The sequence below is a fragment of the Impatiens glandulifera genome, chromosome 5, assembly GCF_907164915.1.
Source record: "Impatiens glandulifera chromosome 5, dImpGla2.1, whole genome shotgun sequence".
NCBI classification, from domain to species: domain Eukaryota; kingdom Viridiplantae; phylum Streptophyta; class Magnoliopsida; order Ericales; family Balsaminaceae; genus Impatiens; species Impatiens glandulifera.
The window spans coordinates 50,166,912-50,227,061 of NC_061866.1; the positions used below are offsets into that span (position 1 = coordinate 50,166,912).

General features: G+C 30.5%; 7 protein-coding genes across 9 annotated transcripts; 4 read left to right on the forward strand and 3 right to left on the reverse strand.

Moving 5' to 3' along the window:
- Nucleotides 1-833: 833 nt before the first annotated feature.
- Nucleotides 834-7,800, forward strand: LOC124937957 (ATP-dependent RNA helicase-like protein DB10). The gene is made up of 9 exons (XM_047478296.1): nt 834-989; nt 1,575-1,918; nt 2,485-2,634; nt 3,684-3,752; nt 4,258-4,527; nt 4,976-5,326; nt 5,456-5,733; nt 6,205-6,570; nt 7,167-7,800. The coding sequence occupies exons 2-9, from the start codon at nt 1,589-1,591 to the stop codon at nt 7,582-7,584; spliced, it is 2,232 nt and encodes a 743-aa protein (XP_047334252.1). The 5' UTR covers nt 834-989; nt 1,575-1,588; the 3' UTR covers nt 7,585-7,800.
- Nucleotides 7,801-8,635: 835 nt separating this feature from the next.
- Nucleotides 8,636-14,097, forward strand: LOC124937778 (zinc finger CCCH domain-containing protein 41). Its single transcript, XM_047478097.1, has 4 exons — nt 8,636-9,758; nt 10,248-11,291; nt 12,275-12,589; nt 13,485-14,097. The coding sequence occupies exons 1-4, from the start codon at nt 9,096-9,098 to the stop codon at nt 13,803-13,805; spliced, it is 2,343 nt and encodes a 780-aa protein (XP_047334053.1). The 5' UTR covers nt 8,636-9,095; the 3' UTR covers nt 13,806-14,097.
- Nucleotides 14,098-16,807: 2,710 nt separating this feature from the next.
- LOC124937749 (glycosylphosphatidylinositol anchor attachment 1 protein-like) lies at nt 16,808-20,087 on the reverse strand. Its single transcript, XM_047478066.1, has 6 exons — nt 19,913-20,087; nt 19,736-19,827; nt 19,473-19,563; nt 18,602-19,379; nt 18,325-18,458; nt 16,808-17,808 (listed from the first exon to the last, which is right to left on the reverse strand). The coding sequence occupies exons 1-6, from the start codon at nt 20,020-20,022 to the stop codon at nt 17,010-17,012; spliced, it is 2,004 nt and encodes a 667-aa protein (XP_047334022.1). The 5' UTR covers nt 20,023-20,087; the 3' UTR covers nt 16,808-17,009.
- An 11,113-nt stretch (nt 20,088-31,200) lies between these two features.
- On the reverse strand, nt 31,201-34,426 carry LOC124937750 (glycosylphosphatidylinositol anchor attachment 1 protein-like). Of its 2 annotated transcripts, none has more exons than XM_047478069.1 (6): nt 34,266-34,426; nt 34,089-34,180; nt 33,826-33,916; nt 32,955-33,732; nt 32,678-32,811; nt 31,201-32,162 (listed from the first exon to the last, which is right to left on the reverse strand). In XM_047478069.1, exons 1-6 carry the CDS (start codon nt 34,373-34,375, stop codon nt 31,403-31,405), a joined length of 1,965 nt encoding a protein of 654 aa, XP_047334025.1. In that variant the 5' UTR covers nt 34,376-34,426; the 3' UTR covers nt 31,201-31,402. The 2 variants fall into 2 exon arrangements, with proteins under 2 accessions (XP_047334025.1, XP_047334023.1); XM_047478067.1 differs by having other exon boundaries at nt 33,817-33,916; nt 34,266-34,424.
- A 10,494-nt stretch (nt 34,427-44,920) lies between these two features.
- Nucleotides 44,921-46,194, reverse strand: LOC124940460 (U-box domain-containing protein 6). The gene is made up of 2 exons (XM_047480982.1): nt 45,931-46,194; nt 44,921-45,871 (listed from the first exon to the last, which is right to left on the reverse strand). Exons 1-2 carry the CDS (start codon nt 46,149-46,151, stop codon nt 45,019-45,021), a joined length of 1,074 nt encoding a protein of 357 aa, XP_047336938.1. The 5' UTR covers nt 46,152-46,194; the 3' UTR covers nt 44,921-45,018.
- A 1,027-nt stretch (nt 46,195-47,221) lies between these two features.
- Nucleotides 47,222-50,690, forward strand: LOC124938543 (ribosomal RNA-processing protein 8). Of its 2 annotated transcripts, none has more exons than XM_047479005.1 (9): nt 47,222-47,492; nt 47,583-47,644; nt 47,810-47,861; nt 48,853-48,967; nt 49,056-49,150; nt 49,610-49,716; nt 49,808-49,922; nt 50,011-50,073; nt 50,438-50,690. In XM_047479005.1, exons 1-9 carry the CDS (start codon nt 47,295-47,297, stop codon nt 50,510-50,512), a joined length of 882 nt encoding a protein of 293 aa, XP_047334961.1. In that variant the 5' UTR covers nt 47,222-47,294; the 3' UTR covers nt 50,513-50,690. The 2 variants fall into 2 exon arrangements, with proteins under 2 accessions (XP_047334961.1, XP_047334962.1); XM_047479006.1 differs by having other exon boundaries at nt 47,224-47,492; nt 50,011-50,055.
- Nucleotides 50,691-54,694: 4,004 nt separating this feature from the next.
- On the forward strand, nt 54,695-57,230 carry LOC124938062 (serine/threonine-protein kinase STY13). The gene is made up of 6 exons (XM_047478432.1): nt 54,695-55,273; nt 55,421-55,553; nt 55,636-55,831; nt 55,937-56,061; nt 56,347-56,505; nt 56,618-57,230. Exons 1-6 carry the CDS (start codon nt 55,143-55,145, stop codon nt 56,933-56,935), a joined length of 1,062 nt encoding a protein of 353 aa, XP_047334388.1. The 5' UTR covers nt 54,695-55,142; the 3' UTR covers nt 56,936-57,230.
- The last annotated feature ends 2,920 nt before the right edge of the window (nt 57,231-60,150 follow it).

Here is a 60,150-nt window from a genome sequence, read left to right on the forward strand (position 1 = left end):
GTTAGTGGAGAACAACTGTCAGATCGGATTTGCTGTAAAATTTTAATTATTTCGTTTTCCATGTCTCTCGAATAATCTCAGTACATATGGCGCAAGACGATTTCACATATCGAGGTCGGAATGAGATCGGGTGTTTTCACGTTCCTCACGAAGCGGTAAACTTGTCCTATTTCTTCTTCTTTTTTTTCCTCTAGTCAGTTAAGGCCACAAGACAAGCAAATCTCCGCAAGGCAGAAACCTTATTGAGTGAGCTGTCCACCTATGAGATTGAGGTCTCTAAATCGATTTAGAAAAGTTATTTCGAGATTGACTTTCATTATATGTTCTAATTCAAGAGTTCATACCGTGTAAAAGAACTTAATTTTGTTATTTCTCTTTCTGCCTTTCATCATTCACATATAAAAAAACACAACTAACGTATTAATAATAATTTCTGTCACATGAATTCAATAAATTTGTATTGCCAAAATTAGGTTGATTTATCATTTCAACTATTTAGTATAACTTTTCAAACTTTATTATAATACAATTTTATTTACAATATAAATTTAAAGAATATATTATATAATAATTAAAATATTATCTTATTAAATTAATATTAAATTTACATTTTTTTAAATGCCTATAAAGGGAAGAATATGAATTTGAGGTATTTCATATTCAGGAGGATGTAAAATGCGATTAGTTAAGATATATAAAATTAGTATGAAGACTTATTTGTAAATTATAGAATATTATACGGACCAATTTAGAAAAACCAAAGGTTAAAAATATCTTCTTCCTTTTTTTTTGCTATAAATATATTCCTTCTTTACGTCTTGTAAGAAGAGAAGAAGTTTTACGGAAATAAAATCTCAAGCCCTAATTTTCTCCCGATTCTTCTTCTTCTTCTCGGCGTCTAGCCCATTTGAACGATTAATCCATTTCATTATCATTCTTCTCCACAAGTGACATTCATTTTCTTATCAAGATCTTGCAGGAGTCATCAGGTATGTTTTTTGATGATGTTCTAACGCTATTGCTAGGTTTACTTTTTGAAACATTCTAATCCAAGGTTTTTACAAGTCAACTGTCGGTTCATAGTTAGTCTTGTAAAATGAAGATGAACATCAATTCCTAGCTCTTATTTGGTCCATAGGCCCTTGAGTCGTGTCTTAATTGTTTTTGTTGAATCTCAATTTGCTCTACCGGTTGGTTACCTGAACCTAGAAGAGTTTATTTACTCAATCAATGAGTTGATATTCTTTCTCTTTAACTTTGTTAAATTGAGCTCGTCGGTTCAAGCTATAGATTTATACATTTACATGAACATTATAGATCTATTATTGTATAAGGTTTTATGTTCTATCTGGGAGAACAGTTACAGATACTGTTTGTTTGGGTTGAGAAAAAAATTATTGGATTCTTTGACCTCATTAATTTAGCTTTTCATTTGAATTAATCATGGTAGTTTTTGAGTTATGGAATTGAATAATTATGCATTTTTTATGCACTTGCTAACTGGTTTTGTTTGTTCATATTTTATTTGTCCTCAATTACTTTTTTTTATGACTGTTCCTTTCCTGCTGCATCAGAAATCTGTGAAGCTATGGCTACTACAGAGACTGTGTTAGGTGGTATACGATATGCTCCTGAAGACCCCACTTTGCCCAAGCCTTGGAGAGGATTAGTTGATGGGAAAACTGGATATCTTTACTATTGGAATCCAGAGACCAATATCACACAGTATGAGAGACCTGGTGCATCTTCACAATTAGTGTCTGGTCAGCCACATAAGACATCTGCACCTATAAGCTCTTCTGTTCAAGTCCAAAAATCTTCAGATGGGCAACTCAATGGCAATAATTATGATAATGGCGACAAATTTAGCAGAGGGGATGGAAATTCAAAGCATGTTTCTGTCACACGGAGTGTTCAGGTAGTCCTTACTTTTTTCTCACGATGGGGAAATCTCTCTCTTTTAGTATCTTGTTATCATGAAGGGGATTAATGTATCCATCAGACCTGTTTAAAGGTCACTTCATGCACCATATTTGTTGCTGTGATTTAACACTGATTTGAAATGGAGCTCTCTCTTATGTGTATCAATATCTAAGCTTAGTTGCAGCAGCTGTTGTAGCCTTAATTGTTACTTCCAAATAGGCTCATTGTTTTGTAAGGAGAAAAGAAAACCCATGCACTAGTTCATATTAAAGTCCAGTTTGAGATTTCACACATGCATACATAGATTCAGATCATGTGATAGTACCCCAAAGAAAACATTCTGAAATATCATTTGGTCATTAGACTCATTACTAATATGCACATAGGGATAATCATAACAACTTTTCTTCCTCTCATAATTGTTCATGCCTAATCTGGGAAGCCCAAATGTGTTTATAATGGGATTTAACAGAATTTTGAATTTGTACTTATGATTTTACCTTGTCACAATATATGTTCTCCTTCTTGTGTTTCTGACCAAACCCCCTTGTTTTGTAATAGAATTCTAGAGTGTTAGAGAATTCTCACACTGTTGCAAATGGACTACCTAGTGCTGGATATGGAGAACCATCTTCCAAAGGTCATGGATCTTTGAGCTCTGGAAATGCTTCATCTGCTGATTATTGTCGTCGACATGAGATTACTGTCATGGTAAGCATTAATATTTATCAGTGTTCTAAATGGAGGTGGCGGGGCGGTCAGTGACTGTTTTCGGCGTCGGCCGTCTAGGCTGTTGAATTTTCCCTCTATTTTTATATATAAATATATATAATCATGCATGTAATTACAATAAATGTACAAATAAATATTATCCAATTAACAATATAGATTCATCACCATATTAATACGAAAAAGGTAATATCATTACTTTTACCTAGACCAAAAGTCTACATTAGAAGCAGGCTTCTGTTTTAAATTTCGGGTCATAGTAGATCGTACTTCATTCATGCGACTTTACCTTCTGAGTTCTTAAAAAAGGGCTTCTTAGGCCCATTAAACAAAATGGCATTTCACATGAAAAATAGGAAAAAGCCTGCTTCACTACATCACCGCCTCCTTTAAAGGCGAGGTGGCCGCCTCGGCCACCATTTTGAACACTGATATTTATTTAACAAGGATTTGATATGGGTTACTTGAAAACATGCAATGTACTTTTTATTCTAAGCAAACATAACTTTGGCGAATGAATGGAATTGTGTCTAAATTTATCTTACAACACCATGAGTCCATACAAAGCTCTTTAGCTAACCTTTTATAGGTTGGAAATTGGCTGCTTGCCACATAGCATTCATGAGGAACTGATACTAAACCATATTGGGAATACACCAATTATAGTTAGCTAAAGAGCTTTGTATGGACTCTTGGTGTTGTAAGATAAATTTGGTTTGCCTATCCAAAGTCTTTGCTGGAGTATCCATTATTAAATCAAGACAGATCCTTTTGACCTAACTTGGTACCTGAATACATATGCACATGAAGCAAACATGATCAGTTGAAACAGCTTTGGAAGAAAAATTGTTTGCTCATTTAATTGGTGTAGTGGCAGATTCTCTTTTAGCTGCTGCTATTTAACTGATAATCTAAGGTTAATCCGAGCTATATTATATGCATTGCTCCAGTTTGCCGATTTTCTTTCACAATAAGCCAACACACATGTTAATTTTTTATTTGAATCTGTACTGCCCTTTCCTTTTAATCAGGGAGATGATGTTCCACCGCCCATAACATCATTTGAAGCTTCTGGAATTCCATCTGAGATGCTGAGGGAGGTATTGATTTTTTTTTCCTTTCTTTATTTTGCATGCACTTGGTGGATCCTTTTAATATGAATTTGCAGTCTTTTTGGTTGAAGTTTGATTGCTAAAGATGCAAACTCAAGCTTCAGGGCTCATATTCATTAGTTTCCATCTGTACTTGTCGTAGGTGCGATATTTGCTCCAAGGAGGAGCAAAATGTCGTACGTTGCGCGTCATTTTTTGGGGCTCGTATATAATTGGAGCTCCCGAATTTGGTGGACTGATTTGAGAAGGCTTTCAAAATCACTCAACTCTGTGGTGGGAACTGCTGTTGGTGATGATTCAGTCTGTCCACCTGGTCAGAACAGAAGAAGAGGCTACTCCTGCTTTGGCTTGCACAAACAAGTATTGTTAGCCTGTATGTGGGGGGTTCCTGCTTCTTCCTGGAATGGCCACTAAATGAGTCGAAATGAAACCATTCAGAAATCTCGCAGCCAGTACCTCTGCTTATGGGGGTTGGTGATTTTTACTTTTCCAGGTACAGCTTGCTGGTTTCAGTGCCCCTACTCCAATACAAGCACAATCTTGGCCGGTTGCTCTCCAAGCCCGCGATATTGTAGCCATTGCCAAGACAGGTTCAGGGAAAACTTTAGGTTACTTGATTCCAGGTTTTATTCACATCAAACGCAGCCGTAGCAATCCACAGCTTGGTCCGACTGTGCTGGTGTTGTCACCTACAAGGGAGTTGGCTACCCAGATACAGGCTGAAGCTGTTAAATTTGGCAAATCATCCAGGATATCTTGCACGGTATGAATTTAATAAAGTATTATTGTGAGTGTTCTTTGAGATGACTCTTAAGCTCAGATGCTTTGAGCCTGCACACACAGTTTGGACTTTCGAGGCATCATTTATATTTTTTTATTAGCTTCTGTAATGTTTGGTATATTGTGATTGATGTTCCCTCGTAATGTCTGTCCTTATTTACTATTTTACTGTCATAACCTTTGAAGTGAATGCTAGTCAGTAGTCACTTTTAATTATTATTATTTGTCATGTCTACGAAGTTAGTTTCCACATTTTATCTGTTTAGTGTCAATCATCCCTATTTCACATTGTCATTGTTTTTAATCCATTTTCTGTAAGTTGACTTCTAACTTGTTATTAAAACCCTTGTAACCCTATTAATATTACTTTCTTGCATAACTGACATTTTGGTGCTGATGTTGGTATCTGTCTGTTTATTCTCTATTTGAAGTGTCTATATGGAGGAGCACCTAAAGGTCCCCAATTGAGAGACCTCGACAGGGGTGCAGATATTGTTGTGGCTACACCTGGGCGTTTGAATGATATTCTGGAGATGAGACGAGTGAGCCTCCGTCAAGTCTCCTATTTGGTGCTAGATGAGGCAGATCGCATGCTGGACATGGGTTTTGAACCACAGATAAGGAAGATTGTGAACGAACTGCCTTCACGTCGTCAAACCCTAATGTATACAGCAACATGGCCCAAGGAGGTTCGCAAAATTGCTGCAGATCTACTTGTTAATCCTGTCCAAGTCAACATTGGAAATGTTGATGAGTTAGTTGCAAACAAGGCCATTACTCAGGTATGTAGGCCTTATCGATCTGCTTGATTTTCACTCTATTTGTGGATTATATGTTTTCTTAATATTATAGGGTTTCTTTCGTCTCTTCCCTCTATAGTTGGGAAAGTAACTTGTGTTTGTTGCTTGCAGCATATTGAAATCTTATCTCCTATGGAGAAGAACAAACGTATTGAGCAGATTCTTCGTTCACAAGAACCAGGATCTAAAGTCATTATCTTCTGTTCTACCAAAAAAATGTGTGATCGCCTTGCCCGTGACCTGACCCGCAATTTTGGAGCTGCTGCTATACATGGAGATAAATCTCAGGCTGATAGGGACTATGTATTGAACCAGTTCCGTAATGGGCGATCACCTATCCTTGTTGCCACTGATGTTGCAGCTCGTGGATTAGACATCAAAGACATCAGGTAGGTTGTCTCCAGATACCGAATTTTCCCTTAATCCATATAAAGAAAGAATACCAACAAGCTGTATTGGAATACCCTTTAAGTATAGAATGATGTATGATAGTCCCTAGGAATCTTCAAAGTTTTGTTACTTTTATGTGTTTTGCCTCAGCTATAAGTGATTAGGTAGTTGCTGCTTGACTATGTATTTGCTTTATCATCCTCAATATTGACAAATCTTGGGCTTTGTTTAATATGAGGTTACTTAAATAAGCAAGTGGTTATTTTCAAATATCATTGTTTGATGTAGATTATTTGATTAAAAAACCTTTAAAGTAAATATATGTTAAATACTTTTAGTGATGTGACTAATGAGTATAATTATTCCCAAATATCCCACATCAAATGAGGTCTTAGATCTTTGTCATTCTGTCGGGTGAAACTTGAATTTGATTAAGACATTTGACAAATCATGGTTTGATATTGGTACAGGGTTGTTATCAACTATGACTTCCCCACAGGAATAGAAGATTACGTGCACAGGATTGGAAGAACTGGGAGGGCTGGTGCCACAGGAATTGCACATACATTTTTCTGTGAGCAAGATGTGAAGCATGCCTCCGATCTTGTCAAAATTTTGGAAGGTTCAAATCAGCGTGTCCCTGTTGAACTTCAAGGTATGGCCATGCGTAGCAAGGGAATGGGAAGAGCCAGACGTCCGTGGGGCACTGGTTCTACTGGTCGTGGTGGAAGGATTGGGTCTGGTTACGGTGATAGAGACAACAACAACGGAAGGGGCGGTGGTAGGTGGGGGCCACCAGTCCAAGATCGAGGTGTTGGCCGTGATTCGCGAGATTGGTAAGTTACCTTTGCTTTATTGTTTTCATCTAAACCTGCATTCATTTGTGAAATGTTTAGAATTTTATTTGGGCTAAATGATAACCAGTTAGGGAGAGGTACGATGAGTCTGATTGGACAAAAATTTTAATGTTGAATGCTAATGCTAAATTTTAAGTGCCAAATCAGCTAAGTATTTGAAAAATAAATGCTGAATAAACTAAATAAAAATATTTAAGTTGATTTGATCACATTGTGAACTTATGTGGAAAGTGATTTAAAAACTATTTCACCCTTATAGTTTTGAGGGATTATTAATGTTGTCTTTTGGACGCCCCTATAATAAACTACTATAATACTAAGTTAAGTCATCTATAGCTTTTAAAATAAAGTTAGACATTACCCTGATTTACATTCTTACATTTTTCCCTTGTTACTATAAATTGACCTAACCTTGTACAGTTAACTCATCAAGGGACATAAAAAAGAAAAGAAGTGGTTTGAGTTCTGTGACAGAAATGAATCTGTTTGTAATTATTTAATCTCTATCAATAATTATCTCTTAATGTGGAAAATATTAATAGTTGCTGCCCTCTTCTCTCATAATCAACTATTAGGAATGGCCGCAGTTATGATAATGGAAACGCTCCATCCAGTCTTGGCATACGTGGAAGGAGTAGGAGTCGCAGCAGAAGCCCTAACAGAGTAGGAGGGTCAGGGTGGGGTCGTAGCATTGACAAGGGTGGGCTAACAGCCCGTGAGCGGTCCCCACCCCTAAAACGGGTGAAAGATGAACATTACCTTCCACCATCCCGTTTTACAGAAAACAGAAGCCCTTCTTATAGAAGTGATCCCATGAGAGAGTTGGAAGCTGAAAGAGTTAAGAAACCATTGAAGGCAACTTCTCCTGCGGTTGGTGGTGGTCGTGGTGCTGCTGTTACCGCTGCTTATTATGGGGAGGAAGAAGAGGAAGGTATGATTCATGACGATGGAGTTGATGATCGGAAAATTCAAGTCGGTAATGGAAATTATTGAGAATATTAGTAGTACTAGTATATGTATGGTGTTGTTACAAGGATTAATTTAACAAGGATTATTTTTGAACATGTAAGATGTTGGTTTTTTTTTTTACTTTATTATTATTTTGGCATTTTGGTTTTACCTGCCATATTATGTAGTAGTGCTTATAAATTGAAACATACTATAATCTGTGTTTGCTTTAATTAATGGATACTATTCTGTTTTATTTAATGTGACTAAAAAGGTTAGTCACATATTTAAACACATTATAGTATTCAATTTATTTATACATGTGACTATCAATTTGTTTCAATTTCTTAAATCTTACTGTGTCTAGGATTAACCTAAAATAATACTTAGTATTGATGACAGATTGAGTACTTCATTAAAAAAAAATTATTATAAAATTTTATTAGATTAGTTGGTTAAAATGTTATTTTCCCTATCTTTAACACAATGTGTTAAAATTCTGTCTCTTTTGTGCCTGTGAAGTGTTTAATTTTATAAAAGAAGCATATTTGATAATAAAAAATGATAATTTTTGGTTTTCTTTAGGGTGATCTAAAATTTTATCAAACTCTTATTTTTTTATCCACCTACTTACATTTTTTATATAATTCAATCACATTATTTATATCAAATAAAAATAAATTACTTACATTTTACTTTACCCATTTTGAAAAGTATTTATAATTATGAAAAAATATTATTTTTGTATTTTTATAGGTGGGTGAAATTTATTTATGGATAAGATAAACTAAATTTTATGCCTTTTAATTAATGTCTCAATTTTTAGATTATTTTAAATAATATTTTTCAATCATTTTTTCTCTTTACTCTTTTCATATTTATTATTTTGGATTAAATAGTTATTCATCATTAGAGTTTTTCTTCATCATACACTAAAACATTTATATTGAAAATGAATTGTAATATACAAACAAAAACAAAATTTTAAAAAGAATTTATATTAAAAGAATATATTTCTTTTGTCAAAAAAAATAAAATAAAATAAAATCTTCTTTTTTGTTGTTGTTCTTCTTCTTCCCCTAGTGCTCGTCTTCAACAATACAAAGGGCCCAATTGCACATTTGTGAAGGGGAAATAATCGTGCAATTCGTCTCTTTCGATCTTAATCTGTAAAAGGATTTTATATATCCATCCATCCATCCATGTCCTCGTCAATTCTCATTTCTCATCAACTTGGAATGGAATCGACTTGGGCTTCTGCGACTTCGAAATTTCAATTTCCATCGCCTAATTCTGCATAACCCTTCTTTCCAATTTCTATCCTTTTTAGGGAAAGAGAAACTTACTTCTACAACGAGGGAGGGCGGAAGAAGGTCTGCTCTCTGTCCTGTTTGCTTGTTTGTTTGTTTGTTTATGAGCACAACCACACAACTCTATCTTAAAACTGCCCGAAACCCTAAAACACAATCAGACCCTGGGTTTAGTTCTTCCTTTTTTTAATACCCAAAACAGATAAACAGATTGCAGTCCATGTTATTTGCTATAGGATCGATTCAATGGAGCTGAGAGTCTCATCTCCTAGTACTGCGGCCATTTCTTCATCTAAACGTGCTAGTGATCATGACGAGAAAGAGATAAGTGATGACGATGATGATGATCGCAACCATAAACATCGAAGAAGGGAGATGCAATCTCAATCTTTGGTAAGAGGTGAACCAGAACATGTTCTTTCAAGACCTTTTAGAAAGAAAAATTATACCCAGCCTACAGAAAACTGGAGAAGACGTCCTACTGGTTCAACAACACACGCTCAGAACCCATTTAGGACGACTAATCACGCCTTCTCTACTGAACTTGGTACTGGTAGAGGACGAAATAGGGATTCGAGTTCATGGAACACACGTGACCCTAGGTTTAACAAGATTGATTTGGCTTCTCAAATGATTCCTCAAGGAATGATTCCTCCAGGTCTTTCTTCTGGGAGAGGATTGGGTAATCCTTCGTGGAATGCATTTGGTTTGGTTCCAGGAATGCCAAATCCAGGTCTGGATGGTCTCCACCATCCTTTTGGCATCCTTAGACCACCATTAAATCCTTCTCTCAATATGGCCATTCCAGTCCAACGATGTAGAGACTTTGAGGAGCAAGGCTTTTGCTTAAGAGGAGACATGTGCCCAATGGAGCATGGTATCAATCGTATCGTCATCGAAGATGTTCAGGTGTGTCATTTTTAGATGTCTGTCCTTAGCTACACTTGTCCTTATCTTGTTTGTTTAAGGATTTAGAAAAATCAATTGAAATTAGAATTAGAAATGTGTATAATTTGTTTGTATATCCTGCATGATTCAAAGCAAGACCGTTCTTCCAACTATATGTTAATTAGCCTAAAACGGATGAATATGTGGTTAGATGTTAGATGTTAATAGACAGTTAAAAGAGAAATCAAATAAATCTCTTCATAATTACAATTCAATGATTTCTGCAAACATAAGAATTGAAATGTGATTCGATGCCAATTCTTATGAAATTTAATTGGAATTTCAGTTTCCCAAACTTTACCTCAGGGAATTCAAGAGGTTAATTTCAATAAAAGCATTAGTAGGTATCTGATTGTTGATTTTTAGATAAGGCCTGCCATGCTATATGGGTTATATGTGTTAATAACCATCATAAGGATCATAATTTTTATTAATTTTTGTTTCACTCAGAGCCTTTCACAGTTCAATCTCCCAGTTTCACATTCTCACTTACTGGGAACATCGTCTGGTTTGCCATCTTCTATTGCATCTTCAAGCACAATGAACAGCAAAGGTCTGCATAACAAAACTACCAAACCTGGGATCGGTAATGATGGATTGATCTTGAATGATGCCTCTATTGCCCCCCTTAGTGGTGGTGGAGCTGACTTTTATGATCCTGATCAGCCCCTGTGGACTAATGCTGGTCCAGGAGTGTCGCCATCTCTGCTTGGAGTAAACCCATCTAGGCTTGCTCCAACTGATTCAGACCAAGAACACAACAGGAGTAAATCGATAGCTATTGGACCTAAAAGTACAAGTTCATCTCTACAGGGACGGATAGGTTGGAAGAGTGGATTAGATATGAGAGAGAGAATTGATTCTTCTTTGAACAATATTGATGAACAAAACAAGCAATTCCAGGTTGGTTTTCGTCAAAAACAAACAATTGATGCATCTCTACGCCAGTCATCTCAAAAGGCACTTTACACTCTGTGTGTTAATGGGATTCCGCAGAAGGATAACAAAAGGGAAACACTTCTTTCACATTTCCGAAAATTTGGAGATGTCGTACATATTCATATACCAATGAATGGTGAGCAAGCTTTCGTTCGATTCTCTAAGAAAGAAGAGGCTGAGGCTGCTTTTAGGGCACCTGATGCTGTAATGGGTAACAGATTTATTAAGCTACAGTGGGCTAAGCGCGATAACTTTATTGCTGATGGAATTACAAATTATACACCATCAGTACTTGCTCGTGGATCCACGAATATTCCTGACCGAGAAAAGGATAATCTCCAACCGATCAACCCTAAAGCAGCCAGTTCAGTTAATGTGCCTCCAACGACTACCCCTACCAAGTTTGTTAAAAATAATGGTATAAAAGGAACACCCCCTTCACAGAAGAAGACGGAGAGTTTAGAGATTTTGAAGGAGGAAATCCGTAAGAAACATGAATTACTTGAGCAAAAGCGGAATGAGTTCAAGCTCCAGTTGGATAAGATGCAGAAACAGGTAAGATATGTTTGACTTTGTTCTACTTAATATGTATTTTTTTATATTGCATTAATATTCAAGCTGTTGGTGCTTCATAATTCAAGGTTTGACAAGACCGGATATGATTAAGGTTCTTTATTGGTAGACAACTGATAATTTTTATTCTAAACATTACATAAGAAGTGAAATTTAGGAAGCCATGGATGAATAATAGGTAAAAGAGGTATTATGGAAGCTTGTTATGCATATGATATTATGATTCCACTAATGACATGGTTTGAACTTGTCAAAGACTGATGACATGGAACATGATTGAGTCTATTTGGTGTTTTTTATTCTAAACATTGCATAAGTGAAAATTAGGAAGCCATGGGCCATGGGTGAATACTAGGTAAAAAGAGGTATTATGTCAGCCTGTTATGCATATGATTTCACTTATGACATGGTTTGAACTTGTCAAAGATTGATGACATGAACATGATCGAGCTTATTTAGAAACTAATGTTTTGCCACAATAGATCTCATTCGAAAATCGCCAAAGTTAAAGCTGAAAGTGTTTTTTTTTTCCTTACTTTCTGTTTGGTATAAGTTTGTTTTCTGGGATCATGATGCAGATTGTACTGTTATATCTTACTTCATTTGGTATACCTATTATTTTTAGATAATGATCTATTTTATTGTGTGATTTTGGAAAACATAACAAATGTAGATTTTTTTTTAATAATGATTCGGATCATAAGATGCAATAACAAAATGGCTTGATATGTTATCTCACTTTTGGAAAATCATATCCCACTCTCTACAATTCTACTACTTTTGACGTTGCCTTTCTTATAATTTTTGCTTTCCTATGATTAACATTAATTTAGTTTATTGTTGTTCTTGCTATACATAGCATCTTGGGTATATTTTATTTTTGCTTCCTTGTTTTGTAAGTGACTTGTTCTTTCATTTATTAAATTAAGGCCCATAATCTCACTTTTGGAAAATGTTCCCTCCAGGGTCTCAAGGGTGAAGGACAAGCTTCAAAGAAACAGAAAGTTATCTCAGTGGCCGATGTTGCTAAATCTGTGGCTTCTAATACTGCTGATCCTGGTACAGTTAATGTTGCAGAAACTGAGACATCTCTGGATAAGAACAAATCTTTAGAGAATGGAGCAGAAAGTGCCAGACCATCACCACCTTCAAGCTCAAAGCAGTCAATTGGACCATTATATCCTGCAGGAGCTCCTTCTCCTTCAATTAATAGATTCAAGTTGGATAATCGTCCCACAGCCTTCAAAATTGTTCCACCTCTCCCTACTGGGCTTGCAAATGTGAGTTTTCAAGTCCTTTTGCTGTTTTCATTCATTTCATAGTTGATAACTTGAAAGAATGCTTGTTTTATTCCTTGCTTCAGTCTATTATGTATGGTCTGGTAGAAAGCCTCAACCTTCTAGTATAACCAATCGTGACAGATTTTAGTTTTACATTATATATATTTTAAAGATAATATCAAAGGTGAGAGAGATTGACACAGACAAAATATTATATTATTATATTTTGGACATAGGCAGCACACTATTGAATACTAGAGTTGCCATTTACATGAAAGAAAATGAATTATACTACAAATTAAATAAAATCATCTCAATCTTAATAGTCTAATCACCAATCAATTTGTCTCCAAATTGATTTGTATTAGTAACATTCCATTTCTTACTGGTTTACTTTTAGGAAGAATTTTGTTGGGGCTTTATTTATTTTATATCTCCATCAATAGGAGTGTTTTGAATTGACTCATTTGAAAGAGTATCAAAACAATCTTTGATCGTGAAAAATATATTATTTTTTCAGCACAACTCGTCATTTTGTAAGATGTTAGGTTGTGATTGATTCAACAAAGTAATTAGCTTAAGGTTTCACATTCTTCCTCCACTGTTAATCTCCATTCATAAATATGTTTCAAGGATTTTGTTTCTCCACTCATTAAATAATTTTAGATCATATACTGCCCTTCATATGTATTAGATTTTAGAAAGTGAAATGACAAAAACAATGTATTCGATCTTTTAGAGAATAGAATGGATGAAGTAGTAGCGTGAAAGAATTTTTGTAACAAGAGTGTGATGCAAATTTTGAGTTTCCATTAACAATATTTTGAATTTTGTGCAGAGGAATCAAGATTCCTCTATTAGTTCTTGTTTTGAAAAATATGTTTGTTGCTGATAGGTTGCTGTCTTGACGGAACATTTCTTGCCTTATGGAGAAGTTATCGGTGTAGAAATTGAAGGTGGTGCAGATAATAATTCTTCTTCGTTTGCACTTGTATCTTTTGCGAACCGTCGTTCTGCTGAGACAGCATTTTTGAATGGTAAATCCTGGCAAGGCAACAATTTGGAATTTGTATGGGTAACAACAACAACAAAGGCAGCAGCCCAATCATCATCAACATCATCGTCATTGAGTGCCAAAGAAAACTCTCCTCAAGGAGAAGAAAATAAAGTTGCAGCCGAAAATGATGAACCGACGACAGAAATTGGAGATGAATAAGTTGTTGATAGTTACTGTACACGAGACCAGGGACGTGGGAAGTGAATAACCTTTAATGGAGATTTGAAAAGGTAATATTGTTAAAATTTCTCAGAGGATTTCTGTTTGTTTGTTTATTTGTTTTTGTTAGGGTTCATATGACAGAAGAGGAACTTTTGTGAACTTCAAAACAATTTGGTTTGGATTGGTTGTAGTTTATAGTCAGACTTTTTTCTTTTTCTATTTTTATATTTGTAAGCATCACTTAGACGGAAGGGCCAAAGTCAACCAATTTCATTTTACAAATTGACCACCTTTTGCCTGTCTGTTAGGCGGCTACTCCTCTTGGTATCATTTTGTATTATTATTATTATTAAACATTTATTTGGCTCTTATTTTATTGGGTCCTGAACTTTGTTTCTATAATAATATAATCAAATGAGAAAAATTAATAATAGAGATGCACAAATGGTAGTGCTTTACTTAATAGACATCTCAAATATCTTTTGATGATTTTTTGTATACTAGATGTTTTGTTTTGTCTATGAATTATGTAAATAGGTCTTATGATTGTTTATGTAAATGATTGACAAATGTTTTATGGTATATCATCAAAGACCCAAAACATGACCAAGATTTCATACTAATATATGTACAAAAAGAACAGTTGATTGTTTCATAAGAGATAATAGAATCCATACATCATTTCATACTATCTACTAACATCAGTTTTGAATTCATCACCCAACAGAAATCTCGACATTCATACTACTACACAAATCAATGAAAATTGTAATTTCTTCTTTACCTACCTACCTTCCAAACCAATCTTATGCTTTGATGAGTGCTGAAACCACTCAGAGTAATCTTTCTCAATTATTGCTTCTAGGTTGTCAAGCTGATTACTCGTTATTACAGAATTCTGTTCTTTGAATCGCGCCAGATTAATCGCCATCTCTAGAGTCGTCGGCTGTAATTGCCAAAGAACGGATCTAATTTCTTCTTTTAGACCACCGATAAAGCAAACGAGGTAATATTTTTCAGATAAATCTGGATAAACAACAGAACAAATTGCTTTCAAATCCATCCAAATGTTAAGATAATCATCAAAACTTCCCTGTTGCTGAAGCTGGTGGAAATCGACTACGACATGATTTTGTCCAGGTTCACGAAACCTGATTAGAATTGAATCGACTAATTCGCTCCAAGAAAGTCTTTCTCCACATAACAACATATCAAGATCTTCGTTTAACCATGTACACACTTCCCCCTCCATACAGTACATAGCAAGATTAACACGATCTGAATCCTCCATTGGATAATTCTTGAAGTACTTGATCGTTTCCAGCACCCAGTCCCGCGGATTCGCCGCGCCATTAAGCTTAGGGAATTTCATAATTTCCAACTGAGAGATATCGGGAATTGAACCATTCTTTGTTCGCTTGATAGATTTGATATCAGATTTAGTACCATTACAATGAGAGTAAGCTGCTACTGGTGCCGGAGAAGTGATTGATTTCCCATTAACGTCGTCTTCAGTTGGCCTCATCATCTCTAACAACAACTGAATGTCTGTGGTTATGGACTCTATTCTGGAATTAATACTTGGATTGCTATCTTCTTCTTCTTCTTCCATTATTGCTTCTAAAGCTGCCTTTGCGATAGTAGCGTCAGTTTTTAACGAATCCAGTTTATCGAGCATTTCCTGGAGAAGGTTATCTGTAAGTTTAGCCAAAGTACCTTCTTCTTCTTCCTCCATGTTAGTTAACAGAGAAGAGAATCTCGATCGATCGCAAGGAAGAAGATGAAGTTATGAATAGCTGTTAGAGAGAAAACTGAAAATCATGAAATAGAAGAAATTAGAACAAGAGAGAGAACTCAACCGCTTCTAACGGCCGTCTTCATCTTTTATTTTCTTGAGAGATCAGTTAGTTATTACAGTTAACAACTTAATTACTTGTTCAACAGATTGCCTCCAATTATAATCCATTTCAAAAAAAAATAAAAAAAAAATATAATGTTCATACTTAAATAATATACACGGACTTATAAAATAACAAAATTATTTTTAATAGTATATATTATGAATATTTTAATTATAATTGGAAAAATTGAATGTTATGGAGTGATTGATAATTAAATATTATTCTATTTAAATTAAATTAAAGAACACACCAAATTCTTGAATACTTGTAAACATTGAATTATAATATTAAAGAAATAAAATTAAACTGAAACAAAGTAAAATAATAATAAGATAAATTTTCACCAAATAGTGAAGCTATTTTAGCAATTAGCATTAATAATTAATACAATCATTGTGACAATAAGTATTGTTTGTCTTAAAAAAAATTCCAACTTAAAATTAACTAATTAAGGTGTTTTTTCTCTTTCATTTGGTATAAATTTGTTGGATGATCAAAATTATTTTTACTGTATTAATGCATTTAAAATTTAAGTCTTATAAATTGAATTAACCCTTAAAATCTTAAGATTTTATAATCTTAAAGTATACTAATTAGTTTCACTTAACGATTTTAAATTTTCAATCTTAAAATTTTACGGGTTTATAAATTATTTCAATTTATAATTTTACAAAAATAAAATAAATAAACTCATATAATTGATTGTGTTCGGGTTATTGTTGGCAAACTCTTGATGGCAAATTAAGATTTTAACTAACTTAGTAATTTAGAGTAAGAGTTAATTACAATTTTAAGAAAATTATATTTTAAATAACTTAGTAAATTAGAGTGATTTTAGCCAAAAAAAAAAAAAAAAAAAAACAATTTTCTTACTTATAACTAAATTCCAAACAAGGCCTTTTTTATTTTTTTTTAGATAAATGAGACAAATAAAATTATATATATAACATTTTATTTTAATAAATTATATATATGACATTTTATTTTAATATTCAATTTTCTCTTTTTCTCGAGAGAGGAAGTGTGACTATCAGCATATCCGAACTCAAATATCCTTGAAAGAATTTACATTTTTTGTGATCTTCCTTATTGCCAACATACACTCAAAAAAGAACTTAGACCTTCAAATTAGCAAAATGTCCTCAATGATATCCAAAGCAACAAATATACATTACATTTTACAACCTACGCTTTCAGAATTTAAAAAAGAAAAAAAGTAATAATCTCGGCTTCTTTCTTGAAAAATCGTGTCACGACCCTAATTTAGAACCAGAGAGCCGAATTGAACTTAAACAAAGTATCAATGGAGTAAAATCCTAGCACATAACAACCAGCAAGGAAGATGAACCATGCATATGTAAATATATGTAGAGCTATTCCACACCCAAAGTGTTTCCATCCAGCTCCAGAATTCACCAGCAGCATCCACATTTCCAAAACCTCCGTAAAGCCCTTTCACGATCATATATGCAATTGGAGGGCAACCAATGAAAAATAACATCAGATTACAGGCCGCTTTTAACTCAAATCTCAATGGAGAAGCCAACAAACACATCGGCACGATCAATAGAGCGCCAATTTCAGCTGTGGAGAAGTTAATGACAGACATTAAACATAGTCCAATTGTTGCAGCTGAAATTGTAGCTGATTTCAGAAGAACCCAATCTTCTTTCTCTGTTTTATGAAAGCCCGGAAGCAAATACAAGACGAGAAGACTGATGGCTGAAAGAAGAAACCAGATTAAGACTCTGGAAGTTTGAGAATAATCGGGTAGTTGGCAGATGAAATAAGGAAGCAACATGACGACAGCACCCCATAGGTGAACAACAAACATTGTTCTAACTGCGGATAGCCATTTCCACGACTTAAAGGTCTCAACAGAAGTGTCTTTAACTTTTCCTGAAGGAGAACTCTCTTTATGAGCATTGATATAAAGAGAAGCGGCGACTATTGGAAGGGGAGCTACAATGAGTCCAAAGGCTACCATGTATACTCCAACTGATACAAATTTGCCAGGCGATGTTAGAAGGTAGAGGAAAAATGACTGATGAAATTTCTCAAGAAGATTATTTACTGATCGGACAATGCCTTCCACTAACCTGCATTTTAGTGAACATACAAGCGCAGCTTTAGTTTAAGACTAAACATGAAAGGATTTGTTTGAGTTGGATTATGATTGAACTTTTAGGTGATTTTGTGATAAAAAATATTTGAATAATAGATATCTTTGTACCATGACATGCATAATACATCAAGAATTGTTTGATGTAGGTTTTCTTATTTTAAATAAACCGATTTTCTGGAGAGGAAAAATCTTGGTTGATGAAAAAGTGGGTTATTTGGGTTAAATTATCCTTTGTATTTAATATTAAAAATGTAATAAAAATAACTAAGGTAATTTGGTTGATGATTTTAATGATGATGGGATAAGGGTTATTTGGATTAAATCCGAATAACCCTTCATCAATCAAGGCCCAAATTTAAGGTCAAAGGTGGCATAATTTTATAGAAGTTTAATCCAAAATCAGCTTGTGCCAAATTTCAAATACATATTTTGAGTATCAACATTGTGAGCAAACTATTGTTTCAGCAGGAATTAAGAATATCCTAATCACCTGCCACTACGCAGAAGAAACTCCTTTTGCCTGGCTTTATTACTGAAAGAAACTTTTGTCGAAATTTCCATTGTAATGGCATCAATTTGATAATCGCGGAATGCACCATGGGAACCAGTAGGAACACCCAATGCCTGATAGCATAATGCAAAAACCTGTGAATAAATTATCCTCCGCAAACATCTAATCTACCTAACTGACAATCGATAACTAAAATGCATACAAGCCCTTCTATCCAGACTCTCTTACAGTAAAAGAAAACGTGGACCGTAATTACCTGGTTATACAATGAGCTAGCAAGTGTAACAGCGCCATCAATATAATCTGTTGCAGGAATGCCAAACTTCCACTGGGGATTTAAACTTTTCGCAAGTTTACCAATTGTTTCAAAGATTTGACCCATGACTTTAAGAAACAGGGAGTTTAGCAAGGACGAGAACTTATCCACTTTAACACGAAATCCTTGCCCGTGTACAGCCAAATAGTTCACAATGTTGATGAGGTCAAGATTTGGCATTTGTCCATTAGATGCCTCGGCATAAATACTGAGTGTATCAACTTCTACACTTTTATCTGAAACCTTGATAACCAAAGCAGCACCCATTGTCCCAGCACGCCTAAATGTCTCAGATACAACATCTCTAAAATTGGGTGAATGATAATCTCTTAGCCAGGCAGCAACTGAGTCATACTCACCATGCGTTGAATCAGCAGCAACCCATATTATATCTTTGGCTAGCCAAGTCACACGGGAAAGTAGAGAAAAAACTGACGATGCAATTCCTAATAATAAAGCTTCTGCATTAGTTACCCTCATAGAATTATAAGGCGACACTATAACAATAGCCTCTTTCCCATCGCCCTGCGGTGCTCTTATAATGGCAACAACATTAACGTTATAGGATACAGAACTTTGATTCTCCTGGACTATCCCAATATTAGGGCTAGAGAAAAAATGAAGTGGATGAAACTTATTCGAGGTAGGCTGAAATTTGTGATAACTAACTTCAGCACCAAGATAGGCCATATGTTTTCGTAATATACTTGGTATTTCCCTGTTTAAAGAACATAACAAATTCATATATGACATGACTATACGAACAATGAGTTGCCCCTAAGAAAGGAAGAAATCAACTTACAAGTCTGACCTTGTTTCCTTGGAGCTAGACTTGGTTAAATCAGTTATCAATTTATTTGCCTCTAAAACATCTTTGGTGGAGAGCATGGGACTGGCTGAACCTGCAGACAACAGTATTGCAGAAAGATTGAAAATTGTTTGGTATTTAGATTGAACATGTCAGGCATTTACTGAATCTGAATGTAACAGTTTAAATTACAATACCAACAGCCCTAAAAAGACATTCATTTCTGTATTCATAGTGATTTCCAATGAATTTATAGTTTCACTGACCAGGCATTAAGGCATTCTCAGATATGTAAGTTTTTTTGGCAAGAACAGGCAGCAAAAGAAGAGCCAAGACACCGGCGGCGAAGCAAACGACACTGTAAGGGAATAATTTAGTCAAAATTGGTTAGTAAAATTAGTTAATCGACTAGCTAGGTCAGAAAGGGATGAACTGATGAGAACCTGAGAAGGATACTATGAGAGATGAGGAAGATCCCGATACGGACGATCGGCCTAGATTTCGGCCTGAGAGGCTCGACGACTTCCGCCATGGTTCTTGACGTCGTTAGCATGCGATTTGCTTAGTTAGTTCACTTTGGGTGGATCCATTTTTCGGGCCTCGTAGATCTAGTGTTTCGGCCTTGTTTGTTTCAATTCCTAACAAACTCATTGCAATAACTTATTTATCTTTTTTTTTTTGTCAGCTATTTATTTTATTCGAAATTCTAGAATATAACTTTATTATAATTTATAAATTAATATTTTTTCGTTCAAATTAGTAAAACAAATTACAAGCTTGTGAACAACATCAAGTTTTATTATGACCAATATAATAGAGGAATAAAAGATAACTAATCTAAACAATCGCAAGCGCCTCTACATATTTTATAAAAACCTAGAGGAGTAGACACTGAATAAAAGCACAATCACGTATCGATTTGTAAGGTTTCAATCTTCTTATATTGTATAAGTAATTTTCTTGTGGTGCACTTGTTTTTTCTACCACAAGCGTGTAAGACATTAAAAAAAGATAATTTTTCTGTCTAAAAATAAATTAACAAATAATTTTTTTAATTTATATTCACCTAGTCTATAACTAATTTAAAACATGAATTTTATTAGTTTGATAGATTTGATATGAAATATATTAGAAAGTTATGTAATTGCTCTTATAAATATTTTTTAAATTGTGGTAGAGAATGAGATTGAAGATATTTATAGAAATGGTCAATAACAATTGAAAGAAAAGCTTAACTCAAAACTATCTTTGTCATGGTGTAAATTAAATGATGTTGGGGGCATATTGATGATGAAGTTGGGCATATTCAATCATCTAAGATTTTTGAAATAAAGATTTCAACATGCATCTTTGGACTTAATAAGTGGCCACTGGGTTAAAAGCTTAATGCTCTGCCAACTAAACTATACACCCATAAACCATACGGCATAAAGTGTTAAACAGGACAAATGAACACAGTTTTATTATCTTTAATCGTACTGCCTTCTTATACAATATTTCTATTTTTGTATAATAGTTTCAGTAAATAAGAAATTATATGTATTTAATTTCCCTCGCAAAGACATTCACGAACAATTGATCATTTCTCTTCTATGAGATATTTACTTTTAAGCATTTGGAACCATTCATTGAAATAGTCGAGCCTTTAATGTCTTTATTGCTTCTGTGACTATGAAGCAAATTTATCTGTGGAGGTGTAGAACATGGACCCCAGTCCCTTGCACTACTCAAGTAAGTGTGCGACTCTGTATGAGGACCTCCTTCCCTTCTTCCCACTCTCCGATCCGAATCAGAGCTCCTCTCTCCCTGTTTTCTTTGCCTTGCTATATTATTAGGAAAACTCGTTCTTCAATTGAACAGAAAGCCTTAACGGGCTGATCAATCAGGTTCACCCCTTAAACAAATTGGAGCCTTCCCTTTCAAACCTGCTTGCTTTCTTGATTCAATTTCGTACTTGGTTTGATCGCACCGTAGATGAAGCTTTTCAAATCCTCCTAGCCATTATTCTGTTGAAAATGATTCAATGGACTCTAGAACGAATTCCCGTCAACGAGAATTAATTATTAGGGACAGAAAGACCAGTAGTAAAATCACTCAAAAATAAATTTCATTAAGATAAGACGCGATTGATCTTTCAATATGCTAGCTTCAACCTTCATGAATCTATTTTTACTCTTTCATTCTGATTATAGTGAAATTTGTTGTAATCTTTTATGGAAGAAGGTTGATAGACAAAATAAATAATTTAATTCAAAAATAAATAAAAATAATTAAGAGTATATTTTACGTTTTATAGTTATACTTTTATTTCTAACGCTAATTGTGGAACTTTTTTTATTTAACTTTGTTTTTTTATAATTAATTATTTAAATTACTCTGAATAATTGGTGAGTAAGTTAATTCTGAATTGTGTTGACCAGTCGTCCATCAATTTAAAAAATTAAATAAAAATGTGATATATAAAATTTTAACTAATTAAGTTAATAATACTTTATATTTTAAATTTTAAATTTCAATTCAAAATTAATAAATATTCGACATTTCTATTCAACTAATAATATTTTAAATTTATTTATATAATTTATTTTTTTATATATATAATAATTCATATATAATTGTTAATCATATAAATTATATATATTCATACATACAATTATAAAATAAAGTCACATAATGGTTAAACATTTATTATCTATAATAAAGATCGAGATTAATTTGAATCACACCCAGTACAAATTTATAATCATCATAAAGAGGAAATAAGAAAATAAGAAATATGTTGGTTTGCGAAATTGAGTTCGCACACAAAAAAAAACTATGAAAATAACATTGTTTGCTTATTTGGTTGTAAACAATCTTTCTTTTACAACCATTTTTTTTACGATTTTTTATTTTTCATAAAATTCATTCTTAAATATTAAGGATGATAGGATAACTTTTGTTATCTATGATAACTTTTGTTTATTAAATTAAAGTCTTAAAATATATTGACTTTAAATTTAAAATTAAGATTATTTATTTTATAAATTTAATTTTAATTTATTTTGTATGTAAAACATTTAAAATTTGATTTTTATTTTCCGGTGCAACACAAGTTGCACACTATTTTAATTTATATAATTCAAATCTAAAAGAGCCTTCCTTAAAAATATATTAAGTTAAAATTAATAATTAAAATTTTGAAGAATTGTTTAGGTTTATTGATTGAATTAATAAGTGATTTCTAACCAGTAGTAAATATTTAGGAAAATAATAAAAATACACAAATGTACAAATACAAATACTTGTTGAAGTTGGATATGATATAACTCATAGTATTTATTTTATCTGAATTTTAATTTAAATAAGAAAATAATTATTTTTTTTTCTCTTGAGGTTCAAAAATATAAATTTATAATAATTTATAAATTAATAATTTTTCGTTCAAACTAGTAAATCAAATTACAAATTTGTGAACAACATAAACTTTTATTATGACAAATATAATAAAGAAAACAACATTAACTATTATAAACAAAAACAATCGCAAGTGCCTTTGCATATTTTATAACAACGTGGAGGGAGTGGACACTTGATGCAGCGTGCGTGGCTAGGATGAATCTTTATCAAGATTCGTTGATTCTTACGAATACCGAAAGTCGATAGATATTGAGGAAACCTCGTTTTCTGATTAATAATCTTCTTTTTTTTCTCACAATGGAATACCTTCAGGGTATTTATAGGACTTACACGTATTAAATTAGGAATTACGTCTAATTACAATTTAATTACACTAATTTAGGATATTCCTTCCATAACAAGAATATCCCTACTTAATTTAGAATATCCCTTGTAATCTCTTCCTTAATTAGAATATATATTATAATCCTTTCCTTGATTAGAATATATCTTCCAATCCCTTCCTTAATTAGATTATCTTCCAATCTCTTCGACTCGCACCGCATCATTCCCCCCAGGGTAGAAAAGATTCGTCCTCGAATCTGGAACCGCATCATCCTCATCAGAAGAAGACTCACCCACAAAAGGAACAAGATGCTTCACATTGAACACATCAGAGGTACGCACATGGCTGGGAAGGCGTAAACGATAAGCATTGGGGTTGATCTTCTCCACAATCTCAACAGGACCAATCTTCTTAGCAGCAAGCTTGCTATATTCATGAGCTGGAAAACGATCCTTAGTCAGAATAGCCCACACAAAGTCACCAACTTCAAAATCAACAGCACGCCTTCTCGAATCAGCCTTCTCCTTGTACTTGGCAGTAGCAGCAACCAAGCGGTCATGAGTGGTCTGATGAACCTGAGCCAACTGACCAACAAAATCCGCAGTAGTGGAATGAGGACGCACCTTGCTGGGCAGCGCTAACAAATCAAGAGGAGCACGCGGAGACAGCCCGTAAATCACATGGAAAGGACTGAAACCAGTGGAGCGATTAACAGCATGATTGTGAGCAAACTTCCCAATGAAAGGGCGAAGAGCCTGGTTCATCATACGCATAAAGGTGCTAGGAGCATTCGACAGACCACACGGCATAACCAGCCACTCATATAAGCCCTCACGAGTCTTAAAGGCAGTCTTCCACTCATCACCCATGCGAATACGAATCTGATGGTATCCACTCTTGAGATCCAGTTTGCTAAACACAGAAGCACCACCCAACTGTTCCAACAAGTCATCCAACCGGGGAATAGGAAACCGATAACGCACTGTAATCTTGTTGATAGCACGACTATCAATGCACATACGCCAAGACCCATCCTTTTTGGGGGTAAGAAGGGCCGGGACAGCACAGGGACTAAGGCTCTCTCGAATGTGTCCCTTAGCCAGCAAGTCCTCCACCTGTCTACGCAACTCTTCATGTTCTTTGGGACTCATGCGGTAATGAGGACGGTTGGGTAGGGCAGCACCTGGAACCAAGTCAATGTGATGCTGGATATCACGCAAATGAGGCAAGGCATAAGGCAGATTCTCAGGAAAAATATCTGCAAACTCCTGTAACAGCGGCTGCACTGGAATAGGCACCTCAGAACTAGCACCACAGGTAATCAGCGAACAAAATAGAGCAAACACCATGCCCGATTCGACCATGGCGGTCTGAAAAGGACCCCGAGACAACAAGGTGGTAGGGGGGGACGCATGATGAGTGGGGACAGCACCCTTCTTGGGCTGATTTGGCATCAACACAATCTTGGTACCATGAAATAAGAACGTGTAGGTATTAGCACGCCCATCATGTATAACAGAATGATCAAACTGCCAAGGGCGACCAAGTAAAAGGTGACAAGCATCCATAGGAACCACATCACAATATACAGCATCACGATAATGGGAACCAATGGAAAAATTAACAAGTACGCGCTTGGAAACTGTAACATCCGTACCTTGACTCAGCCAGGACAGGCGATAAGGCTTGGGGTGAGGTTCAGTGGACAGACCCAGCTTCGAAACTGCAACCTCAGAAATCACATTCTCACAACTCCCAGCATCAATGATGAAGGTGCAAACTTTGCCACCGATGGTACAAGTGGAATGGAACAGATTATTGCGTAACCACTCGTTGTCAGGAGCACGAGGGGTTAAACATGATCGACGAATCACCAAAAGGGGGCCAACATCACCAGAAACATACTCCTCCGCTGCCTCATCATCATAAACATCATACACTGGGGCTGAATCTGAAGGAAGAGCAGAGTCAGGATCATCCACCTCAGTAAAAAGACCACGATTGGTGGACTTTGGGTTGCGACACTCTGCTTGGCGATGGCCAACTTCACCACAATTGAAACAACGCAAGCCACCGGGACGTCCCTGCGGGGGGGCTGTAGTGCCGCGAGGGGGGGCTGGGGTGGGATGGGCCGACTGGGAAGAAGAACCAATGCCACTAGTGGGGACAACCTGTTTTCCAAAGCTACCCGAACCGCGCCTGGCTAGCTGTTTCTCAGCCTGTGAAGCACGCTGATGTGCCTCAGAAACAGTCAAGGGATCAAACATATTCAAAATATCCTGCAACTGGAGGCGAAGGCCACCAATATAGCGAGAAACCAACTGGAGAGGGGACTCAGACAGGTCAACACGAGCCACAAAGGTGTAAAACTCAGTGGAATAGTCATCCACGGAACGAGAACCCTGACGAAGATTCTGGAACCGCTGGTACAGGTTACGTTCGTAATTATATGGTAGAAACGCAGCCCTAATATGCTTCCTGAATTTGTCCCAATTCGTGAGCTTTGCCTTACCATGACGAACACGTGTCTGTTTCAACTGCTGCCACCATGCTTGTGCACGACCATGTAAGCGGATCGTAACAAGGGGTACACGACGATCTGCAGGAACTTCCTTGAAATCCAGAATCTCTTCAACCTGAGAAAGCCAATCAATAAACTCTTCCGGTGGTAGACTACCATCGAACTTAGGGATGTCCACCCTGAAAGCCTGCTCCCAGCGATGATTGGGGCGTTCAGGGGATCGATTCCGAAGACCACCGAGAGGGTTTTCATCTGTCATCGTAACATCATCTTCAGGGTGGTGCATGTGCATAGATGCATCCATCCGTTGCGTCAACCATTCAACCTGCCGCCTCAAATCGTCGTTATCACGGCGAAACTCAGCGTTTTCACGTCGCAACTCAGCAAGGTCACCATCATCAGCACCAGGGGTAGGGTTGCGCGGCTGTCTTCGGGGCGGCATACCTCAGGGTCGACTGGGCTCTGATACCAACTGATGCAGCGTGCGTGGCTAGGATGAATCTTTATCAAGATTCGTTGATTCTTACGAATACCGAAAGTCGATAGATATTGAGGAAACCTCGTTTTCTGATTAATAATCTTCTTTTTTTTCTCACAATGGAATACCTTCAGGGTATTTATAGGACTTACACGTATTAAATTAGGAATTACGTCTAATTACAATTTAATTACACTAATTTAGGATATTCCTTCCATAACAAGAATATCCCTACTTAATTTAGAATATCCCTTGTAATCTCTTCCTTAATTAGAATATATATTATAATCCTTTCCTTGATTAGAATATATCTTCCAATCCCTTCCTTAATTAGATTATCTTCCAATCTCTTCGACTCGCACCGCATCAACACTGGATAAAAAGACAATCATCTACTGATTTGCAAGGTTCTGATATTTTTGTATTGTATAAGTAATTTCCCTGTAGTGCACTTGTTTTTTCTGCCACAACTGGTGAGACATTCAACAATGATGATTTTTCTGTCCAAAAATAAATTAACAAGTAAACTTTTTAAATTTATATTCAACTAGTCTATAACTAAGTTAAAACGACAAGGATTGTCTTAGTTTGATACATGCGATATGAAATATAATAGAATATTTTGTAATTGCTCTAATAAATGTTTTTTTGTTAAATTGTGATAGAGAGTGAGATCAAGATATATACCTATAGAAAGGTTCAAAACAATTAGAAGAAAAGCTAAACTCAAAACGATCTTTGTCATTGTGTAAGTTGATCGAGCAAGAGGCTTCTAGCAACCAAAAAAAAGAAAAAATTGTGAAGAAATCACTCAACCAGTTACAGTTTTTGGAGAAAATGCTTAGGTAAAAATATTAGAGAATACTTGGTTGTATTTATAGTGATAATTTTTTACACAATCTCTCATTTATTATTAAATATATAATTTGTTACTATATATATCTGATATAGATTTTGTGGGTCAGTGATTAATTGTAAATATATATATACCTTATTAGTAAACATTCAATATTTTTGTATTTGATATATATTTTTGTAAGTTTTTCCATTAATTATAATATATAATAAATTTAGAATTTTGTATTTCAAAATTATATTTATTTTAATGAAAAAAAGTGATATAAAAAATTACAAGTAAAATTAGAAAACTTTGTAACCAATTATAATTTAATACTTATACTCATACTCATGATCTTTGCCTTAGAATAATTTGGGTTGAATTTTATATTTAAATGTTATTTATCAGATTTGGTTAGAGTTATATTAATAATATAAATGTTTGTATTTAATTTTAACTAATTAAGTTAATATTACTTTATATTTTAAATTTAACTTCAAAATTAATGAATAGACAATATTTCTGACCATATAATTTCAACATTTTAAACAACTAAACTAATAATATTTTAAATTTGTTTATGTAATTTAATTTTCTATATATAACAATTTATATATAATTGTTTATCAATTATATACATTCATAAATAAAATTATAAAAATAAATAAACAATTATAAGTGACGTAATAGTTAAGCGTTTATTATGTATAATAAAGATCGGGTACAAATTTATAATAATTATAAAGAGGAAATAAGGAATATATTGGTCGAAGAAATCGAGTTCATTTATTGAGTAAGTTAGTGTATTAACTGTAGCAAAAAAAAACTATGAAATAACATTATCTATAACTATAAAAGAGACATTGTTCACCTATTGGTTGTAATACAACCAATTTTTTTTTACAATTTTTTTTTCATAAAATTAATTTTTAAATATTAAAGAGGATAGGATAACTTTTTATTAAAGTCTTAAAATATATTGACTGTAAATTTTAAAATTAAGATTATTTACTTTATAAATTCAATTTTAATTTATTTTGTTTGTAAAACATTTAAAATTTGATTTTTCCTTTCAAGTTGCACACTATTTTAATTTATATAACTCAAATATAAAATAGTCTTCCTTAAAAATATATAAAGTTAAAATTAATTATTAAAATTTTGAAGAATTGTTTAGGTTTATTGATTGAATTAATAAGTGATTTCTGGCTAGTAGTAAATATTTAGGAAAAAAATAAAAATACACAAATGTACAAATAAAAATACTGGTTGAAGATGAAATGATATAACTCCTAATTTTGACATTAAAATTAATCGAAAACATTTTTTTTTTGTCTTAGCATTTATTTTACCCGAATGTTAATTTAAATAAGAAAATAATTGATTTCTTTTCTCTTGATGTTCTAAAATATAACTTTATTATAATTTATTAATTAATAGTTTTTCATTCAAACTAGTAAAACAAATTACAAGGTTGTGAACAACATAAATTTTTATTATGACCAATATAATAAAGAAAAAAACATTAACTACTATAAACAAAAACATTTGCAAGTGCCTCTGCATATTTTATAACAACGTGGAGGGAGTGGACATTGAATAAAAAGACAATCATCTACTGATGCGCAAGGTTCTGATATTTTTGCATTGTACAAGTAATTTCCCTTTGGTGCACTTGTTTTTTCTGCAACAACTGGTGAGACATTCAACAACGATGGTTTTCCTGTTCAAAAATAAATTAACAAGTAAACTTTTTAAAATTTTATTCAACCATTCTATAACTAAGTTAACACGACAAAGATAGTTTTAGTTTGATACATGCGATATGAAATATAATAGAATATTGTAATTGCTCTTATAAATGTTTTTTTTAATTGTAATAGAGAATGAGATCAATATATATACCCATAGAAAGGTTCAAAACAATTGCAAGAAAAACTAAACTCAAAACAATCTTCGTCATGGTGTAAGTTGATCGAGCAAGAGACTTCTAAAAGTTACAGTTTTCGGAGAAAATGCTAGGTAAAAATATTGGAGAATACTTGGTTGTATTTATAGTGATATTTTTTACACAATCTCTCATTTATTATCAAATATATAATTTGTTTCTATATATATCTATATCTATAGAAATATATCTATATATTTCTATATATATCTATATATATTTATATATATCTATATATTTCTATATATATCTATATATATCTATATATCTATATATATCGAACCATTTCCGGTCCTACCCACCTTTCAAATAAATTTTCCCAAACTACCCACCTTTTCATTCTCATTCCCAAACTACCCACCTCTCTCTCTACAATATTAATTAACCCATTAATTAACTTACTCTCTATCTTAACCCACTAATTAACTCTCTCTCTCTAAACCCATTAATTAACTCCCCCTCTCTCTCTTACTAAATTAAATAATTTAAATAGCTATTATAAATTAAAATAAAATAGAATACATTACATCAACGGAAACTTGAAATAAAATATATTACATAAACATTAAAATAAAATACATTACATCACAATAAAATATATAACATAAACATTACAATAAAATAAAATACATAATAAATATTAATCACCTTCAATATACAATAAAATGCATATTTTATCTTTATAATTCAATTTTATGATATCTACTCCATCTTCCACAAGAGCAAAAACCTCTATATAAATTCACATTATGTTTGTTACCACCCTTCCAATATCCATTTATGGTTCTGTATTGTGCAGTAACGATTTCGAAGACTCCTCTTTGTTCATTGTATGGAATAACCTAGTAACGATTTCGAAGACTCCTCTTTGTTCATTGTATGGAATAACCTTGTGTGATGATGTTTTTTTCTCAACAGTTTCAAATAATTCTCTTGACCTTTGACAATAAGTTTGACCATTTTGAAGGTCATTATCGAGCATTTCCTGGAGAAGGTTATCTGTAAGTTTAGCCAAAGTACCTTCTTCTTCTTCCTCCATGTTAGTTAACAGAGAAGAGAATCTCGATCGCAAGGAAGAAGATGAATTAGAGAGAAAACTGAAATTCATGAAATAGAAGAAATTATAACAAGAGAGAGAACTCAACCGCTTCTAACGGCCGTCTTCATCTTTTATTTTCTTGAGAGATCAGTTAGTTATTACAGTTAACAACTTAATTACTTGTTCAACAGATTGCCTCCAATTATAATCCATTTCAAAAAAAAATATAATGTTCATACTTAAATAATATACACGGATTTATAAAATAACAAAATTGTTTTTAATAGTATATATTATGAATATTTTAATTATAATTGGAAAGATTTAATGTTATGGAGTGATCGGTAATTAAATATTATTCTATTTAAATTAAATTAAAGAACACACCAAATTCTTGAATATTTGTAAACATTGAATTATAATATTAAAGAAATAAAATTAAACTCTTTAAAATGAAACAAAGTAAAATAATAATAAGATAAATTTTCACCAAATAGTGAAGCTATTTTAGTAATTAGCATTAATAATTAATACAATCATTGTGACAATAAGTATTGTTTGTCTTAAAAAAAAAATCCCAACTTAAAATTAAGGTGTTTTTTCTCTTTCATTTGGTAAAAATTTGTTGGATGATCAAAATTATTCTTACAGTATTAATGCATTTAAAATTTAAGTCTTATAAATTGAATTAACCCTTAAAATCTTAAGATTTTATAATCTTAAAGTATACTAATTAGTTTCACTTGTTTATAAATTATTTCAATTTATAATTTTACAAAAATAAAATAAATAAACTCATATAATTGATTGTGTTCGGGTTATTGTTGGCAAACTCTTGATGGCAAATTAAGATTTTAACTAACTTAGTAATTTAGAGTATGAGTTAATTACAATTTTAAGAAAATTATATTTTAAATAACTTAGTAAATTAGAGTGATTTTAGCCAAAACAATTTTCTTACTTACAACTAAATTCCAAACAAGGCCTAATTTATTTTTTATTTTTTAGATAAATGAGACAAATAAAAATTTATATATATAACATTTTATTTTAATAAATTATATATATGACATTTTATTTTAATATTCAATTTTCTCTTTTCATCGAGGGAGGAAGTGTGACAATCAGCATATCCAAACTCAAATATAATTTACATTTTTTGTGATCTTCCTTATTGCCAACATACACTCAAAAAAGAACTTAGACCTTCAAATTAGCAAAATGTCCTCAATGATATCCAAAGCAACAAATATACATTACATTTTACAACCTACACTTTCAGAATTTAAAAAAGAAAAAAAGTAATAATCTCGGCTTCTTTCTTGAAAAATCGTGTCACGACCCTAATTTAGAACCAGAGAGCCGAATTGAACTTAAACAAAGTATCAATGGAGTAAAATCCTAGCACATAACAACCAGCAAGGAAGATGAACCATGCATATGTAAATATAAGTAGAGCTATTCCATACCCAAAGTGTCTCCATCCAGCTCCAGAATTCACCAGCAGCATCCACATTTCCAAAACCTCCGTAAAGCCCTTTCACGATCATATATGCAATTGGAGGGCAACCAATGAAAAATAACATCAGATTACAGGCCGCTTTTAACTCAAATCTCAATGGAGAAGCCAACAAACACATCGGCACGATCAATAGAGCGCCAATTTCAGCTGTGGAGAAGTTAATGACAGACATTAAACATAGTCCAATTGTTGCAGCTGAAATTGTAGCTGATTTCAGAAGAACCCAATCTTCTTTCTCTGTTTTATGAAAGCCCGGAAGCAAATACAAGACTCTGGAAGTTTGAGAATAATCGGGTAGTTGGCAGATGAAATAAGGAAGCAACATGACGACAGCACCCCATAGGTGAACAACAAACATTGTTCTAACTGCGGATAGCCATTTCCACGACTTAAAGGTCTCAACAGAAGTGTCTTTAACTTTTCCTGAAGGAGAACTCTCTTTATGAGCATTGATATAAAGAGAAGCGGCGACTATTGGAAGGGGAGCTACAATGAGTCCAAAGGCTACCATGTATACTCCAACTGATACAAATTTGCCAGGCGATGTTAGAAGGTAGAGGAAAAATGACTGATGAAATTTCTCAAGAAGATTATTTACTGATCGGACAATGCCTTCCACTAACCTGCATTTTAGTGATATACAAGCGCAGCTTTAGTTTAAGACTAAACATGAAAGGATTTGTTTGAGTTGGATTATGATTGAACTTTTAGGTGATTTTGTGATAAAAAATATTTGAATAATAGATATCTTTGTACCATGACATGCATAATACATCAAGAATTGTTTGATGTAGGTTTTCTTATTTTAAATAAACCGATTTTCTGGAGAGGAAAAATCTTGGTTGATGAAAAAGTGGTTTATTTGGGTTAAATTATCCTTTGTATTTAATATTAAAAATGTAATAAAAATAACTAAGGTAATTTGGTTGATGATTTTAATGATGATGGGATAAGGGTTATTTGGATGAAATCCGAATAACCCTTCATCAATCAAGGCCCAAATTTAAGGTTAAAGGTGGCATAATTTTATAGAAGTTTAATCCAAAATCAGCTTGTGCCAAATTTCAAATACATATTTTGAGTATCAACATTGTGAGCAAACTATTGTTTCAGCAGGAATTAAGAATATCCTAATCACCTGCCACTACGCAGTAGAAACTCCTTTTGCCTGGCTTTATTACTGAAAGAAACTTTTGTCGAAATCTCCATTGTAATGGCATCAATTTGATAATCGCGGAATGCACCATGGGAACCAGTAGGAACACCCAATGCCTGATAGCATAATGCAAAAACCTGTGAATAAATTATCCTCCGCAAACAGCTAATCTACCTAATTGACAATCGATAACTAAATTGAATACAAGCCCTTCTATTCAGACTCTCTTACAGTAAAAGAAAATGTGGACCTTAATTACCTGGTTATACAATGAGCTAGCAAGTGTAACAGCGCCATCAATATAGTCTGTTGCAGGAATGCCAAACTTCCACTGGGGATTTAAACTTTTCGCAAGTTTGCCAATTGTTTCAAAGATTTGACCCATGGCTTTAAGAAACTGGGAGTTTAGCAAGGACGAAAACTTATCCACTTTAACACGAAATCCTTGCCCGTGTACAGCCAAATAGTTCACAATGTTGATGAGGTCAAGATTTGGCATCTGTCCATTAGATGCCTCGGCATAAATACTGAGTGTATCAACTTCTACACTTTTATCTGAAACCTTGATAACCAAAGCAGCACCCATTGTCCCAGCACGCCTAAATGTCTCAGATACAACATCTCTAAAATTGGGTGAATGATAATCTCTTAGCCAGGCAGCAACTGAGTCATACTCACCATGCGTTGAATCAGCAGCAACCCATATTATATCTTTGGCTAGCCAAGTCACACGGGAAAGTAGAGAAAAAACTGACGATGCAATTCCTAATAATAAAGCTTCTGCATTAGTTACCCTCATAGAATTATAAGGCGACACTATAACAATAGCCTCTTTCCCATCGCCCTGCGGTGCTCTTATAATGGCAACAACATTAACGTTATAGGATACAGAACTTTGATTCTCGTGGACTATCCCAATATTAGGGCTAGAGAAAAAATGAAGTGGATGAAACTTATTCGAGGTAGGCTGAAATTTGTGATAACTAACTTCAGCACCAAGATAGGCCATATGTTTTCGTAATATACTTGGTATTTCCCTGTTTAAAGAACATAACAAATCCATATATGACATGACTATGCGAACAATGAGTTGCCCCTAAGAAAGGAAGAAATCAACTTACATGCCTGACCTTGCTTCCTTGGAGCTAGATTTGGTTAAATCAGTTATCAATTTATTTGCCTCCAAAACATCTTTGGTGGAGAGCATGGGACTGGCTGAACCTGCAGACAACAGTATTGCAGAAAGATTGAAAATTGTTTGGTATTTAGATTGAACATGTCAGGCATTTACTGAATCTGAATGTAACAGTTTAAATTACAATACCAACAGCCCTAAAAAGACATTCATTTCTGTATTCATAGTGATTTCCATTGAATTTGTAGTTTCACTGACCAGGCATTAAGGCATTCTCAGATATGTAAGTTTTTTTGGCAAGAACAGGCAGCAAAAGAAGAGCCAAGACACCGGCGGCGAAGCAAACGACACTGTAAGGGAATAATTTAGTCAAAATTGGTTAGTAAAATTAGTTAATCGACTAGCTAGGTCAGAAAGGGATGAACTGATGAGAACCTGAGAAGGGTACTATGAGAGATGAGGAAGATCCCGATACGGACGATCGGCCTAGATTTCGGCCTGAGAGGCTCGACGACTTCCGCCATGGTTCTTGACGTCGTTAGCATGCGATTTGCTTAGTTAGTTCACTTTGGGTGGATCCATTTTTCGGCCTCGTAGATCTAGTGTTTCGGCCTTGTTTGTTTCAATTCCTAACAAATTCATTGCAATAACTTATTTATCTTTGTTTTTTGTCAGCTATTTATTTTATTCGAAATTCTAGAATATAACTTTATTATAATTTATAAATTAATATTTTTTCGTTCTAATTAGTAAAACAAATTACAAGCTTACGAACAACATCAAGTTTTATTATGACCGAAAAAAGATAACTAATGTAAACACTCACAAGCGCCTCTACATATTTTATAACAACGTAGAGGAGTAGAGGAGTAGTCACTGAATAAAAGCACAATCACGTATCGATTTGTAAGGTTTCAATCTTTTTGTATTGTATAAGTAATTTTCTTTGTGGTGCACTACCACAAGCGTGTAAGACATTAAAAAAAGATAATTTTTCTGTCTAAAAATAAATTAACAAATAAATTTTTTAATTTATATTCACCTAGTCTATAACTAATTTAAAACATGAATTTTATTAGTTTGATAAATTTGATATGAAATATATTAGAAAGTTATGTAATTGCTCTTATAAATATTTTTTAAATTGTGGTAGAGAATGAGATTGAAGATATTTATAGAAATGGTCAAAAACAATTGAAAGAAAAGCTTAACTCAAAACTATCTTTGTCATGGTGTAAATTAAATGATGTTGGGGGCATATTGATGATGAAGTTGGGCATATTCAATCATCTAAGATTTTTGAAATAAAGATTTCAACATGCATCTTTGGACTTAATAAGTGACCATTAGGTTAAAAGCTTAATGCTCTACCAACTAAACTATACACCCATAAATCATACGGCATAAAGTGTTAAGCAGGACAAATGAACACAGTTTTATTATCTTTAATCGTACTGCCTTCTTATACAATATTTCTATTTTTGTATAATAGTTTCAGTAAATAAGAAATTATATGTATTTAATTTCCCTCGCAAAGACATTCACGAACAATTGATCATTTCCCTTCTATGAGATATTTACTTTTAAGCATTTGGAACCATTCATTGAAATAATCGAGCCTTTAATGTCTTTATTGCTTCTGTGACTATGAAGCAAATTTATCTGTGGAGGTGTAGAACATGGACCCCAATCCCCTGCACTACTCAAGTAAGTGTGCGACTCTGTATGAGGACCTCCTTTCCTTCTTCCCACTCTCCGATCCGTAATCAGAGCTCCTCTCTCCCTGTTTTCTTCGCCTTGCTATTTTATTAGGAAAACTCGTTCTTCAATTGAACAGAAAGCCTTAATGGGCTGATCAATCAGGTTCACCCCTTAAACAAATTGGAGCCTTCCCTTTCAAACCTGCTTGCTTTCTTGATTCAATTTCGTACTTGGTCTAATTGCACCGTAGATGAAGCTTTTCAAATCCTCCTAGCCATTATTCTGTTGAAAATGATTCAATGGACTCTAGAACGAATTCCCGTTAACGAGAATTAATTATTAATTATTGGGGACAGAAAGACTAGTAAAACCACTCAAAAATAAATTTCATTAAGATAAGACGCGATTGATCTTTCAATATACTAGCTTCAACCTTCCTGAATCTATTTTTACTCTTTCATTCAGATTATAGTGAAATTTGTTGTAATCTTTTATGGAAGAAGGTTGATAGACAAAATAAATAATTCAATTCAAAAATAAATAAAAATAATTAAGAGTATATTTTACGTTTTATAGTTATACTTTTATTTCTAACGCTAATTGTGGAACTTTTTTTATTTAACTGTGTTTTTTTATAATTAATTATTTAAATTACTCTGAATAATTGGTGAGTAAGTTAATTCTGAATTGTGTTGACCAGTCATCCATCAATTTAAAAAATTAAATAAAAATGTGATATATAAAATTTTAACTAATTAAGTTAATAATACTTTATATTTTAAATTTCAATTCAAAATTAATAAATATTCAACATTTCTATTAAACTAATAATATTTTAAATTTATTTATGTAATTTAATTTTTTATATATATAATAATTCATACTTAGTCATATAAATTATATATTCGATACATACAATTATAAAATAAAGTCACATAACATTTATTATCTATAATAAAGATAGAGAGTAATTTGAATCACACCCAATACAAATTTATAATCATCATAAAGAGGAAATAAGAAATAAATTTATAATCATCATAAAGAGGAAATAAGAAATATGTTGGTTTGCGAAATTGAGTACACACAACCAAAAAAAAAAAAAGAACTATGAAAATAACGTTGTTTGCTTATTTGATTGTAAACAATCTTTCTTTTACAACCATTTTTTTTAAGATTTTTTATTTTTCATAAAATTCATTCTTAAATATTAAAGATGATAGGATAACTTTTGTTATCAATATGATAACTTTTGTTTATTAAAGTCTTAAAATATATTGACTTTAAATTTAAAATTAAGATTATTTATTTTATAAATTTAATTTTAATTTATTTTGTATGTATAACATTTAAAATTTGATTTTTATTTTTCGGTGCAACACGAGTTGCACACTATTTTAATTTATATAACTCAAATCTAAAAGAGCGCCTTCCTTAAAAATATATTAAGTTAAAATTAATAATTAAAATTTTGAAGAATTGTTTAGGTTTATTGATTGAATTAATAAATGATTTCTAACCATTCCTAAATATTTAGGAAAATAATAAAAATACACAAATGTACAAATACAAATACTTGTTGAAGTTGGATATGATATAACTCTTAATTTTGACATTAAAATTAATTGAAAACATTTTTTTTTGTCATAGTATTTATTTTATCTGAATTTTAATTTAAAAAAGAAAAGAATTATTTTTTTTTCTCTTGAGGTTCAAAAATATAACTTTATAATAATTTATAAATTAATAATTTTTCGTTCAAACTAGTAAATCAAATTACAAATTTGTGAACAACATAAACTTTTATTATGACAAATATAATAAAGAAAACAACATTAACTATTATAAACAAAAACAATCGCAAGTGCCTCTGCATATTTTATAACAACGTGGAGGGAGTGGACACTGGATAAAAAGACAATCATCTACTGATTTGCAAGGTTCTGATCTTTTTGTATTGTATAAGTAATTTCCCTGTAGTGCACTTGTTTTTTCTGCCACAACTGGTGAGACATTCAACAGTGATGATTTTTCTGTCCAAAAATAAATTAACAAGTAAACTTTTTAAATTTATATTCAACTAGTCTATAACTAAGTTAAAACGACAAGGATTGTCTTAGTTTGATACATGCGATATGAAATATAATAGAATATTTTGTAATTGCTCTAATAAATGTTTTTTTGTTAAATTGTGATAGAGAGTGAGATCAAGATATATACCTATAGAAAGGTTCAAAACAATTAGAAGAAAAGCTAAACTCAAAACGATCTTTGTCATTGTGTAAGTTGATCGAGCAAGAGGCTTCTAGCAACCAAAAAAAGAAAAAATTGTGAAGAAATCACTCAACCAGTTACAGTTTTTGGAGAAAATGCTTAGATAAAAATATTAGAGAATACTTGGTTGTATTTATAGTGATAATTTTTTACACAATCTCTCATTTATTATTAAATATATAATTTGTTACTATATATATCTGATATAGATTTTGTGGGTCAGTGATTAATTGTAAATATATATATATATATATATATATATATATATATATATATATATATATATATATATATATATATATATATATATATATATATATATATATACCTTATTAGTAAACATTCAATATTTTTGTATTTGATATATATTTTTGTAAGTTTTTTCCATTAATTATAATATATAATAAATTTAGAATTTTGTATTTCAAAATTATATTTATTTTAATGAAAAAAAAGTGATATAAAAAATTACAAGTAAAATTAGAAAACTTTGTAACCAATTATAATTTAATACATATACTCATGATCTTTGCCTTAGAATAATTTGGGTTGAATTTTATATTTAAATGTTATTTATCAGATTTGGTTAGAGTTATATTAATAATATAAATGTCTGTATTTAATTTTAACTAATTAAGTTAATATTACTTTATATTTTAAATTTAACTTTAAAATTAATGAATAGACGATATTTCTGACCATATAATTTCAACATTTTAAACAACTAAACTAATAATATTTTAAATTTGTTTATGTAATTTAATTTTCTATATATATAACAATTTATATATAATTGTTTATCAATTATATACATTCATAAATAAAATTATAAAAATAAATAAACAATTATAAGTGATGTAATAGTTAAGCGTTTATTATGTATAATAAAGATCGGATACAAATTTATAATAATTATAAAGAGGAAATAAGGAATATATTGGTAGAAGAAATCGAGTTCATTTATTGAGTAAGTTAGTGTATTAGCTGTAGCAAAAAAAAAACTATGAAATAACATTATCTATAACTATAAAATAACTATAAAAGAGACATTGTTTACCTATTGGTTGTAAAATCTTTCTTTTACAACCAATTTTTTTTTACAATTTTTTTTCTTCATAAATTCATTTTTATATATTATAGATGATAGGATAACTTTTTATTAAAGTCTTAAAATATATTGACTGTAAATTTTAAAATTAAGATTATTTACTTTATAAATTCAATTTTAATTTATTTTGTATGTAAAACATTTAAAATTTGATTTTTCCTTTCAAGTTGCACACTATTTTAATTTATATAACTCAAATATAAAATAGTCTTCCTTAAAAATATATAAAGTTAAAATTAATTATTAAAATTTTGAAGAATTGTTTAGGTTTATTGATTGAATTAATAAGTGATTTCTGGCTAGTAGTAAATATTTAGGAAAAAAATAAAAATACACAAATGTACAAATAAAAATACTGGTTGAACATGGATATGATATAACTCCTAATTTTGACATTAAAATTAATACTCCTAATTTTGACATTAAAATTAATCGAAAATATTTTTTTTTGTCTTAGCATTTATTTTACCCGAATGTTAATTTAAATAAGAAAAGAATTGATTTCTTTTCTCTTGATGTTCTAAAATATAACTAATTTATTATAATTTATTAATTAATAGTTTTTCATTCAAACTAGTAAAACAAATTACAAGGTTGTGAACAACATAAATTTTTATTATGACCAATATAATAAAGCAAAAAACATTAACTACTATAAACAAAAACATTTGCAAGTGCCTCTGCATATTTTATAACAACGTGGAGGGAGTGGACATTGGATAAAAAGACAATCATCTACTGATGTGCAAGGTTCTGATATTTTTGTATTGTACAAGTAATTTCCCTTTGGTGCACTTGTTTTTTCCGCAACAACTGGTGAGAAATTCAACAACGATGGTTTTCCTGTTCAAAAATAAATTAACAAGTAAACTTTTTAAAATTTTATTCAACCAGTCTATAACTAAGTTAACACGACAAAGATAGTTTTAGTTTGATACATGCGATATGAAATATAATAGAATATTTTGTAATTGCTCTTATAAATGTTTTTTTTAATTGTAATAGAGAATGAGATCAATATATATACCCATAGAAAGGTTCAAAACAATTGCAAGAAAAGCTAAACTCAAAACAATCTTCGTCATGGTGTAAGTTGATCGAGCAAGAGACTTCTAACAAGTTACAGTTTTCGGAGAAAATGCTAGGTAAAAATATTGGAGAATACTTGGTTGTATTTATAGTGATATTTTTTACACAATCTCTCATTTATTATCAAATATATAATTTGTTTCTATATATATTCAAATAGATTTTGTGGGTTAGTGAGTAATTGTAAATATATATTTATATATATATATATATATATATTTATATATAGATATAAATATATATATATATCTAGATATATATATATATATATATTTAGATATATATATCTATATATATCTATCTAGATATATATATATATCTATATATATCTATCTAGATATATATATCTATCTATATATATCTATCTATATATATATATATCTATATATATATCTATCTATATATATATATCTAGATATATATATCTAGATATATATATCTAGATATATCTATATATATCTATCTAGATATCTATATATATAGATAATATATAACTAATATTTCTATATTATAATAAAATATAAAATATTTTTAGAATTTAAAATATATTATAATATTATTATAATTTAATATATAATTAATATTCCTATATTATAGTAAAATTTTAGAATATATATTTATTTAATGTTATTATAATATTACTTAAGTAAAAGTGGGAAGAGGAAAGAGAGAAAAAAGAGAAATTATTTAAATTTTTTTTATGCCAAGTCATTTCCTCACCAAATTCTCTCTTTCTATCTATCTATATATATATATATATCTAGATACCATATATATATATATATATAGATATATATCTATATAATATATATTATATAATATATATCTATATCTAGATACCATATATATATATATATATATATATATATCTAGATATATATCTATATAATATGAGGAGTGATAGAGTGAGGGAATTTAGTGAGGGAATTTGGTGAGGGAATGACGTGGCATTACCTTCATTGGTTGGAAAATGTAAAAGTGGGAGGAAAGAGAGAAAAGAGAGAAATTATTTGATTTTTTCAGCGAATAAATTATGCCACATCATTCCCTCACCAAATTCCCTCACCAAATTCCCTCACCAAATTCCCTCACCTAATCATTTCTCATATAATATATATTATATAATATATATCTATATCTAGATATATATCTATATATATATGGATTGATAGAAAGAGGGAATTTGGTGAGGAAATGACTTGGCATAAGAAAAATTCAAATAATTTTTCTTTTTTCTCTCTTTCCTCCTCCCACTTTACTTAAGTAATATTATAATAACATTAAATAAATATATATTCTAAACTTTTACTATAATATAGGAATATTAATTATATATTAAATTATAATAATATTATAATATATTTTAAATTCTAAAAATATTTTATATTTTATTATAATATAGAAATATTTGTTATATATTATCAAATTTTCCTATAATATTAGTTATATATTCTCAAATTTATTTTGGTAATGTTTTTAATATTATAATATATTTTAAATTATAAAAATATTTTATATTTCAATATATTTAATATTAGTTATATATATTTAATTAATAAATATATATTTCAAATAAATTAATATATTTTTCTATTAATTATATTAACATGTTTTAAGAGTAAAATTCTCAAATTTTTGGAATATTAGTTATAATAGTATAAATTAGTTATTTATTTAAAATAGTATAAATAAAATTTATTTTTAAATTATTTAGATAAGAGGGTGGGTAGAAGCATTGAAGTGTTTTGCCCAAGTACAATGTGTGTCCGCTTTCTGCTGAGGTGGAATATAGATTTGACAAAATAAGAGGAAGAGGTCTTGTGCGCGGTCTTGTGGGCTGCTGATGCTCTTAGGATTTATGGTTTAGAGTTTAGAGTTTAGTATTTAGAGTTTAGGATTTAGAATTTATTTAAACATATTATTAAAATATTTAATGTGAGAGTTTGTCGTAAATTATTGAGTTATTTTAACCGTTAAATTGAGAGATAATAAATATCAAATAAATGAGTAAAATAATAATCGTGAGAAAAAATAAGAGTGGGAGGAAAGAGAGAAAAAAGAGAAATTATTTGATTTTTTCAACGAATAAGATTATGTCATTCCCTCACCAAATTCCTCACCTAATCATTTCTTTTATATATATATATATATATATATATATATATATATATATATATATATTTATATATTATATATATATATATAACTATATATATATAACTATATATATAGTTATAGTTATATACCTTAGTAAACATTCAATATTTTTTTATTTGATATATATTTTTGTAAGTTTTTTTCATTAATTATAATATATAATAAATTTTTAGAATTTTGTATTTCAAAATTATATTTATTTTAATGAAAAAAAAGTGGTATAAAAAATTACAAGTAAAATTAGAAAACTTTGTAACCAATTATAATTTAATACTTATACTCATGATCTTTGCCTTAGAATAATTTGGGTTGAATTTTATATTTAAATGTTATTTAGCCGATTTTGTTATAGTTATATTTATAATATAAATGTCGAAATTTTTATGGGCTATTTTAATTTTAAACATATTTTTTTTTAATTCTAAACGACTAAGTGTAATCATTTTAATTAATTGGACGTTTTATTTATTATTGTTATATAATAAAGAGATAATATATATATATATATATATATATATATATATATATATATATATATATATATATATATATTCAAACATCAAAATAAAAATAATTTTAATATATTTTAATAATTTACAAGTATTTATTATTTTAAGTTATAATATTATTGTATAATAAATAAAGTTTATATTATTTAAAATATATATATTATTAAATTAAATATTAAAATAAAACAAGTTTTTTTAAAATTTATGTATATAATATAACACTGTATATTGAAAAAGAAATATTATTACGTCAAATTCTTAAAAATAGAATAAATATAAAGAAGTACGCGTTCTTTGCATTTGTTTTAAGGATTTGTAAATTAAAAAAAGGTAGTTAGAGCTTTATTGTAATATTCTTATGATATTTTGATAGAATTCTGTATTCATGAATTGATTTGAACAACTTAGTATTTTTATGTCATATATATTTAGAGAACTTTGTAACGGAAATCTAACTTAATACATATACCCATGATATTTGCCTTGAATAATTTGGGCTGAGTTTTATTACATCGAAATCCTAGAGTCCAAATCATATTCTTATAATTTATTATAAGTTAGAATTGTTAAATTAATTCTCTTATATTTTATGGGCGTGGTTAGTTAATATTTCAAATTTCTTATTTTTAGCCTCACAATTTAAACTTCTGAGTGATAAAATTTAAAACGAAGTTTTTGTTAATAATTTTAAACACTTCTAATTTATTATATACGTGACATTTATAAATAAAAAAATTCATGTCAGCAATTTAACTATTAAATTTAATCGAATAAAAAATTTTAATTATCAAATTTAGAGAATTAAAAAATATAGACATTTTATAGATTAACATTTTATAATAATAATGTGATAGATTTGAAGAATCAAAATATAATTCTAAAGTCAAAACTGTCTTTGATTTTATTTTATTTTTAGATCTTAGAAGATTTTGTAAATATTTAAATTTCCATTGAAATGGTCATTGTTGTGAGAAATTATGTTATTTTTTTCTTAATAATTCATATATTGAATGAAAAAAATTGATCAACCAACTAAAGTTATTTCATAAGTTTGCTGGAAGGACTGAGTGCACTTTAGTCCTCTCAAAAATTACGATCAAGCATTTAGAATTTAAAAATTCTTAGTTACAAAATAATGATTTACGAATTGTGCAAATTTGTGCATTTATAGTATTATTTATCTATAAATATTTTAAATTAAATTAATATTATTCAAATCTAATTAATTTAAAAATTAGTTTTAGTCTAGAAGAATAAATAAATATTTTTTCGACATCTTAAACTTAATATTAACATATATTTTATCCTTCGTTACCCACTTAACCTCCTCAATTGATCATCATCTCATTACTTACACATTTTTATATGCATTTTTTATCTTATCGGCAAAGCACCCACCAATCTTAGTCGACCTCAATTGATGACACATCTCTTATATCTCGTCAAACTCAACCATTAACCCTACAATTGGCCCTCGTCTCGTGACTCACATTTTTTTATATGTCTGGCAAACCACCCAATGAATTTAATCTTGTGACTCACACTTTTTCATATGCCTATATCCCTCGACAAATCACTCACCAATCTTAATCAACCTCTCTTTTACTTTCATTTCAACAAATCAACAATCAATCCCCAATTGATCATAGACATCTTATCCAACGTCAAACTAACCACTAACCACCACCCACCATTCATCTTGTGACCTCATACTTTCAAATGTTCGTCAAACCAACAATTAATTCCAACCTCACACTCGACAAACCATCCATCACCCGACCTCCATCTCGTGACCTCACACTTTCAAATGTTCATCAAACCAACCACTCATAATTTGCACAATTCGTAAATTTTATTATGTTATTCATTCTATAATATATAATATATAATAATAATAATAATAATAATAATTTAATGCATATTTTTTTTTTTAAATTCTCAACCACAATAATTAATATATTAATGTGATATAACCATACATATAGATAGATATAGATAGTAATTAAACCAATGTACCTTAATTAGATGTTTGGTGTATCCTCAAATTAATAAAAAAACAATTATGAAATAGCAAATCCCAATTAATTATTTTATATATTTTTTAAAATTATTTTCGAGTTAATGAGAATCATGATTAATTTGAGTATGTATCATAGATGAGGAGTAAATGAATATTTGGGTGAATCCACACATAAATTTGGAAATTATTAAATTAAAAAAATTAAATATAAAATATGATAAATAAGTCTCCACTCTTTACCTAATATGAATATCTTTTGTTTATGTTACAAGAGTATTCTAACTTTTAAACAATGTTATATTTTTTAAATTGAACTATTTGCGAGTTAAATTAGTACAATGATACATTATTATTAGTAATCATGATCTTAGCAATAGTTTCTTGAACCACCCTTAACCCCGAACTAAGACATCGTCTATCATCATCATCATAATTACGAATATGTTTCATCGTTTCCTCCAAAATCTCATAATTCTCAATCCTCGTCTTATCCGAACCCGAACCCAAACCGACGTCGTTTCTCAAAAGAAGCAACAAATCTCGAGCCATCTCCCTCGATCTCCTCCGTCCACGTGTCCCATCATCATAATCACCATTACTCATCTGAAGCAAACCCGGCACCGCCCCTTCCCTTAAAATCATCCCCCTATATCTCTCCCTACAGCTTTCACATATCGCTAACAGAATCGCAATCGCGCGTTCTTTACAAATAAAAGAACCTTCTTCCAAAACCTCAACAAAAGTTTGAATAGCCTTTTCTTCTTCTGCCGTTTCTCTAATCGCAACATCTGAAACAGTCACCAATCTTTCCAATACCCCCATTCCCATTTCGACTAAAGTTATTGATTTATTAACATAGCTGTGGATTATTAACTTAACTAAAGAGTTAACGGAACATGGGATTATTACCATTGAATGAATAATTTCATGTGAAGTGGAGAGATTATAGAGGGTGGATAAAGCATCTAGCTTGGTTTGCATTGTGGTCGCGTTTGCGGTGGAGATTATGTTGAATAACAGAGTCAGAACGCCGGAAGAAGATGCGATGGGTATTTTATTGGCGGCGGTTGAGGAGAGGGTGAAGATGAGTGCCACCGCGTGTTCTTGGAGATCTGATTCATGTTGGATTAGGAAATTGAGTAGAATTGGAATGGCTCCGGATTTGACAATTTGGATCTTGTTTCTGCATGGGAAATGAATTGATTAGTGTAATTTAGTGATGATTAAGAAAAAAAGAGTTACCTTTCACTTCCAAAGGAGAGATTGAGGAGGGCAAAGAGAGAAGCTTTAATGGTTGAATAAGTATGGTGAAGAAGCATTGGGAGAAGTAAGTTTATAATTGTATCTATTTGTGTTAAGCTGTGTTTATGTTTTGAAGTGAGATTGCTAATTGCTTTGGCTGCTAAAATTTTGTGTTTTGATCCATTGGGTTGTGAAAGACCTTGTAGTAGAGCTTCCTCCATGGAAGGAATGAAGGAAGCTCGGAGGTTTCTCTCTATACTGTAAGTTAATATTCTTGGACATATATAAAGATATATATATATATATAGAAAAAGGTAATATGGGTTGCTTGAGGAGGATGTAATTTAGGGCTTTTGTGGGCGGGGGCGGTGAGGATGATGATGATGATGAGTCTGCAACTATGTTACTTGATTGTTTGGATTGGAAGCAATCTCACTATTCCATTCATGCTGCTGCTTTTTTATGCTGTTGGTTGGGAACTGAATCTTAAGTTGCATTTTATTGAAGAAATCTTCATCCATATTTTATTTATTTTAAGTGAATATTTTTAATATTTAAAGTATTATTACATACCCTTCAATTTAAATTCAGTTATGATTTTAATGAAAATAGTGAAAAAATATTTTTAATGGGTTAGTAAATTATTTAAAAGTAATCTTAAAACATAAAAACCTAAATCTAGAACTAAATTAAAATTCATTTTATAATATTAAGTGTAAATCAATATTTTATTCATTTAATAATAAAAAATATTTTTAAATAAATTTAAAAATATTTATTTGAATTGGATTTATACAAATTTTGAGTGTATAAATTAATTTATTATTATTATTTTTTAATTAAAAAGATAAGAAGATGCGAATATTCATAACTATGAATCACAATAATTCTCCCAGTTATTCTTAATCCGAATTATTCTATTTTTGAATTTATTTTCATAAGAATTTTAAATTATTTTTTTATATTAATATGAATTTTAAATAAATTATAATATATATTATATAAAAATATTATTTTATAATAGATTTAAAAAAAAAATAAAGGATTTAGATAGTGTCCCGCCAAATTTCTATTAAACAAAACCGAACTAGAATATAGTAAAATGTATTGTGCGGGATAATAAATGAAGACAATATTCCTTTTAAGTTTTGAGAAATTCACATTAATCATTTTTTCATTAATCCTAACAGATATCAGCCCATTGGGCAAAAAGCCCAATATTAGACTCGGCCCAATGAAATCTCAAGTCGTCTTTTCCATTGGAACCCCCCCTGTTCTTCCCAATTCCAGTTCTTTCTTCTGCGATTTTTTTGCGGCAGCCACACAGTAGCTGAAATTCGACTGTTTGCGATCTCTTCTCAGCCATGCAGGATGACAAATCGTCTAGGAAACGGAAACGTAAATCCAAAATTGGAAGTTCCGCCGATCCGAGTTGCAACGATGCTAGTATTATCTGTGATAAGCGGAAGAAAGTCGTGAAAAAAGTTGAACTTCCCGCGTCTTCTACAGTTGTAGCTACAAATTCACTTAAACAGTCAAAATCTAACGCTTTCCTTGATAAGGTATCCTCTCTCTTTTCTCTAACTGTTATATTTTCTAACTGTTTGAACGTTTGATTTTGTTCGTTAAATCTGTTGTTTATGCATTGGCAGATGAGAGCAAAATTATCTGGAGGCCACTTTCGGATGATTAACGAGAGGCTGTACACTTGCACGTATGTCTTTTTATATATATATATGTCACTTGTATAATTTGTTGATTTATTTTGCAATTTGAAGAACCTTGAAGTTTTGAACGAGTGTTAGCTTAGGCTCAGCAATCTACTATGAATTTCCTTTTCCTGAGTTTTTGTAGATGTAATGTTGTTTGATTTTCTTAGGGGGGACGAGGCTCTCAGCTATTTCAAAGAAGATCCATCTTTGTTTAATGTGGTATGAACTCTTCAGCTCAAGTCTAAACTTCTTATCATCTCTTTTCATTAGTTCTTGAAATATAACATTTTGTTTCCGGAAAATCATGAATGCCTGTTTCCAGTTCATCTCTCATTTATATTTTGTACGCCCTTAGTTGTTGTGTGATTTGGAACTTTTATCTGCACCTGCAACATGAATGTCTAAACCTATTATGACCAGATATTTTGTTTTTTTTGTTGTTATCTTGAATGCACATACTCCAGACAAATCAACATGCAACTTTCATATGAAGAACCTCATACATGAGAAATTAGAATTAGGGTTGATAGATAGGAACATGACAAATTGGAATTAAGTCTGATAGATTAGAATTAGATAGAAACCAGATGAGAAACTAGAGAATGGGGACGAGAGGCCAAGAAAGAATCCATCGATGAGAGGAGATGAACTATTCTTGTAAATTGCTTATAACTTCCGCTAACTAATTACTCTTAACTATGTATACAACATTAATCATTTTTACTACCTTAATACAAGTGCTACATAATCTAAAAATGTTTACTACCCTAGTACATGACCAATACATGTATCATTAATAGTAACAACCCTAAGAAGAACCACACCTCAAAAACTTGTTGTTAAGGTTAGAGAGATTAATGGTCATTAAATTCCACACCAGCTTACATACTTCCAACTGTGATCCATATCTCATCCTTTAACAAATTGGGTCATACCAACTCATCACGCTCAGCGGCCCAGTGCCCATGCTTGCTTACACTACAATTCCAATGTTACCACCCACGCAATTTCACCTTTCAGAATCAATAGATTTCCTCTTATACCAATTATAGAAGCACTTAGGAGAACCATGGTTGGAGAGCCTAAGGTTTATTTATTAATCCCTATAATCTCATATTTTTTATGCGTGATTCAAATCTAATTACCTTTATCGTTTTGGTCATAACATAACCTGGCATGGCTAGTCTTGTAATTACTGTTTACTTAGTAGTATCATACAGGGTATCAAGAGCAAATGTTTCATTGGCCTGAGCAACCAGTTAATATCATCATAAAATGGCTAAAGTCAAGGAAGACATCTTTGGTTGTGGCTGATTTTGGTTGTGGTGAGTAGATGGAATATTTGCATTAGAGATGAAAATTTTAAGACTAGTTACCTTACATTGCAATGTATCTAAGTTGATTATTTTTCAGGGGATGCTATTCTTGCAAAAAACGTCAAGAACAAAGTTTTCTCTATCGACCTTGTTGCAAAAGATCCATCTGTCATTGCCTGTGACATGTCAAATGTATGCACTTCCTAACTCATCTATTATTTGGATCACAGATTAACCTATGTACTCTGTTTTTTCATCTGTAATTCAATATTTAGCTTATCCTTATCTATTACCTTACATGTGTACATGATGTACCTCAAGGTGAAATATGCACGAATGCCTTCTTAATTCTTTGAGATGATTTAACCGGCTTATCATGTCATTAAGGCCTTGTTTGATGAAGGGTTATTCAGATTTAATCCAAACAATCCCTAAATTCAATCAAATCATCAACTAAAATACTAAAGCACCCTTAAATATTTAACACAAACGATATTTTAGTCATTTAATCCAAATAACCTTAAATAATTTTCACTTTTTTCATCAACGTTTTTTTTTTCTTTCCATAAAATCGAATTATATAAGAAATAAATAAAAATAATCTACATCTAACAAGCTCTAACAAATTTATGTATTTTGTTTGTTGTGCAGACACCCCTGGATTCCTCATCCATAGATGTTAGTGTCTTTTGCCTATCCCTAATGGGAACTAACTTCCCTAATTACATCCAAGAAGCTTACCGAGTTCTTAAGCCAAGGTAGAATGTAACTTTTGAGAACTTTTATTGTATTTCTTTCTACTATTGCTGTGTTTTTTGTAACACACAAATTGTTGTTGACTGTTTACAGTGGATGGCTTTTGATAGCAGAAGTGAAGAGTAGATTTGACCCAAACAATGGAGGAGCAGACCCAGATAGGTTTGTAAATGCAGTGAGTCAATTGGGATTTACCCTTATTTCAAAGGTGTGCACTTTTTTACAGTCATTTTGTTTGCAACAGTTACCCTCCCCTATGTGTATGTATGAATATTGACAACGATATATGTTTGCAGGACTTCTCCAACAAGATGTTCATCCTGTTATACTTCAAGCGCAAGGTTCCTTTGCCAGATCTGGTCTTTTATCCAATTTGGAAACACTTTTTTAATCTGTCTGGATCTAGATATAGATGAGAAATTTATGACTTGTATGCAACTAAGTTCTGTTTTCAAAACCCAATAAGAGACAAAAGGTCTCAGGCTCAATTCCCACTAAGAACACCTTAAGTTAAAGTGGGGGCATGACTATGGGTCGTGAAAGTTTCCTAAAATTAAAAAAAAAATAGTTTTGTTTTTAACCTTGATCTCATTTCGATCCACAGATTTTGAAAAGGAATAAGTGTTATTAACAAAATTCATTGATGGTTTCTCATCTATATCGGCATCTAGATTCAGAAATTGTAATTGATTTCCACTAAATTTCTTCATGATTACTCTGCAGGAGGAGAAGCAAAGTTCTAAAGGGAAACAAATTGAGTGGCCTGAGCTAAAGCCTTGTTTGTATAAGCGACGGTAGGAAATGTTTTGCCGAATCTGTTTTAGTATTTTCCAATGAACATGAGTGGGATTTCTATATATGTAGTATGATAAAATTATTATTTTTTCATGGTTGTGACAACCATATATATATTTATTGCATTTTCTTATATAATATAGATCTGATATGGGTTGATACATAAAAGGTGTTAGTTAGAGGCATAGTCATTATTATGCAAATGATAAAGAACTAGTTGAAATTATTGCATTATATTAGTCAATTGTATTTGACTTGGTCATATTTTGATTTGATTTATGAGAAATGCATTTCACATACAAATGTAGACTGCTGAATTAGACATTTTGTTTGTTTTGGGGTTAGGCCAGAAGTCATTTGATAGATAAATAGATAGATAGATGCATCATATGATATTGGAATAATTGGGCAAAAAGATAAAAACAGTTAAAACAATGCTTTCAAAAGAAGGGGAAATTAGGAAAAATTTCAACACAAAATGTGATAAGTGTCAACAATGTAAGGCAGACCTCATGTCCCCTACTGTCCAAAGTACTATCCATTATTCTTGTGCTCATTTATTTTATAGGACTTGTTTGGTGGAGGTATTTTGACCAAGCTAAAACTGATTATTATTATTATTAGTATTTTATTATAGATTCTAGTTTATAATTAAAATAATAATAATAGATATGATATTATTTTTTAATTTTTATTGTTACCCTTATGTGCGTGGTTAGTGCTGACTTTAAGATATGACTTATCAACATTCAGTGCACCGACATAGCTATTGCTGTTGTCTGTTTGTTTGTGTCTCCCTTAAAAAGTCTTTTTTTTTTTGTGTGTGTGTTATTTCTCAATAATTGCTTATATTATTTAAACTTAAAAATGTTTGGTGGACAGACAATGTGAAAAGTAATGTTTTTTTTCTTATCATGTTTTTTTACCTATGTTTATTTAATAATTGGTATACATGTGTTTTATTTTGTTGTTATGGTTTTGTGGTCTAATACTCTAATTAGAATAATTTGGTAAACATTTTATGTATTGTTTAATGTGCACTATTATTATGCAACTTGTATCTCTTTCTTGTGTTGGTTTGAGTGGGGTGGGATAGGAAAAGATAGAAAAGACAGTACTATTGTAATAATTTTATTTATTTTATAATTAATTTACAAAGTAAGTTAGGAGAAAATTAATTAAAAACAAAAGTGGTCAAAGTATCAGCCACTGAGTTAACTTCTTGTTTCTTCTGTTTAATAATATATAGAGGTATTACTATTGAAAATTGAACTTTTGATTTTTGGTTTCTTAATTATATTTCACAATTTTGTTTATATTTTAATTTAAGATGTTTTTAAAGGAATGATATTTTTGTCATTTATTTTAATTATATGAATTGAATGAGCAATAAAAAGAATGTATACTCTAGGATTGAATATAAGAGATTCAAATTAAAACAATATTAATAAAAACTAACCAACAAAATGAGTTAATAATTATTCAACCTATGTTAGCTTCTTTTTCTTATTTCTCCACCTGTTTTGAATAATATTATTTAGATAGGTATGCATTTGGATAAAAATATATTTTGAAATAATATTGATTCTATGGTCAATTCTTAACATAATATTTGATTCAAAATAGTGAAAGTTGAAATTTAAATTGATTTTATTTTATTAGGTATAAGAGGTGTGAATGAATATGATGATGATAATTTGACAAATAAAAATGATGTCAATTTTATTTGGTAGACATTGTAAAGATTAATTACACATTTAGAATATTTTGTCAAATTTTATATGAAGATATGTTATTAAAATAGGTTGAATTATATGAAGTGTAAGTAGGGTTGAAGTTTGAGTTAAAAAATGGTGTTGACTTTTGCTTGTATACTTCATTCACACTACTCTAAAACAATAATAAATATATTCACCGCTTTGATTCAGATCATTAATTCCATTTAATATAACTATACAAATTGACTTTTGAGCTTGAATAAGTTGAATCAAATTCAAATGAACAATTTTGACAAATGAATTTTAAAAAAAAAAAATTCTAAATAAGTTTAATCTGTAAGTTCAATTAAACAAACCCAATTAACTTATTTTTGTTGTATAAGTTGTTCTTGATTTACTTGTTATTCATTTACATATTCCTATATTTAGGGCTTAGATTTGATATAAATATGAAAAAAATATTAAATAAAAAAAAACAAAAGAATTGCACCCATACCCATTTCAGTTTTTCCTTTTTTTTCTCCATTCACACTATTGATGTTCCATCAGAAAATTAATTGATTTATATTAATTTAATAGTCAATTAATTCACCAATATGATATAACTAAATTGAATATGATACTTGAACTAGACACAAACAAATATATATTTTAAAAAATAAATTAAATTCATTATAACGTTTTCCCAAATACCTTTTTTTCTTAAAAAAAAACAATATTTTATTCTATTATTAATAGAACAAATATATGCACTAATGTTAAGTGCAATTAGAAATATATTGCTGTAACCAAATAAAATATGTTGTAAATTTAAATAACCCTTCAGAGTAATTTTTTTTTAAGAAATCATTAGTGTTAGGTTTTATCATACTAAAATCACTTAAAATAAAAAATATTATAAGACAACATTTTTCTATTAATACAAATCATATTTAACATAATATATTATTCTTCTGAAATAAATATTTGTACGAGTAAATCAATAAACACATTATATACAAAAATAAATATAGAATAAATCAAGTTTGATTCTTATTATAAAAATCACATTTTAGTGAAAAGTTATTGTCATGAATTATATTAAATCATAATAAATCTTGTTATTTTCTTCGTATCAATCCAATCCATTAGATAAAACTCATTAACTTAATGAGTTTTGTTAGAATTTTTATCTAAACAAATTAAAATTTTGATACGTTTAGTCTAACCAAAATAGTTTATGTGTTATAAATTATAACTTGATAATTTATAGTTAAATAATAATAATTATATATATATATATATATATATTATAATTCTCTCATTATATCTTCTTAACCATTAAATTATTACATTAAAATATGGGCGTGTACGTAAGGATGACAACAGATACTTTACTCGCCGGGTAGTGAAGTACCTATCTCCGAACTCTATTTACATTTATTATCTGACCCCAAATTCGACAGATATTTCTACTTCTATTCTACATTCCCGATTCGTCAGGTATCCGATTTCAGACGAATACTCGATTTCCAATTAAAAATCTAATTATGAAATTACAAAGATCGAAGAAAAGAAACATAAATTATAATAAATAATTATAATGAAAGTTGAAAAAAGTAAAAAAAAAAAATAAATATAAAGAATGATGAGAGGAGTTAATTTTTTGATATTAAAGTGAAGTTGAGAAAAATAATTTTGGAATATAAAAATTTTAAACATGAAGTTGAGTGTAGATAAGATCAATTTAAATGATGTATTTATGTTGATATTTATAACGATAAAGAATTAGAAAAGTCACATTAAGTTTTAATAAAAAAAAAACGTTTAATATTAATATAGTCGGGTATTTGAGTTTTGCACTCTCTTGATTCTTGTATCGGATTGGGTACCTTCTCCCCTCTTCATACCTGATCCCGAACCCGATTTAAAATATCCGAACTCAACTATCGGGTACCTACGTGTATCAGACATACCCATTATCACCTCTACTTGTACGAAATAATAAATTTTCGATCTTAATGACATTTAAAATTTTTACGTTATTTTTTTAAGTTAATATTTTTCAAAAAAAAAAATCAATAAATTAAAATCTAAATACAAACCATACAAACAATTTTTTTTATTAAATACCTTGAAATAACCCATCCAATCAACATTAGACAATACATGAAGTCCAACATAATAAAATTATTAAGTATGATTTGGTAAAATAAAATTAATAATAAGATGTTTATATCCAATAAACATTAGAGATTGCATCAAGTCCAACATAATAAAATTATTATTATTATTATGATTTGGTAAAATAATAAATAAATAAAAAGATGTTGAGATATGAATGGCATCTAATGATAATAATAGTTTATGAATGAATTGTCTCCTCATCCTCTTCTTCTTCTCCATTTGTTCTCTTTCCATCATCAATCCTTGCTTGCTTGCTTGCGTATGCCTACGCGCTCCAAAACAAAATTCTTAGAAAGAATATTACTCTCTCTCTCTCTCCCATGGACTTCATCACCACCGTTTTCTTTTCTGTATAAACACTCTCTCTATCTCTACAATTAGATCAAACAGCAGCAGCAAAAGAAGAAGAAGAATTGAGGACATTTGGAAAGTTAATAATAACCCCCTTCTTTGCCCATCTCTCAATCCCCAATAAAAAATCATTCTTGAATCTTCTATCTGCTCTCAGCCTTCTAGCTCATTGGTTATTCAACTTCCGATTAAAATCTGTCTCTTCTGTTCTGTTTGCTTTTGAGGGTTTTTCAGGGAATGGGTTTCTTCTGTTAACTGCATATGGTGTAGCAGACCAGAAGAACAGAACAGAATAGAACAGAGCATGTCTTGTCTCTTTTCCGATCTATATCTTCAGTAGCGATACCTAGCTAGCCTTGATTATTTCGATTCTTACTCTTTCATAAGCTTCTAAGAAGATGGGATCTGCTAATGGCGTTTGTCCTGTTGAAGAGTTCAATTTGGATTCCAAATGGGTTATTGATCCAAAGCTTCTATTCGTCGGACCAAAGATTGGGGAAGGCGCGCACGCCAAAGTTTACGAGGGAAAGTAAGTATTAACAATTCAATTCAATTCAATTCAATGATCTGTTCTTCTTAATTAGTTTCTTCTGCAATGCCCTTAATTGACTTATTTCGGTTTTAGGGTAAAAGTAAGATAACCTAAATACTGTTATAATCCATGTCTAATTCTCAGATACAAAAACCAAACGGTTGCCATTAAAATAGTTTACAGAGGAGACACTCCAGAGGATATTATCAAGAGAGAATCTCGGTTTGCTAGAGAGGTTGCTATGTTAACTAAAGTTCAACACAAGAATCTCGTTAAGGTTTTGTTCTGTCTTTGAAACTACTAGGTTAATTTGCTATTTACAAAAGAGTTTATAACCTGAAGAATTGTGTTTAAATCAGTTTATAGGAGCTTGTAAGGAACCTGTTATGGTAATAGTAACCGAACTTCTACTTGGGGGAACTCTTCGCAAGCATTTAGTGAGCAAGAGGCCTGGGAAATTGGATATAAATGTTGCCATTGGTTTTGCTCTTGATATCGCTCGGGCTATGGAATGCTTGCATTCTCATGGGATAATTCATCGCGACTTAAAACCCGGTATATATATGTTGTTGTTTTGTTGATTTCAGAATATGAACATTGAGATTTTAGCTAATTTGTTGAGAAATCTTATGTAGGCTTGAATTGTTTGTTTGTCTGTAGAGAACTTGCTATTGACGGAAGACTGTAAAACGATTAAGCTTGCTGATTTTGGTTTAGCGAGAGAGGAGTCGTTGACTGAGATGATGACTGCAGAAACCGGGACATATCGTTGGATGGCTCCCGAGGTAAAGAAAACATAAAACAAGATCTAGTTGTTAAGTCTTTTTTATTTTGAATTTACATTCCTTTGAATTATATTTTTATTCTGTGTAAAATAATTAATGTCTATGTTTGGAAAAATGATATAAACTCAATTTTCAAATATAAACCAAACAGTCATATTAAGAAGTGTGAATTCTTCTTGATCATACTTGTAAGTGCTTAAACAAACAACATAGATGGAATTGACACTTCGGATCATGGTATTTATGCGACTCTAGGATAATATTCTGTTTGTTTGTTTGGATCAGCTTTATAGTACGGTTACATTAAGACATGGTGAGAAGAAACATTACAACCATAAAGTGGATGCTTATAGCTTTGCAATAGTATTATGGGAGCTCATACACAATAAATTACCGTTTGAAGGCATGTCTAATCTTCAAGCAGCTTATGCAGCCGCTTTCAAGGTATATATATAACATGTAATAATGTGTTGTTTTGTTATCAACATAAGTAATCCTGCTCTGTTCTGTTCTGAAAAATTTACATTTGTTATGTTTTGTGTGTGTGTGTGTGCAGAATGTGAGGCCTAATGCTGAGGAGCTACCTGAGGAACTGGCTCTAATTGTGACATCTTGTTGGAGAGAAGATCCAAACGGGCGACCAAATTTCAACAAAATAATTCAAATGCTTTTGTGTTACCTTTCGACAACATCTCCTCGTCCTCATCCTCCTCCGCCAGAGCGTCTTTGTATGAATTCATCGTCCGTGTTTCCACCTTATTCTCCAGGTACCAGTTCATTGATGAATATCAAAAGAGACTCTGGCGAAGAAGAAGAAGGGGTCATGGAAAATGAAGGCAAGGGTATGTTTTCTTGCTTCAAACAATGTTATTGATAAAAAAAAAAAAAGGAAGATAATTAAGGTTTTTCAGATGTAGGGTTAGTTTTGACTTGCTTGTAATCATAATAATAATAAATAATAGATAATAATAATACTATGTGTATTATATTATTATTATTATTATTTGCATGGAGTCTTAAGGTTGCTGAGATGTGTTCTTATTGTAAAATAAAAACAGACAGACATGATTATATATAAGAAGGGCGTCCAAAAGCTTTTATGGCTCCATATAATTATTTCCACAACCATGTAACTATATTATTATTTGTAAGCAAGTTTCAATAATTATTATATCCATATGTTTGTTTCGATTTAATTTATTTAAGACCTTAGCCATTTCATGTATTTGTTTCTTGATTGATTGTTGGTGTTTGGTTTTAATCATTTAATCAGCTCTATTGATGATATATATTAGCAAAATAGAATAATTTCATTCTAAATAAATATTTATTATTGTAGCAATTGATTGGGATTTAGTTATAAGTAATTGAGATAAGTTGATTTTAATTTAATATATTTTCAAATAATTATTTGATTTAAATAGATTGGATTTAAAATTGTAACTTGAAAAAAAAAACTTAGAATTTAGAATATATACAATCTAATTTTAATTTACTAAGATAATTCAAGACTTCAAATCATTTTAAGAAAACAAAAATTTTGGATTTCAAATTCAATTTTCACACCTAGAACTGTTAAGTTGAAATGAATGTGATGTGTCAGACTTTAATTCACCTTATACTTATTTTGATTGATTTTATTATCAGGCAGTTTCATTGCTTAGATGACAAATGTAAGGAGGTCATTTTTTTTTAACAAAATAAAAACTATAAATACAAGTCTCAATAAAAGAGATTTTCATTTGTTGCTTGTGTTGAGGTGTAACTCAGACTAAGGTAGGAAAGCAGAACAGTTTCCCAAAGTAACCTTGTTTGCCGTTCACTTTCTCAAAGTAACCTAGTTTGTTCATTTATTCCCAAACTAACCTAGTTTACTATTAAAACTCAGTTTTATTTATTTATTTATTCTTTTTACATTTAAAATTTATTATATATAAAACTAAATTATTTATATTTTAATATATAATTTAAATTATTATTTTTATAAATTAAATTATTTATATTTTGATATATATTTTAAATTATTATTTTTATAAATTTAATTATTTATATTTTGATATATATTTTAAATTTGATTATTTTTATAAATTTGATTATTTATATTTTAATATATATATATTTATTTACATTTTAATTATTATTTATATATATAATAAATATTTCCTTTAACATTCTAATAAATAATTGATAAATACTAATGAATTTAAAATATTTTAACTATAATAATATATTCATAAAAAAGTTTTTAAATTTATCAATTATTTATTAAATATAATAACATTTTTAATTAATATTTTAACCCTATAAATATGATAATCTTTTTATTATATTTAATAAATAATTGATAAAATTAAAAACGCAAATATTTAATTATTATATTATTATGGTTAAAATATTTTAAATTTATTAGTATTCATCAATTATTTATTAGAATTATTTAATATTTATTACATCATATAAATAATAATTGAAATGTAAATATATATATATATATATATATATATATTAAAATACAAATAATCAAATTTATAAAAAATAATTATATTTAAATTATATATCAAAATATAAATAATCTAATTTATAAAAATAATAATTTAAAATATATATCAAAATATAAATAATTTAGTTAATATAAATAATAATTTAAAATATATATCAAAATATAAACTTTATATAATAAATTTTAAATATAAAATAAATAAATAAATAAAATTGAGTTTGAATAGTAAACTAGGTTAGTTTGGGAATGAATGAACAAACTAGGTTACTTTGGTAAAGTGAACGACAAACAAGGTTACTTTGGGAAACTGTTCTAGGAAAGCATATTATTATTTGGCAACACTTTCTAGAGCTAGATTGGTACGACATATAATAAAATTATATTAAAAAACTAATATAATTAAGAAAAAAAAATTACTATACAAGTAGATAAAAATATAAATAAAATAATTTTTTTTTATATAATAATATGTATTCAATGTTTAACATTTTTAATAAATTACGAATAATATATTAAAATAAAAAATAGAACACTATCATTTCAAATTTTATTCACTTCGGTAAAACAACTCATCTTCTCACATATTATTTTTCATTGAACATTTCATCTCGTGATCTTACACTTTCACTTTGGTCAAATAAAAAATCTCAAACATTATCAATATCATTTTTACCTTCATTTTAGCCCATCAATACTCAATCGACCTCTCATCTCGTGACCTTAACTTTCACTTCGGTCAAATAATTAATTTTCTCGCATATTTTAACCACCAATATCAATTTCTTTCTCAATCGACCTCTATCTCTTTACCTTACTTTCACTTCGACTAATAAAAAATCATCTCATTCCATATTTTATCCACCAATCACAATCGACCTCTATTATCTTGAATACCTTACTTTTAAGTCATCAAATAATTTATCTTCTCACATTTTTTATAATATACAACACAACATTATCCTCATTTCGGCTAACTATATCTCATTCCACATTTATCAACTTAATTGACCTTTCATCTCGTTACCTTACTTTAACTTTAACTAATTAACCATCTCATTCAATATTTCTCCACCAATTCGCAATCGACATCTCATCTCGAGATATTGTTTTTACTTCGTCAAGTAACTCATCTCCTAACTTATTTTACAATATACAACCCGACCTTATTTATTCTCAATTCGGCTAACCATCCATCTGATTCCACATTTATCCACCACAATAATCGACCTCTCATATGTGACTTTACACTTTCACTTCGGTCAAATCAACCATCTCCAACATCATCAATATCTTTTACTCTTCACTTTGGTCACTAATCACCAACTGACCTTTTATCTTGTGAACCATCTCCTCGCATATTTTATAATATACAACCTGTATATTAATATAAAAAAAGGCGTGATCAGCACAAGCAGCACGACACGATTGACACGGACGACATAATAAGCACAAGAGGTACAACACGATCGGTACGGGCGACACAATATTGTCTTGCATCGTTCAATAAGTTTCTCTAGTCTAGGGTTTCTTGTGTATTTGTAAGCGCCATTAGAATTTTGACCTCGATTGTAGTTTATTTGCGATCATCT

Excerpts from the sequence above, each read along its gene's own strand:
- LOC124937778 (XM_047478097.1), top strand. The coding sequence starts at position 9,096 with ATGGAGCTGAGAGTCTCATCTCCTAGTACTGCGGCCATTTCTTCATCT. Across the intron at positions 11,292-12,274 it reads TGGATAAGATGCAGAAACAG|GGTCTCAAGGGTGAAGGACA; the intron begins GTAAGATATGTT and ends TGTTCCCTCCAG. Across the intron at positions 12,590-13,484 it reads TCCCTACTGGGCTTGCAAAT|GTTGCTGTCTTGACGGAACA; the intron begins GTGAGTTTTCAA and ends TGTTGCTGATAG.
- LOC124938543 (XM_047479005.1), top strand. The coding sequence starts at position 47,295 with ATGCAGGATGACAAATCGTCTAGGAAACGGAAACGTAAATCCAAAATT. Across the intron at positions 47,493-47,582 it reads CTAACGCTTTCCTTGATAAG|ATGAGAGCAAAATTATCTGG; the intron begins GTATCCTCTCTC and ends ATGCATTGGCAG. Across the intron at positions 49,151-49,609 it reads TTGCCTGTGACATGTCAAAT|ACACCCCTGGATTCCTCATC; the intron begins GTATGCACTTCC and ends TTTGTTGTGCAG.
- LOC124937749 (XM_047478066.1), bottom strand. The coding sequence starts at position 20,022 with ATGCTAACGACGTCAAGAACCATGGCGGAAGTCGTCGAGCCTCTCAGG. Across the intron at positions 19,828-19,912 it reads TCTCATAGTATCCTTCTCAG|TGTCGTTTGCTTCGCCGCCG; the intron begins GTTCTCATCAGT and ends ATTCCCTTACAG. Across the intron at positions 19,380-19,472 it reads TCTAGCTCCAAGGAAACAAG|GGAAATACCAAGTATATTAC; the intron begins GTCAGACTTGTA and ends TTCTTTAAACAG.
- LOC124937957 (XM_047478296.1), top strand. The coding sequence starts at position 1,589 with ATGGCTACTACAGAGACTGTGTTAGGTGGTATACGATATGCTCCTGAA. Across the intron at positions 1,919-2,484 it reads CTGTCACACGGAGTGTTCAG|AATTCTAGAGTGTTAGAGAA; the intron begins GTAGTCCTTACT and ends GTTTTGTAATAG. Across the intron at positions 6,571-7,166 it reads GGCCGTGATTCGCGAGATTG|GAATGGCCGCAGTTATGATA; the intron begins GTAAGTTACCTT and ends ATCAACTATTAG.
- LOC124940460 (XM_047480982.1), bottom strand. The coding sequence starts at position 46,151 with ATGGAGGAAGCTCTACTACAAGGTCTTTCACAACCCAATGGATCAAAA. Across the intron at positions 45,872-45,930 it reads CTCTCCTTTGGAAGTGAAAG|AAACAAGATCCAAATTGTCA; the intron begins GTAACTCTTTTT and ends TTTCCCATGCAG.
- LOC124937750 (XM_047478067.1), bottom strand. The coding sequence starts at position 34,375 with ATGCTAACGACGTCAAGAACCATGGCGGAAGTCGTCGAGCCTCTCAGG. Across the intron at positions 34,181-34,265 it reads TCTCATAGTACCCTTCTCAG|TGTCGTTTGCTTCGCCGCCG; the intron begins GTTCTCATCAGT and ends ATTCCCTTACAG. Across the intron at positions 33,733-33,816 it reads AAGGAAGCAAGGTCAGGCAT|GGAAATACCAAGTATATTAC; the intron begins GTAAGTTGATTT and ends TTCTTTAAACAG.
- LOC124938062 (XM_047478432.1), top strand. The coding sequence starts at position 55,143 with ATGGGATCTGCTAATGGCGTTTGTCCTGTTGAAGAGTTCAATTTGGAT. Across the intron at positions 55,832-55,936 it reads TCATCGCGACTTAAAACCCG|AGAACTTGCTATTGACGGAA; the intron begins GTATATATATGT and ends GTTTGTCTGTAG. Across the intron at positions 56,062-56,346 it reads ATCGTTGGATGGCTCCCGAG|CTTTATAGTACGGTTACATT; the intron begins GTAAAGAAAACA and ends TGTTTGGATCAG.